The sequence below is a fragment of the Bombus pascuorum genome, unplaced genomic scaffold, assembly GCF_905332965.1.
Source record: "Bombus pascuorum unplaced genomic scaffold, iyBomPasc1.1, whole genome shotgun sequence".
NCBI lineage: Eukaryota > Metazoa > Arthropoda > Insecta > Hymenoptera > Apidae > Bombus > Bombus pascuorum.
In genome coordinates this window covers 255,269-327,357 of record NW_026869733.1, presented here as the reverse complement: position 1 = coordinate 327,357, position 72,089 = coordinate 255,269, and the positions used below count along the sequence as shown (strand labels likewise).

General features: G+C 36.8%; 3 protein-coding genes and 1 long non-coding RNA gene across 4 annotated transcripts; all 4 read right to left on the bottom strand.

The window, feature by feature from the left end:
- Positions 1-13,806: 13,806 nt before the first annotated feature.
- On the bottom strand, positions 13,807-31,299 carry LOC132915684 (L-selectin-like). The gene is made up of 7 exons (XM_060975513.1): positions 31,005-31,299; positions 20,565-20,797; positions 19,752-19,963; positions 18,801-19,015; positions 17,236-17,439; positions 17,028-17,144; positions 13,807-16,121 (listed from the first exon to the last, which is right to left on the bottom strand). The coding sequence occupies exons 1-7, from the start codon at positions 31,297-31,299 to the stop codon at positions 15,829-15,831; spliced, it is 1,569 nt and encodes a 522-aa protein (XP_060831496.1). The 3' UTR covers positions 13,807-15,828.
- An 8,374-nt stretch (positions 31,300-39,673) lies between these two features.
- LOC132915691 (uncharacterized) lies at positions 39,674-40,818 on the bottom strand. Its single transcript, XR_009659938.1, has 4 exons — positions 40,756-40,818; positions 40,501-40,675; positions 40,202-40,420; positions 39,674-39,922 (listed from the first exon to the last, which is right to left on the bottom strand). It is a non-coding gene; the product is annotated as an uncharacterized LOC132915691 (long non-coding RNA).
- An 8,020-nt stretch (positions 40,819-48,838) lies between these two features.
- Positions 48,839-49,699, bottom strand: LOC132915683 (uncharacterized). The gene has a single exon (XM_060975512.1). It carries the CDS (start codon positions 49,697-49,699, stop codon positions 48,839-48,841), a length of 861 nt encoding a protein of 286 aa, XP_060831495.1.
- Positions 49,700-54,790: 5,091 nt separating this feature from the next.
- LOC132915682 (uncharacterized) lies at positions 54,791-55,651 on the bottom strand. Its single transcript, XM_060975510.1, has one exon. It carries the CDS (start codon positions 55,649-55,651, stop codon positions 54,791-54,793), a length of 861 nt encoding a protein of 286 aa, XP_060831493.1.
- Between the last annotated feature and the right edge of the window lie 16,438 nt (positions 55,652-72,089).

The following is a 72,089-nucleotide window of genomic DNA, read 5'->3' as shown; positions in this document are numbered from 1 at the left end:
TTTTTCTTAAAGAATCAGATCAATATATAAAATTCACATACTACTGTATTGAAGAAATAAAAAAGAGATGTTCTTATATATAAAAATACACATACACAAGAAGTATTTCACTTATGTAAACAAATTTGTCTGTACAAATATTTTTAAATCCAAATATTACCAAATAAACATTCAATTAATTATATCTTTCACATTCAACAAATAATCAAAAATACATTTGCTGAAATTAAAACTCTATATTGAAAGAAATTTACCTTACATTTTGTACGTATTTCCTAACATAAAGTCACCATCTTCCAGTGCGTCACCATTTATAAAATATGCATACAGCATAAAAAATACAACTTGCTCGTGATCTAATCGCGACTCGTCACAATAATCGATTCACCGAAAATCTCAAAAAAATAAGCGGTTCTAGGTAACCGATTTTATGTTTAGTATCTGTGATGAGACTGAGACTGCCTCCACTCGGGCGTAGAGTTACCGTGGTGATGATGATGATGATGATGATGGCGTTTCTTGTCAGAAATGCTGGCGTGCTTGTTAGACGGGTACGTGGCTACATCGCTCACAACTAATTCTGAACCATCTCTCTCGGTGTTGTTGCCACGGTAATTTTCTCGGTATCCTGATTCATCCAGGGTCTCCTTGCGACGAAGAGGAGGATGATTGGTCTTATGACCGGCCGTCTCATGCAGATTTTCCCAAGCTTGACGGTAATATCGATTCAGTCCTCCTCGACTCTCAGAGGAACTGCTTCCAAAGCTGGCCACGGTATTGCAATCTGGAGATGCACGGTGTCGGTAATGCTTGCTGCTTCTACCGCGATTTCTGTGTGAATAGTTTAACAAATATTTATTATTATTTCAACTTCGAGACCTTTATGCATAATGATTTACTGGTAATATCTGTAGGTTGACAAAATGATAAGTTGTACAATTTTTCTATTTTATATAGAACATTAGTCGAATAAGACTATTGAATGGTAATTTGTTAAATTGATGTACAGAAGTAGTTTTCTAGAAAACTAATGTATAGAAGGTAACTTATAATTTGTAATATGTAAAATTTCACTAATAACATTAGTTGTATTGTGCAAGAGGGGCCAAGTAATATTTTATATTACTGTTTTATTTTTCTAACTTGAAAACAATACAATATTATTGTTGTGTTTAATTTATACACCTTGGATCTAAATTTATAGCATAAATGAAGTCAGGAGAGATTCTCTAGTTCAAAATAACACGAAAATAAAAAGATAAAATTGCGTCGAAGATTTCATTTTATAGAAAATCGTGTTTGGAAACTTATCACATAGGTATTCATGTATTTGATTGATTTTCGACTGGGTAGGAGTAAGGAATTGACAGGATGTTATTCTACATACGAAAATAAATTAAATTTTTTCGACCCGAAAATATAGAATAAGATTTATTCGCTTAGAGTTTAATTTTCAAGAAAATAAAATTTGAAAGTTTGTTGAATATGCGATTTCTTGACCGAATAGGATCAAACTTTATTTTCTTCAAAAGGAAGCTTCAAACGAAAAATTTCTATTTTACATTTTTATAGGTAAAATAGTCTCTTGTCGATTATTTATTCCTGTATAGCTGGGAATGAAGCAAATATATATGTACTTGAAAAGTAACACATATACATTTTTTCGAAAATAAATGCTTCGATGTAATTTTGTTATTTGTTACGGCGGGCTAGACGGTCAGTGCGACGTACCTTTCGGTCTGACCGCCGACGCCTATCTCTCGTCAAACTGACCTGCAGTAACCTAAGGAACCACCATAAACCGAATCTTTTCAACTTAATTTCGATTCATACAAATATTATTCGGTTTATGGATGGTCATTTGAACAGTCATTAGGTTTATTGCACTCTCTTGCTAATTACGGGGAAAGCAGATGTGTCCCGCTAAATGGCGGGTTTTTCCCAAGACCAAGGCCACCCATGAGCCAAATATGCAGGAGACTTTCTCCTCGCATTATGTTTATTAACTTCGGCTATAACCAATGGGCATCGCGGATCGTGTGAACAACGAATCCGGGTCCTTGGTTCGGTAAGGGCACACCCAAACCGATCTTTCCCCCTAAATGGCATGAGATGAGTCAGTCAAGTACAATTCTAGCCACCGAGGCAGTAACTTCAATTCACGCCAACGAGACAGTCGATTCTTGGCGTCAACATACTTCGGACGGTTCTTGCACTCATTCGGCAAGCTAGTCTAATAGTTTCACACGATATCGGGATTCATCGCGTTAACCGGTATCAATTTCAACATATTTCTATATACGTTCCAAGTGTTGTGAAAAGTGCGAAATAAATAAAAATATATAACTGGAGACTACAGTTATTTCAATATAACCACCCCTATTATCGTAACTGAAATCAGGGGATTGCCCTGCTCGCGGTGTCGATTCGTAGATCGTAACGGGAATTTACGACTCCCGTTGACGCGCCTAACGGAGACGCGTCTCCCCGCGAAAGGACGAATTAACATTATTTTTATTTTGAATTTAGAATCTCGCTGATTTCATTCGTTTTAGACCCATAGTGTATTTCTAATTAATAATTTATGATCTTCCTTCTTTCTTCTTAGGAACATATATATACAGTAAGCAAGATATATATGCGGTTTGTTGTATTATCGATTTGGCTTTCAGATATTTAGATTGTTCCTTATAGAAAATTCTTATTCAAATATTTCTGGTTTTTATTATAACACTTAAGTTGAGAAACTGAAGCCAAATCGATTGTTTCATTTTGTATTACGTATGTTTGTTTGGGAAACATAATTTAGCGAAGTGTAATTGAAGCAATTTGTAGTGAAATCATTAGCAATACCATCACCAATTTGAAGATGGAAGGAGCACCAAATAGTTAGATATAGATATATTAGGAGTTTATTATAATTTAAATCTCTTGTGATTTTTATTAAAATTATTTTACTATATATAGTGAGCCATTTTCTAGTAATCATCGCATTTTTCCTTCAGCATAGCTTATTGTACAACCAGAAACTTTATGAAACATTATCAAACTATGCTATTAAATAAATTTTAATATTCACAGATATAATTGTGAATACAGAGATAGTAAATTTTAATTTGTTGAGATTATACAAATATGTTTAGTTGTCAATTTAAAGTTCTATATTTACAGTAACTTCCAAAATTGTTGTAACACTCTTTAAAACTGAATAACTGCTTAAAAATAGGACCGCACGGTTTGAATATTTTTGATAAGTTAGGAGGATTGGTTTACTAGATGACGTATAAAAAAAGTTCTAAAAAAATTGCAATTGGTTGGAATCGTCAAGAAAAAAAGTAAGGATCGCATTTCCCAAAATTTTTTCTTGGAATTGTAATGAAACTTTAAACAACATTTCGAACATTTCTATCAGTTATACATGTACATATATGCCGAAAATTTTATTAAAATTGGTTGACGCGAAAACAAGCGACAGGCACCGAAAGACGTAAATTTCAGGCCATTTTTCACCATCTTTAAACGTTTGCAGCTCATAGCAACGTTAACCGATTTCGATGAAATTTTCAGCATGTATGTAACTGATATAAATGTCTAAAATGTATCGTTTCAATTTTCATTACAAGCTCAGACAAAGAAGTTGCGGAAAATATAATGTTTACTTTCTTTCTTGGCGATTCCGACCAGTTGTAGTTTTTTCAAAAAATTTTTTTATACTTGATCTAGTAAAATAATCTTCCTAATTTCTAAAAAAAATCCAAATCATTTGGTCCAATTTTAAAAAGGTTATTCAGTCTCAATGGGTATGGTAATTTTGAATGTCGCTGGAATTTTATACATTCAGTTTTATCGTATTCAGTCATAATTATATCATGCTATTATTTCTTATTATTTAAGCCTATAAATATCAGTTAATTAAAGTTATCTGACAATTTAATGATGCTCCACGTTTTTAACCCGAAGTAATAGAAGAGTTATAACAAATATAACAACAGGAAGTATTTTTACGACCAATGAAATATCGAAATACAAATAATTAAATGAAAGTTCGAAAACAGTTGAATATGTGCATTAGTACTAAATTGTTGAAACAATTCACATGTATTGAACAGAGGGAACATAGTGGGAAATAAAATATGGAATTACAGCGACATTTCAAGTTGAAAAGTTAAAACCTTAGAATTAGGTATTAATACACTAACAAAATATATAATCTAACTTAAATGTAACGACAAATTCTATTTAAAATTAAATTAAAAACAAAAAAGGAAACAAAAGATATATATTTCCATATTGCATAAATTGACATATAGTGGAAATATCTAGTTTGTGCAAACCTATAACATAAACCAGCAAGCAAGTAGAAACATCCAGTTTGCTCAAGTCCGTATAATTGACGAATGGAGTCAATAGGTTGATCACGTGCCGGTTTATTTGATTTAAACATTGATATTATCGAATCGAAACTATCTCTTGAATGCCCTTGTTCAAAAGTGTTAGGACATCTCGTATTTTTAATAAAATGTTGGTATTTGTTATAGATCATGAATTTTCAATTACAAGCCTGTTTTAATAAAATCATTATGTATATTAGTAGTGTATAATTTCTTCACTGTACAAATACTATTTCTTGATGTCTTTATTATATATTTAATTTTTTCCAATTTTGAGCTAATATAATAACTGTTTTATGACTTTTGAGCGATGGTGTATAACGTCCCTCGACAACAAGATTTGAACGTTAAAGAGTTAATAAAAAATCAGTGCGAATATCAGTTTAGAACAACTTTTCATGCGAATTGAGTTATGTTTAACAGTCAACAAAATATTATTATATTTCTTCCGCTAATTACTCGTTTATTTGCGATTACTTCGTCTTATTAAGCTATCTAGCAATTACTTTTCCTTTATTTATTTAAATCACGAACCATTATTAATCGATGGGCAAGTTATCTTAATTCAGAGACAAATAATTTTCAGAAACTGAGCAAATTTTTTCATAGAACACTTCATCCCATCAAACTCTAAACTTCTCACTATACGTATATTCTTCCCTTAAATCGAATCTCTTCCATTAAGGATAGTGCCCAATCCTATTTAAACGATGTGCTAAGAGAACAGTACACATAGATGAAGCTACTTGGGGGGAAGAAAGTGCGTGAACGCTGCATTGACCTGTGTGCGTCCGGAAGAAGAGGAGAAGCTTTAAAAATACGTGGTAATCGTGGTGAGCGGTGGTGAACGAGCTATCGCTATATATGGGTGCTCATTATAAACGTTGCTCGTTTACCTTGACTAGTAATCACTCGCGAGGGTGGCGCATGGCGGTTGTAGTGGTACGTGGTGATGGTTGATGTAGTGGTGGGCGGTGGTTGCGTGGAGGGTGAAGGCGATAATGGTGGACTATATATGTATATATATAGACTATATAGGAAGTAATTGTTTGATAATCTTAAAGGACAGGGTTGGAAAGGTATCCAGCGCGATGGGCCGCCGAGAGGCCGAAGGAATAAGGATGATCGGTGCCGCGGCGAGCCGTCAAGTCGCGGTGCCCCAGGTGCTGGTCGGGGAAGGGCAGCGCCAGTAGCGTATACCAACGCGAGGGCATCCCGGTGTCACCCCTTCCAAGGCCACCACTACCGCCACCCCTCAACGCACCAATCCCGCCAAGCCCCCTGCGACGCCTTCCTCTGACGCTGCCACTGCCGCTAGCCACCGCAACGCAAATGGGCTCAGTGTTAATTGTTATTTCTTGATCGTTACCTAGTTTCCTCCGATCAATCTTTTCCTTTTTTTCTTTTTTTTTTCTTTTATTTTTTCCACTTTTTAAAATTATTTCTTTTTTTGCGGACGTTACTATTTCTTTTTTAACCCTTTGCGATCTTATTCAGCCGAGATATGGGCACCGTGCTAGTTGGAATTAATTTTCATTGAACAGATACTGGTAATTAAATTGCAAATTCGAGGGCGTAAAAATTTATAGAATGTGCGAAATAATGTGCGAAAATATATAAAAAATAATCCAAATACTGTGCTCATTATAACACTTAATAGATGAAACAAATATCTGTCTTGATTTTATTTCTTTTTAATTATATTGATATATGTAAAAAATATATGCAAAATATGCATTTGCATAAAAATTCGCAGTTTACTGTATGTATATATATATATATATGTCGGAGATGAAAGGACACCGGGCCCCCCCGTTGGAATTATTTGGAAAAGCCCGAATACTGTAGCATTTACGAAATAACCCAGACACAGTCATTCGAAACTTGAGACAATGAGTTTAGGCTCGAGGCGACAACCGGTCGCCGAGCGTAACCACGGTCACGGGATAAACATTCCACCTAACAGAGATATAAAGTAACATAGCTTTCCTTTAAAGAATTGGCAGTACAGACACTTGACAATAAGACATTCCAACATCCCCGCAGCTCGCCACACACAGACCCCATTCTTTGGGCCAGATGATCGCCAGATGCCGATGCATCGTTTACAGTTTATGTTCAGATAACCTGAGGAACCGTTACAAATCTTAGGACTTAGTTAACTAAAGTCCTTCAGATTGACAAACAGTCTTTATTCTATCAGCCTGTAAATCTGTCACCTATTGCGGGAAGTTATGGGAAAGCCTGATTTGGTCACGTACGACGTTGCCTGCTAGGAACTCTCTCTCTAGGGCGGCTAGCATCCTTTTCTAACCGCCAACATAGAAATTGACCAATTAACAGCAGCGCCTATTTCCCTCACCCTCCGAGTGGAGGCTTTCTTTGACGAATCCGATGATCTCGTGCCCTTAGGCACACCCCATCATAGTTTTCCTCTGCAGCGTCGTCGCGACGGAAAGTCATTCTTTTCTGGCAATCCGATTAGCTAAGAGTCAATCAAGCGTTCCTAGTATCACGAGTCCGACTTAGACTTTGAAGCAAAGTATATTCTTTATCCCGTTGACCGTGGATTCGCTATATCGAACCTAGGGCCATTGTCATTAGCGTCCAGCTACCGCGTCCGATTGTCAATCTTGTATCAGCCATACTTGTGTAATAAATATCTGTGCGACAACCATGAACAACACTGGTGAAGATTCATTATACGCCCCTACCGTCAACCCGACATCAGAAGTGGGATCACCACCGTCTACAATTACTGAGCAGCTTCTGGCCATCGTGAGTCAATTGAAAGGGCAAGAGGCGGGTGCGGAACCTAAAGAAGTATCACCACCGTTCTTCATCACCTGAGTCTGCGCGACGAACGTATCGAGAAATTAGCGCTTACAAGCGACATCAAGACTCTGGACCAATTTTTGACGGAAATGAATGCTTTCCACTATGCGAAGAAGAGGCTGGCGCCTTCGTCAGGAAATCCATCAACGGGCCCCGAAGTTAAACGGCAGAAGCTACCTGACCCCCGGATCAAGTGTCGTCACTGTGGTATTCCCGGGCATAAGATAGCGGAGTGTCGTACGAGAATGAGAACCGAGAGACAGGAGAAAAGCCGACCGGCTGGATCGTCCAAGGTGTCATGCTTCAAGTGTCGCGGAGAGGGCCACATCGCACCCAACTGCCCGCTGCTGCAGAAAACAAACCGCAACCCCGATAACGAACGTCGAGTCAACTCCTGCGTGGTGGAGTCTTCAACTGGTAAATTAAGCCATCTGGGTGAGTCGTTCCCGTTTTATTTCGATTCTGGAGCCGAATGTTCGCTAATCAAAGAGTCCATAGCCTCGAAGTTTTCCGGCAAAAGAACGACCGACGTAGTAGTAATGCGAGGGATAGGAAATCACCGTATTAATTGCACGTCTCAAATTGCATCCATAGTACGTATTAATGGTTTTGCGTTGGAGATAATTTTTCACATCCTTGCCGACGGCTATCTAAATTACGACATCATGATAGGCCGCGAAATTTTGAGCCAAGGTTTTAACGTAAATATTACCCAAAATAGTCTCAGTATTTGCAAGGCAAAAGCTGCCAATGTTTACAATATAACCGCCGAAAGTAAAATCGATATTAATGGAGTCGACACCGAGGTGCTCGGTAAAGATAAAGACCGATTGATCTCCATCCTCGAAGAATTTAAGAGTTCGTTTATTACGGGTTTCCCGCGTACACGTGTAAATACGGGACAGTTAGAGATACGTTTGATTGATCTTAATATCACCGTACAAAGAAACCCCTACAGGCTTAGCGAGGCAGAGCGAAGCATAGTACGCGAACGAATAAGCGAATTAATTAAGGCAGAAATCATAAGGCCTAGTAACTCACCGTTCGCGAGCCCTATGTTACTCGTAAAGAAGAAGGACGGCTCGGATAGGTTGTGCGTAGATTTTCGAGAGCTAAACAAAAATACGGTCGCGGACCGATATCCTCTACCTCTTATCGCGGATCAAATCGCGAGATTGCAAAGGGCAAAGTACTTCATTAGCCTCGACATGGCCAGCGGGTTCCATCAAATCCCCATTCATCCCAATTCGACAGAATATATAGCGTTTTTCACCCCCGACGGGCAATACGAGTATACGACGATGCCGTTTGGATTGAAAAACGCACCGTCCGTTTTCCAGAGGGCTATTCTCAATGCCTTGGGCGGCCTCGCCCACTCGTACGTCGTTGTCTACCTGGATGACGTCCTAATTATCGCTGAATCGGTAGACCAGGCTCTAGAAAGATTACGCATCGTACTAGGTACCCTCGTAAACGCCGGGTTCTCCTTCAATTTTTCGAAGTGTTCCTTTCTCAAGACGTCTGTACTTTATCTCGGGTACGTAGTTCATAACGGAGAAGTTCGCCCAAATCCGGGTAAAATACAAGCCTTGAGTTCTCTACCGGCACCAACGACCGTCGCTCAACTTAGGCAGTTCATAGGTTTAGCCTCCTATTTCCGAAAATTCGTCCCTAAATTTTCACAGGTAATGAAACCATTGTACGCACTTACCTCCGGTATTAAAAACCTAACTTGGACAGATAGACACGAAACCATAAGGCAAAAAATAATTTCCATCCTGACCAACGAGCCGGTGTTGATGATATTTGACCCGAATTACCCGATAGAATTACATACTGACGCTAGTTCGGACGGATACGGCGCTATTTTAATGCACAAAATCGACGGCAGAAACCGAGTAATAGAATATTACAGTAAGAGAACGAGCCCCGCGGAATCCAGATATCATTCATATGAACTAGAGACCCTGGCAGTTGTAAACGCCGTTAAACAGTTTCGCCACTATTTACACGGACGGGAATTTCTCGTTGTCACTGATTGTAACTCGTTAAAAGCAGCTCGTAATAAAGTAAGTCTAAGTGACAGGGTTCATAGGTGGTGGGCTTACTTGCAAACTTTCACTTTCGACATTATGTACCGAGAAGGCAAACGAATGGCCCACGTAGATTTCTTCTCGCGTAATCCTGTAGACACCGACCGCGCCCCCACCAACAAGATCGAAGAAAAGAAAATTAATCTGGCCGAAATCTCGGAAGATTGGCTACTAGCGGAACAACGTCGCGACCCTCAAATTTCTGAAATCGTCAACAAACTGCGAAACGACGAGCTCGCGGAAGACATTGCGAGTACGTATGAGTTACGATCCGGTACCCTTTACCGTAAAATACAAAGGAGAGGCAAGACCCTCTGCCTGCCCATCGTACCAAGAGGGTTTAGGTGGTCCGTCATTAACCACATACACCAGTCAATTATGCACTTAGGTTGGGATAAAACGCTCGAGAAACTGTACGAGTATTACTGGTTCGAAGGGATGGCGAAATATGTTCGCAAATTCGTAGAGAACTGTCATGCTTGTCAGATTTCTATGGCGAATTCAGGCAAAGTGCAAGTTGAATTACATCCCATACCTAAGACCAGCATACCTTGGCATACCATTCACGTAGACATAACGGGAAAGCTGAGCGGCAAGAACGACTCGAAAGAATACGTCATTGTCCTGATCGATGCCTTTACCAAATTTGTATACTTACACCACACTCGTAAAATAGACTCACTTAGCACCGTTAAGGCACTTAAGTCCGCCATATTTCTATTCGGCAGTCCCTCTCGGATAATAGCAGATCAAGGGCGATGTTTTACCGGCAAAGAATTTCAAGATTTTTGTAAGGATAGACAAATTAAACTCCACCTAATAGCAACCGGTGCTAGTAGAGCGAGTGGACAAGTAGAGCGTACTATGGGTACATTAAAGAATATGTTTACAACAGTAGAAACGACCGGGCGATCATGGCAAGACGCGATCGGCGAAATACAGTTAGCTTTAAATTGCACCACTCATCGTGTGACTAAATCGAGTCCGCTAGAATTATTAATTGGTAAAACAGCGAGACCCTACGGGTTACTACTATCTGAAAATACCGAAGAAAAGGAAATAGATATCTGCAACGTAAGACAACAGGCCATACGAAATATGGAAGATAGCGCTAAGTATGATAAGGAAAGATTCGATAAAACGAAAGCCAAAGTAGTTAAATTCAATCTCGGTGACTTTGTATTAAAGAAAAACGAGGAAAGGAACCAAACGAAACTAGATCCGAAATTTAGCGGTCCATTTGTGATAGCGGAAATTTTGGAAGGAGATAGGTACATTTTAAAAACACTAGACGGCAAACGGTCATATAAATACAGCCATGATAGGTTAAAGAAAATGCCAGATAGTCGCGTTCCTATTGAGTTGGACGTCTGCGGTGATGACGAGAACAGTGACCATGACGATGCGAGTACCTCGGTCCCAGAGGATCATGCTGACCACAGCACTTAGCAGAAAGAGTTTGCATATGCCAGTGTGGCGATATGGCAAAGGACAATGTCTTCATACATGTCCAGTGCGGTAATCAGGTGTCGGATCGAACATAGTGGCTCACATACGCTTACGGGGGGCATACGGCCCAAACAAAGTAAGTGCGGGATCAACACACCGTTACCGAATTCGATTCAAGTATCATGGAAATAACATCTAACGTAGTGTTCTAACAAACGCCCAGTGTGGCGATATGGCAAAGGACAATGTCTTCATACATGTCCAGTGCGGTAATCAGGTGTCGGATCGAACATAGTGGCTCACATACGCTTACGGGGGGCATACGGCCCAAACAAAGTAAGTGTGGGATCAACACACCGTTACCGAATTCAATTCAAGTATCGTTAACACTACGGAGATAACATCTAACATAGTGTTTGAACAAAAGCTCAGTGTGGTATCATGATCCAGGGAACTGAGGGCCGTCTAGGTGCGAGATCGAGAATGGTCCATCATGTCATTACGCCCAGACTGATGATTCACAAAATGCGACTAGCACTTCGAATATCAATCGTAACGTTACGGGTTTCCACTCTCTTTTAACTCTTTCGTTATCAAACGTCCGACCAGAATTTTTGCTGTCAAACTGGACCCTTGACCTATTTTGACACTTAACTAAATTGTAAATAACGACAGTTATATCGAGTCTAACATTGGGAAAATCCAATATTCTAGATACACCCGAGGACGTGTGATAGTCAGGATGGCCGTGTCGGAGATGAAAGGACACCGGGCCCCCCCGTTGGAATTATTTGGAAAAGCCCGAATACTGTAGCATTTACGAAATAACCCAGACACAGTCATTCGAAACTTGAGACAATGAGTTTAGGCTCGAGGCGACAACCGGTCGCCGAGCGTAACCACGGTCACGGGATAAACATTCCACCTAACAGAGATATAAAGTAACATAGCTTTCCTTTAAAGAATTGGCAGTACAGACACTTGACAATAAGACATTCCAACAGCCCCGCAGCTCGCCACACACAGACCCCATTCTTTGGGCCAGATGATCGCCAGATGCCGATGCATCGTTTACAGTTTATGTTCAGATAACCTGAGGAACCGTTACAAATCTTAGGACTTAGTTAACTAAAGTCCTTCAGATTGACAAACAGTCTTTATTCTATCAGCCTGTAAATCTGTCACCTATTGCGGGAAGTTATGGGAAAGCCTGATTTGGTCACGTACGACGTTGCCTGCTAGGAACTCTCTCTCTAGGGCGGCTAGCATCCTTTTCTAACCGCCAACATAGAAATTGACCAATTAACAGCAGCGCCTATTTCCCTCACCCTCCGAGTGGAGGCTTTCTTTGACGAATCCGATGATCTCGTGCCCTTAGGCACACCCCATCATAGTTTTCCTCTGCAGCGTCGTCGCGACGGAAAGTCATTCTTTTCTGGCAATCCGATTAGCTAAGAGTCAATCAAGCGTTCCTAGTATCACGAGTCCGACTTAGACTTTGAAGCAAAGTATATTCTTTATCCCGTTGACCGTGGATTCGCTATATCGAACCTAGGGCCATTGTCATTAGCGTCCAGCTACCGCGTCCGATTGTCAATCTTGTATCAGCCATACTTGTGTAATAAATATCTGTGCGACAACCATGAACAACACTGGTGAAGATTCATTATACGCCCCTACCGTCAACCCGACATATATATGTATTATATCATTCAGTTTTCTTTTTGCATTTGGAGCATTTTGGAGCATCCTTTGTCAAATAATTCAAGATAAGAAAATACATATTTAATTGTATTAATTTGCAGAATCCTATTAGGGTGTATCTTCGAAATGAAATATGTTGTCAATATGAAAAGTTAATATTATTATACAATTAGAACGGTTCTTTTTCTTTTTGGTAGCTGAGAATAAACATACGACCACAAAGGGTTAATGCTGATATTTTTTCTCTTCCCTTGAATGATTGTTTTATTATGATTGTTTGGATTAACCCTTTCGTTGCTGAGATAATTTTTAAATGTAAATCTTCATCTGTTAATGTATGTAATAATTGAATCTTCATGGCAAATATATTGTTAAAGAAAAGTGAGTATTTTAGACACTATATACACTGCGTCCCATAACTATAAAACCATTCTAAACTCTTCAATTCTTATACAAATAAATTAGAATTATATTCGAAAGTTCAAAATCGAACAATTAAGCTTATTGAAATATGACATTATAACGAAATATAAAAATTATAATATGACACATAAAAATTGAAAGTTTTTGGATGGTTTTATAATTATGAAACGCAATGTATAAATGGATTTGTTAACTTTTTAAATTATACAATGTAAATATTGAGGTAAATGTTATATTATACTTTAAAATTTGTAATTTTCGATGTTATAGTTAATTATAATTTTTTTATATGTATATCGTGTAGGTAAATAGGTAATTAACAGCAATGAAAGGATTAGTTTGAATGTCCCATGTAGACAAGTTTGTCTAATTTTAAATTTCTAACCCTTTCGTCACGGAAAATAATCTACAATAATTTGTTCTCTTGAGAAAAAAAGAATATCGTACGCAATCTCATTAATAAATTATCTTCGACGTAATGAAAGATGCAGAGAACTTTTTAAATTATTATGCTTTTTGAAAAGAATAGATCATGTTAGTAATATCAATTTTAAAGAATTGTAATGAATATAATTAGGAACATGTATGGTTTGATTAACAAACATGGACTTTCAATTTAGAAAGTGTTAATCACCTTCGAAAGGGTCGATCATTTTGCCGTTTCTTATAATTGTATTCTCTTATAACAAAAATTTACAAAAATCTTGTTCTACATTTTCTAACGCAAAAATCATATGTACGTCTTATGTCAATTTTTTAATCAAACAAAATAATTCATGTTTTGATAAAAGATGCAATAGAACCTCTCATTTGAATTTCTGTTAAGAATTCGTGTTAAATCATTCTATAAGGTACGTAATTTTTTTATAACGCATTTTTTGCTCTTTTTCTTTCCTTTTTTTTTTTCAAAACCAGATTACTTTACACGAATTCAATGGTAATATAATGTTCTATATTATAATGTTATGCAGATTCGAAATTTCAATGATTTCAATGTCTATAAAAACTAACGTTTGGATTAAAACTGCATTCAAAAAGAAATTGCGATTCCTATGTTTCTAAAATGTATGAAACTAAGAGAACAAATATATTGCGTTTCCATGAATTCAAAAATTTCCAATCTTTCGAATAACAAAGATTCTACAATATTTCTTTTATCAACCAAAACCTGGAGCGTAGTTCGTTGTAAACTTTTAATCTGCATCCAAAATAATTCACAATGCACATCGTAAAAGCGTATTTTAGATATAGATGGAAATTTTCCAGAAGATATCTTGGTCTAGTAACGTTGTATTTTTTCACTTAAAATGTAATGTTTTACAGCATGCTGCATAGAAACAACATTTATAATATTACCAGTCGACAATATTAAAAACAAAAATATAATCGAAATTAAGAGGGCTCGGAGGTTATTGATTCTTACACGTTTTCTTCTGCAAAGACTGTTTACGTAACAACTCTTTGTTACACTAATTACAACACCCGGAATGAATTACAAATTACAATATTTCGAGGGAGCTACGAAACGCGAGTTTAGATAAGAAGAAAATAGGCAAGAAGACAGATGAAAGAATAAAGAAAGTTTAAACAAATGTAGAGTAAGCGATACAATATATACACGTAGGGTCAAAGAGCGAATGTATTGTATGTATATAGAAGCTACAGTTATGCATAGTCTGTCCAAGAAATAATGCCTGTTAGAGAAGTCGAAGGCAATACAATTTTTAAATTGCAGATAACAAGAGAATCAGATGATTACCAATATAACATGTTTCATGACACAAGAATCTAAAAGTCAAAATGGGAACAATGTAACATGCATCTACGCTACGTATATTTGAATATTTACGGTAATTGATAGTCAGTCAATGGTAAGGACGAGAAAACCAGTCTTTTAAATAAGTAGGTTGCCATCGAAGACACAGTCACGGTGGTACGTGGTTCTTTTGTAATAAAGGAATTTTGGAGACGTTGATTCTCTTGTAATTCTAATCATTCACATAGGTTCTGTTAAAGAAAATTTAATGATTATTATTATTATGTATTCACATAATCCCTTAGGAATATATAAATTCCCAGTTTCCAATCATATGTAAAATTTCTTTTATCCCAAGTTATCTTAGACCTCCTGTATTGGTTTAAGTGAAAAGAGCCTTTTTGTAATTCTAATTATGATATATTAGCGTATTAATATAGTTTTAAATTGATAACGAAAAAATTGAGTACATTTTTGATTGAATTTTGTAGAGTAAGAGGTCAAGAGTCCTTAAGAGGTCAATACGACAAAAGATTATTGTTTGCGATTTCAACAAAAAATTAAATGTAAATGATAATCTACATATATCGTTATTGAAATTACTGAAATTAATTATTGCAATTATTGCAACTACAGTTATTGCAGATATATTATAATACAGATTTCATACGTATTATATGTGATTTAGTTTAAAATAATATTTTAATATATAAGCATTTATATTATATTAATAGTATATGTATTATACTATTTTTATACACACACACGCACGGACACACACATATAACAGTCAGGTACAGAAGGTACACAATAGTTAAGTAGAATTTGGTTGAAAACAATACTGTTGTAAATCAGAATTCATTTTGAAATTTATATATGTATATATTAAAACAATTATGAATTACTTATTAATTCTTTGAGTTGCTACGCGCATAACAGTTATATGCATAAATGAATTTAAGTTCCAAGTATAAAATAAATATCTCATGAATTGGATTGAAAAACAACCTTTGAATATTCTCATATTATATCATTTACATTAATAAAGATTCAATAATTAATTATGAAATTAAATTATCCTCGTATTTGAAGATTGCAAACACTATCACGAAAAATGACTTGCTTCTCTTTCTAAAGAAATAATTAAATTTGTATTTATTCCATAAAAATAATTAAATCACATACCCGTACAAGTGGGTGCGACATGATCATATAAGCCAGTAGGCAAGCATAATATTTGTCGGAAGCCAGAAAGTCTATAACCCTTCTCGCAAGTGTATGTAACGATACTGCCTACGAGAAGACTTCGACTGAAGTTCGTTTTCGATGGTACTGTCTCGGTCTCGTTGACTTCATCGATTTGAATATAACTATGTGGAACAGGAGCAGGAGGATCGCACAGAATTGGCTCGCAACGTGGTGGCGGTCCGTTCCAGCGCTCATCGATATCGCATGTCAGTCTTGCACGACCTGTAATCGGAACAAATTGTTTCTTCTGCAAATTACTAATCCATTATAATTTATTAATAAGCTGTAAACAATGTCTATGTAGCGTTAAACTAAAAATGAAAAGTCTATTTATATAAGTTATACATATCCTTCTATATTATTTTTTATAAAACCGTTTTATAAAATTGTTTTATACAACATTTTGGCTTTATTACTACTATATCGGTGTTTCATTAATAAATATTGTAGCATTTAATGTCTCATAAAAATCGAAAATATTTTGTTTTAATCTCAAATTAGAAATCTTAGAGAGAAAGTATAAAAATCTGATCATAATATATTATTATAATGTATCGATGAGTATCTTGGAAAATGTACATGCGTACATATTTATATTTATATCTGCTTAAACTGAATGTACTCCATGATTTTCTTTTTACTTTTATCGCTTACGGTCGCATGAAACGCTTGTGTAGATGATTCGCAACATGGGGAGAAAAAAAGGAAAAGATTCATTGCATTACGTTATTACACTATTTATTCATTTTCATGAATAAACACTACACAGTGCAACTGACACAGGAATTTGTCAGTTGTGCAACATAAAAATTCTCATATTAAAATCATGCACGCATTCAAAGCTTATCTTCAATCAGATTAATTTCAATCTCTACCATAAATCTCTAAAAATGATAAACCAATTTAAACGATTCTAGAATCAGGAACAAAATCAAGCCGCAACGAGAGGATCAATAAACAATCAGAAAGATGATGTCATCAGGATCCAACACCAACTAATATTCTTACCAATTTCCTTCAAAATGCTCGTTGGCGAAGCGTTTCAACACAGGTATCAAACGATATTACCCACAAACGATAGCCATTTATCAATGAGAAATAATGGCTAACGCCACGATAAATTCTTACCAGTCATCTCGTATCCTTCATCGCAGGAATAAAGCACCTGACTGAGATAACTAACGGTATTGTTGATAAGTGTGTAACCTCCGTGTTTTATGTTCGCTGGATAACCGCACTCGATGCCTGAAACGAGCAGAATGTTGAATTTAACATCGATAGGACGATCGTGTATGGTTCACCGAGTGGCCTCTGTGTCTAATTCTTGCTCTCTTACTTTTGCACACCGGTGGAAACTCGTTGTAGAAGCCAGTATCGAGGCATGTACGAGTCGACGGTCCTATAAGAAGGCTGCCGGCGTTACAAGTGTAATACACCGTCGCGCCAACTTCATATGCACTTCCGGAATTCCGATCTGTTGTTGTGGTCACCGTCATCGTGGAATTCGGAGGCTGTTCTGGTCGACCACACGCTCGTGGTTCTAAGAGCAAACAAAGAATTCCTTGGTTTTACTTGTTGTCTCACATTGTTTGACCAAGTATGGAATAGTATCTATCTAATATAGAATAGAGACATTTGTAAAAATCCGATAAATAAATTGTACGAATCGAATCTGACAGGTGACTTATCTGTGAAACGTCATGAGGCTCTCTCACTGCCTCACTTGGCACCGTTTATTTTTCCAATAACTTCTCTCGCGATACTCTGACGGAGAAAAATAGCGCGGACATTGTGCACATGACGAACGTATTGGTCGAGAGTTTGATACTTGGGTATGTAATTTTTTAAAAATTTTATAAGCAAAGTAGCTTCTTAATTAATAAGGAGAATAATTAATAAAAAGAATACTCTTTGTTTGTTTTCCATGAAAATATTGTACCTGATGTTAAGCTTCCAGTAGTTGAGTACCTGTTTCTTATTAGATATAATTTATGCGTTTTTAAATGTTAGTTCAATACTGAAGATTGCTCGTAACGTTAGGAATATGGGACTGCTCTTAAATTGAGTGTAAATGTATGATTGAATACCTACAAAAATCTTGTATTTTATGTGACTGATTTTATATGAGTAACGTTTAAAAAACAAGATGATATTCCATACATTTGCTTACTTTTCTCTATCTTTTTCTATCTATCTTTTTCAGAAGAGAGAGATAAGAACTTCATTTTTTATACATAAGCTTTTCAGCAACCATATTGATCAATTCCATAAATTCTAAAATACAACAAGTTGATGATGATATAAACATTATTTTTTAAATCTACTATCACAGAATTTACTATCATTAGTGTCATCATTTTGCGATAAATGAACTGATGGAAGGAAATCATTCGTGTCTTGAGAGTTGAACGTTAATCGTGTACTTGTGTAATGAAATTACGAAATGAACAATAAGCCAAGTTGTTCAGTTTAGCTTTTGAGAGGCTCGCATAATATTTTTCACCCTTTATTTAATATCTTTCTATTCTTTACGCGTTGCTAAAAAAAAGTAAACGGATTGACTATATTATCGCACCAATCAAGTAAATAAAAGCGGAGAAGTTCTATAAACCTAATATATCAACATGCTATTCGTACGATATCATGATGTATTCTAAAAATTGATCTTGAATGGTAATTAAAAAACAATGTACAAACACAAGAAGCGAATATAAAAGACAAAGTGATATGAGAAAAGGTCCTCTAATTGTTTTGTGCAATGTGTCATCATGTACGTATTAAGATATCTATGAAGAATTAAGTATATATATATATATATATTTCTATAGTAATGAAGATGACATTTATATAGATGACATTCGATAGTAATTCGATAGTAATGAGAAAATACTTGTTACTCACGGTGTTGACAGATGAAATTTAATCGAGCTGTGCAAGGAGTATCAGACCAAAGCCATCCTCTACTACCATCATATCGGGCGCAGTCTTCTTCGCTGCCTTGAGGTAGACTCCAGAAAGAAACAGAAACTTCGTCGCCGCTTCCTGTCCACCTCCAAACCGTACGATCCTTTTGATCTCTTACTGCACCCATCCAATATTGACTCGAAGTATCACTCCTTAATAAAGATAAGGTATATCTTTTTAGAAATGCTTGTTGAAAACACACTTATTACACAATGAACTTGAACATTTTTTCGTTTATGATAATAACTCTCTTTATGGTAATTTACCTTTCGCTTAAACTATTTCTATAATAATTTATTAAATTATCTATGTATCAGAATCTAAGATTCTAATCTAATTATTTGTATTTGTTATTGCTCGTATTTAACTGCTACATATTGATTAAAATTTATTTAATATTTTACAAGAGATGTATTTTTGAATTCTATATAAAAGAAGAAGAATAGAAACGAAAGTTTTCACTCTAATATTATTTGTATTTATGAGTACAAGTTATCCTATTTTTATACTCGCCACTGTAAACAATTTACGTCAGAAGGTAGGTTTAGTTTATTTCATGGTAGTAATAGAAGTAATTTCAAATTACAAGGTACAAATGGTACAATAGGAAAATTGACTTGTTTTGAAGCTAAAGTGTTTATTTTAAAATTTTATTACTACCGTATAGAATAATATCTGTACCTTTCCTGTAGCATTTTTATTAACTATTAAATATGAAAATAACAGTTTGATGAAAGTTGCTATTAGTATTAGATATAATAAATTGTCTATTGTAACGAACTAGATAGATCAGTCTGATTTTGATTAAATTGAACTAGTTATATGTTACAGAAAAGAGTTGAAAGTAGATAGCGAAGCGTAGAGGTGGACAATTAATGAATTCGGTACCTGTGCCTCCTCCATAGTTCCCACGAAATAAACCCTTGTAACGCAGGATTACTTTCATCCACTAAAGTACCACCTTGTGCACGACAGAATGCCAATGCTTCTCGGAATATCATCGGTTGGCGATTGTAGAATATGTAACATTTTCCATTGTAGGTTGCTGTCGAACCTGGTGGCTGATCTCTAAATTGTGGACACCTCTCGATGGGAAGAGCCTATATAAAAAAGTAATCACGTTTCTTTAAATTATAAAAAGGAAAAACCTTACATAAAGAAGAATATACACATAAGAAAAGAATAATCGGTGTAAAAGTCAGTATAAAAACCCTAAAACTCAAGTTTTTCTAATAACCCTGGTACATTTTAATTAGTAGAAAGTGTTAAAATACTGATTATATCTACAAAATGAATTACATTATCAAAATATATATAAGAAATGATAAATAAGGTATATATAAAGAGTCTTTTGAAATGTGATATTTTTTAAAACTTGATTATCCATTTTTAACAATTGAAATTCACATTAATTAGTCCCTTCTGTAGTAAACATAATTCACATTCATGGATTCAAAATTTATGAAGGTAACTAAGGGGAAGTTTCGTGAAAGTTTATATTTTTATAAACACAATTTAAAAAATTGAACTTACGTGGAGATTTGTTGCACCTGCTAAATATTATAACAAGCATTATACGTAGTTTTTGTATATCTTTTGCATATTGTATATATTGTATAGATTATATAACTTACAACAAAGCTATTTATGATACTTGGATAATTTTATTTGTTTGAAACAGGTAGAGCAAATTGATCGTACCTGATCAGTGTACACGAAGGACTCGCACAATGAAAGTTGCACTGGAACTAGTGCCGGTGTATTTGCTTCCAAGTGTACGGAAACGAAAGTTCCAGGCATAGGCGGATTACAGGGTAAAAAAAGAGGTTGCCCTTCTTCGAGGGGATCGGTGAAACGATTGCAAATTGGATTCGTTCCCAAGTCCGGCCGATTGTTTCCCACACGAACAACAATTGTTCCGGGTATACCATCACCTGCAATCAGAGAACGTGTGAAAAATTTGAACTTGATATCTTTCGAGTGATAGAAAGTGATTCAGAAATTGTATTTCTCGACAATTTAAAAGCACCGTTATTTGTGTATAATAATATCTTCAGTGAGTTATTGATATTTGATTTAATGCATACATACGTGTATAAAATCAAGTATATATATGTCGGAGATGAAAGGACACCGGGCCCCCCCGTTGGAATTATTTGGAAAAAGCCTCAATACTGTAGCATTTACGAAATAACCCAGACACAGTCATTCGAAACTTGAGACAATGAGTTTAGGCTCGAGGCGACAACCGGTCGCCGAGCGTAGCCACGGTCACGGGATGAACGTTTCACCTAACAGAGATATAAAGTAACATAGCTTTCCTTTAAAGAATTGGCAGTACAGACACTTGACAATAAGACATTCCAACAGCCCCGCAGCTCGCCACACACAGACCCCATTCTTTGGGCCAGATGATCGCCAGATGCCGATGCATCGTTTACAGTTTATGTTCAGATAACCTGAGGAACCGTTACAAATCTTAGGACTTAGTTAACTAAAGTCCTTCAGATTGACAAACAGTCTTTGTTCCATCAGCCTGTAAATCTGTCACCTATTGCGGGAAGTTACGGGAAAGCCTGATTTGGTCACGTACGACGTTGCCTGCTAGGAACTCTCTCTCTAGGGCGGCTAGCATCCTTTTCTAACCGCCAACATAGAAATTGACCAATTAACAGCAGCGCCTATTTCCCTCACCCTCCGAGTGGAGGCTTTCTTTGACGAATCCGATGATCTCGTGCCCTTAGGCACACCCCATCATAGTTTTCCTCTGCAGCGTCGTCGCGACGGAAAGTCATTCTTTTCTGGCAATCTGATTAGCTAAGAGTCAACCAAGCGTTCCTAGTATCGCGAGTAGTAAGTTGAGTCCGACTTAGACTTTGAAGCAAAGTATATTCGTTATCCCGTTGACCGTGGATTCGCTATATCGAACCTAGGGCCATTGTCATTAGCGTCCAGTTACCGCGTCCGCTCGTCAATCTTGTATCAGCCATACTTGTGTAATAAATATCTGTGCGACAACCATGAACAACCCTGGTGAAGATTCATTATACGCCCCTACCTACAACCCGACATATATAAAAGATCAAGTTTTTCATTGAAATATCAGCTTTTTCGAAAATGTAGATTAGCGGAACTTTTTTATTAATGCACTTTGCATACTTTTAGACTTATTTTATGTATTACTTTTATTGTTATTTAAGTAATTTTTTTAACATTGTTATAGAAATTGATGTATTTTTTCAGTCACTTGGGTAATAATGTTAAATTATTAATTTATTTGTATGCTCGATTATTGCTAATTAAAAGTACCTAAATTTAATATCTGTGAGTGTGGTAATCGTAATTAAATACGAATATTGTAATTACTAACGAAAGAGAAAGTGATTTGAGAAGCAAAAAATATGACGATAGCTATATATTAATATATTAGTATCCTATCAGTATTTTAATTCAATTTAAATAAAACGCCCGATTTCCTTTTCTTGTAAATATTAGTATTCCTATATTAGTATTCCATTAAAACACAGTTTTTTATTACAGTGATTTAAAATCATAAATTGGCAAAATCGTTAGATAGAGTCTAATGCCCTCAAATTGAAACTTCCATAATACGAAGAACAATTATTTCCACCGACGAGACAAATTTGCCTTTATCTAAATGTGGAAGAAAATGATCTCATGAAATTTCAAGTTTTGAAACAACTACATTGTAGTAATGCACGATACAACAAATAAAAGACTAGAATCGACAAGAACGAATATACAGAAAATAACCCTCTTTATTTCTATCGATAAACTCGATTCTACTCACAAGCTTCCATCGATCAAAGACGGAAGAAGAATACCCTGATATTAAGATAATAAAATGTGTTATATTACATTACTGAAGAGGATACTTCAGAAACAATCTAGTAGAATGCAGTTCGCATCGATCTAGGCTTTCACTGGCGTCTCAAATTGCTATCCTGTCGCGGCAATTGCATTTGAACGGATAAAATCATCTGCAATAATCCGCTGCTAGGTAAGGACTACATCTTCCGACCTGGAAAACATTTCAGGTGTGACCAGATGGTCAAGTCGTCGCCGAGTTCATAGCCACCACCAACTCCAATTACATGCTTTCCACGCTTTGTCCCTTGTAATCGTCTTCGAAATGGCGACAATTTCTCGTTTACATAAAAAAGTATCCAGCCGGAGAAATTTCTCGAGTCATTCTGCGATATTAGAAATCGCGTTTCTAACGATGCATCGTTGCAGCGATAGTTTAGTTTCCGCTTCTTTGAATTTGTTTAATATATATTTATTTACATGTTTATGTGCTCATTTATTTATGTGTTAGTATAATTGGGTATTTATGAAATAATATAATTATTTTTATTTATTTATAATTATATACAATATTCTTAATATTAATAATCATTTGAATTAATTTGTATAGTATATTAAATAGCGTTGAAATTAGGGTCCTTACACACGTATGTCACTTATTTTTGAAGACGATTGCTGAATTTAGTGTGAATCAGATAAAATGTAATGTAATAAAAATAAGAAAATTTGTTCTGAAATCTTTCTCGAACTTTATGAATATAAATTTATATTTATATTATCTGCTAAATATTTTACTTGTATTTTTATTTTGTTCCTGATTTATTTGTATACAGGTTGCGACTAAAGTATTTTACAGGTGAGCAGTATCTATCTACAGCAGTAAAAATCTACAATATGGCACATTCGAAAAATACACGTCCACATACAAAAATTTACGCGAAAGTGGATTAACATTTAGAAAAATTATCTGAATAATTCATATTACATATATAATTACATATATAAATGATTGCTTGGAGAATTTTGTTTTTAAAATTTTTGGATCCTTATTCGACAATATGAGATTTAAAGGAAATTTATTCTTGTATCTTCTGGTTTTTAAGATGTTTTGCATGTTATTAATAAAAAAAATATGTATCAAACATTTTTTCGCGGACGATCTCTCATACTTTTATTAAAATAAACGGGTGCGTTAAGGTGCTGAATCCGTAAAACTGATAAAATTGTATGATAAACAGATAATTAGAAATTAATAGATAAAATAAAATATCGTTAATAAAATTTCCTATTACGTTTTCCAGAGCTAATAACTTATAGAATTTCTATAAGCATTATATACGCAGATAATAAGTTTTGGATAAGCAAAACTATAACTTAAAACTTTAATTTTAGCCTTTTAATTTATTTTCCTAACTTTCGGTTCTAAACAGTCTGTAGCAGATGTAACAAGAAGTGATTTCTAATGCAAAAGTGTAACTTTTTTTTCCAGGAAATCAAATAAATTGAACAATCAAACAAAACAGGAAATTAAAAAAATTAGATTGTTATCAAAGTGCTTTATATATATTAGAAAAAATGTTGGAACAAACGCAAAAAATTAAATAATTAAAAAGAAGACATAACGTTATAAAAACGCGGAATAAGCAGGTTTTATAATTAGAAAATTATTATTAGTATGGAGGTATCGTAAGTGAATTGATTAGTGAGTTGTGATACATAGATTAGTAGGTGATTGATACTTATACGTGATAATATTAAATTGCATACAAATCTGAATCTGCTTAAAAAATGAAAAAAGGGAAAGTCGGTGAAAAGATAATACCTGTATACCTAGAAGATCTTTCTCTCAGATCTTTCAATTAATGTTACTCAATATTTCCTTGTTTCTACGAGAAAGTGTTCTTACGTTCTCCGGTATCGTAACAAAAAATAAATTTAAATCTAATCCAAATAAGTTTCAGTCAAAACTCTTAAAAATATTTACCGCGCATGATCTATACAAGTCAAACGGTGTTACATGTATGCGTTACATGTATAAAGCGATCTCTATTTAAAATATATCTCTTTTTTAGAACAGCGAAGGAGAACACAGCATTCCATGCACGTTGCATGTGTCACACACTCAAGGAAACCATTCGCTCAGTAACCAAATAGACCGAACACCCTGCATGCCACGTCTGTTGAAACAATAACTAAAAAGGCCCTTCCAAAGGGACTAGACCCTCGGTAGAAGTACCTTCCTAACCAGCGCTAAAACAGTCCGTTGTAGCATCTCGAGTCAGTCTTTTTTCTTTTTTTTTTTTTTATTTTATTTTGGTTATTTTACAATTTGTCCTTGCGGACATTTGGTAAAGTGTTATATCTTGTTGGTGAAGAAAAAAAAAATATATAAATAAAAAATAATATAGCATGTGGGCGGCTACCCCCAGCGGGGTGCCAGCTTCGTTTTTTTTAAGTTATATCTTTTATGAGGTCTATTGGGTGTTTCCTTTTTAGTCTTCTTGCGATGTTTGTTGTGTTGCACGTTTCAGCTGCCAGCTGGTTCGGGTGTGTTTCTATTCTTGTTCTGTATCTTGTTGCGAATCTGGTAATCTCCTCCTTGACCGTTGATATTCCGAGGTCTTTCCTTATGTCCTCGTTTCTAACGTACCACGGGGCGTTTACCATTGTTCTAAGGATTTTGGCTTGGATTGTTTCTATTTTGTTTATGTGGCTCATTGCTGCTGTTCCCCATAGTGGAATTCCGTATATCCAGATTGGCTTTATGATTATTTTGTATATTTTCAGTTTGTTTTCTGTGCTTAGTTTGGATTTTCGGCTTGTTAGCCAGTGCATTTGTCTCCTTGCTATCTGTATTTTGTCTATTATTGATTTGATGTGCTGTTTCCATGTGAAGTGTGTATCCATGTGAAATCCAAGGTATTTGACTTGCCTTGTTTGTGTTATTTGCGTGCCGTTCAGGAAGATGTTTGGTGTTACCTGTTTTCTCAATGTGAATGTAATGTGGTTGCATTTGTTAGGGTTAGCTTTGATTTGTTTGTCCTGTAGCCACTTTTCTATTTTTGTGATGTGCTCTTGTAGTATTGTGGCTGCTGTTACAGGGTTAGTGTGCCTGACTAGCACGGCTGTGTCGTCCGCGAATGTCAGTATTTTGCTATTGGTAGTTGTTGGAATGTTGGCCGTGTATAGTGTGTATAGTATGGGTCCTAGGACGCTTCCTTGTGGAACACCTGCTTTGATGTCTTTTGCTTCGGAGTGTGCGTCCTTGATTTTTACTGTGAAGGTTCTGTTGCTTATGTATGATTTTATTATTTGGTATATTTTTTCCGGGAATTGTTTCTTGATTGTTTGTATTAGGCTTTCGTGGATTATTTTGTCGAAAGCTTTCTCTATGTCCATGAATAGGGCTGTACAATATTGTTTGTTTTCTATTGTGTGTATTATTTCGTTGACAAGCCTGTGCATTTGTTCTATGGTGGAGTGTTTATTTCTGAATCCAAATTGATGGTCTGGTATTAGTTTTTCCTTCTCTATTATTGGTTTTAGTCGGGCGTATATTACTTTTTCTAGTATTTTGGAGAGCACGGGGAGTAGTGATATTGGTCTGTAGGATGTTGCTTCATGTGGGTCTTTGCCTGATTTGGGTAACATTATGATTTGTGCCTGTTTCCATAATGTGGGATAATATTGTATTCTTAGTATTGCATTGAATATTATTGTAATTAGCCGTATCGCTTTTGGAGGGAGGTTTTTCAATATTTTGCCATTGATTAGATCGATTCCTGGTGCTTTGTTGTTTTTTGTTTTTTCTATTATGTTTCTTATTTCTTGTGCTGTTGTTTTGGGTATGGTGTATTGCTTGTCGATTGCAGTGCTAGTGGCTATCACGTCGTCGTCCGTATGGCTATTGTGGTTGCTGTTATTGATGTTGTGTGGTGTAAATGTGTTGCATAGGTGGATGGAAAATTCTTCGGCTTGCTCTTCGTTGCTTCTTGCCCATGTGTTGTCTGCTTTTCTGATTGCTGGGACTGGTTTTATCGCTTTCTTTATTTTTTTTTGTGGCTTTCCATAGTGAGTAGTTGTAGTTCTCGTGTGCAAATAGTGACTCTATGAACTTTGTGAATTCGTTGTTGTTGTGCTCTTTTATTTCATTTTTTATTTCCTTTGCGAGTTTGTTTAGGTGTTTTTTGTTTTCTTTTGTTCTATGTTTTTGCCATTTTGCTTTCGCTTTTCTTTTATCTCTAATTTTTTCGAGGATGTCTGATGGGATTTGTTTTGTTTGTCTAGTGGTAGTTGCTGGTTTTGTGGTTGCCCGTGCTGCCTCTTGTATAGTTTTTGTAAGTGTTGTTACAGCTTGTTCGATGTGTTGGGGCGTTTTCAGTGGGATGTTGCAGTTGATTTTGCTTTCAATTATTTCTTTGAAGGTTTGCCAATTAGTGGATTTGTTGCATAGCGTCTCTGAGTTGTTGTAGAGTATTGGCTTGTTTCTGTATGTTATTATTATGGGTGTATGGTCGGAGCTAAGCTCGAGGCTGGATGCTATATTTATTTTATTTCCGTTTAATCCCTTTGTGACTGCAAAGTCGAGTAGGTCAGGGATTTTGCTCAGATCTGTCGGCCAGTATGTCGGTCTTCCTGTGGATAATATATTGAGATTGTTTTTCCTGATGTGTTTTTCCAGGGTTCTGCCTCGAGGTGTAGTGATTCTTGATCCCCATGTTGTGTGCTTTGAGTTGTAGTCTCCTGCTGCGATAAACTTGTCGCCTAGTTGTTGGAAGTATTCTTCCCACATTTGTGCTGTAATTTTGTGTCGCGGTGGTGCATATACTGCTGACAGCTGTAGACGGTTGCTGCTAGTTTGTACGGTAACGGTAGTTGCTTGTATGTGTTCTTTACTAACTTGGCTGTGTAGGTGGTGTTTAATGTCGTTTCTTATTATCACTGCGGTTCCTCCGTGTGCTTTTCCTGAGGGGTGTTTGGTATCGTATATGGTATAGTGCGGTATTTTTGTGTAGCTTTTTGTTGTGAAATGCGTCTGTGATACGAGTAGTATGTCTATGTTGTTGTGGTATAGGAATGCTTTGGTTTCAATGGCCCTTTGTTGTAGGCCGTTAGAGTTCCAGGCAGCTATTTTTAGTATGTCCGTTTTTACTTTTTGCTTAGCATGGTTGTTATCAGTTGTATCATAGCTGTGATTTGTAATGATTGCTGTTTGAATGCTTCGTTTAGTTCGCTTATCGTTCTTGTTAACATGTCGGTGCTTTTGATGGATTGTTTTAATAGTTCTTTTATTTCTGTAGCGTCGTTGGTGTTGTTGTTGTGGTTTTGGTTGGCTACGGGTGTTACTTCCTTGGTTGCTTGCGCGTAGCTTCGACTGCCAGTGGTGTTGATATTGTTGTGGTTGTTGTTCATTACGTACTGTACTTTAATTGGTGTCTCAGCTTCTGCCCTGTCTTGTTGTGTGTGGTGGTAGTTATATGTCCTGCTTCTAAACGGCGGAAACAATTTACGTTGGAGTATTTTTCTGGCTGGGCAGCCTTTGTAGCTGGCTGGGTGGTTTCCGTTGCAGTTGTAGCACTTTACCTCGTTTATTTTTCCCGTATATGGGCAGTAAGTTGTCAGGTGCTTTTCTGCGCATTTGACGCACACCGGGTTTCTGTTGCAGTAATTTTTTGTGTGCCCATATTGTTGGCACCGCATGCATTGAGGTATGTCTTTTTTTTGTCTGGGTGGTTCAACTGTGATTATTGTGTTTAAGATTTGTTTAATGTCATAGATTTCCTTGTTGTTTTTGTTCGGTTCTAGTTCTATTAGGAACAGCGGTAGTGGTTGTTTGGTACCAAATCTCGTTATGTTGTTTATTGCCCTTACCTGGTGTCCGATTTTGGCTAGTTCGTCGCATATGTTGCTTGTGTTTGTTCTTGGGTGTAATCCTCTGATTACTACCTTGTAGCTTTTATCCGATTTCAATTGGTAGGTGTGGTACCCGGCGTTTTTTTCTTTTAGCACTTTTACCACTTTTCTGTAGGTTTCTGGGGCGTTGATTAGCACTTTTACCTGGTCCAGTTTTAATTGTTTTATTGAGTAGTTTTCTTTGCCTGCCGTATTGTTTAGCAGTTCGAGGAGGGGGTCTGTTACTTGCCCATCGATGTATATTGGTGGTGGTTTGGCGTTGTGTTTTGGTTTTTCCGTTGTTTCTGGTTCCTTCTCTTGTGGTAGTATGCTGAAGGGGTTTTGTAGTGAGATTTCTTGGAGCCACTGCTTACTTTCTGTTTCTGCAGCCCTCCTAGTATTTGCGTTTGTTGTAATTTTTCTTCTTTTGCTGGGTTAGATCGGGTAAGATGTAAAAATAATTTCTGTAAGTCTCACGTGTTGTTAATGGTGATAAATAAATATATACTAGATAACTGTAGACTACAGTTATTCCAACACAATCACCCCTATTATCGTAACTGAAATCAGGGGATCGCCCTGCTCGCGGTGTCGATTCGTACATCGTAACGGGAATTTACGACTCCCGTTGACGCGTCTCAAAGCGAACGCGTCTCCCCGCGACTGGACGAAAATACAATTTCCTTAAGTTAACTTATGCTGTTTATGATATTGCAAAGAAATAAATCATAATATATTCATTAATTAAACAAAGAAATGCTATTACTTGTAAGAACCTATAGTGACTGGCGAGAAATATCACAATTATAGTTTATATTTGGAATTTATTTCACAACAAATACACAGAGCTACATGATAAACAACAGAAAAAATATATAAATTTACTAACTTTTAAATCTTACTTATTAAATATAATCATATCTATACATCGAGTAACACGACATGTATCTATATATCTATTCTATGTATCTATGTGTAACAACAACAATTGTCTAACAAATTTTCAAAGCGTTGATAATTGAAATGATAAAAACTTTCTACTTTTAATACTAGATCAACCAAATTTAGATACGTTAATGAAAGAAGAATTTTGAAAATCAATTAAGGGATATGATACATAACAATAGATACAAGAATAGAGAACAATTGCAACACGATAGAAATTGATACAGTGTTTAACAATGTTTTAAATACATTTCATTATCGGACATTAATTGTCCCACTGTCGACCTGGTGTGATCAGTATTAACACTAAGTCTTCTGCCTCTGTGCCGTCGATACCATTATACAAGTGCATATGGTGCTCCTCTTCTTCGCCGATAGTAGGCATTCTCACTATCGGCCGTCTGGTATGTTGTTGAAATCTCTGTTTGGGTCGAATGTAAAATTAAATACCATTATTCGTTATTCCTTTAACTATCGTTAAAGAATATAAATGATAATATATGAAATGATATTCTATCTAAATTAATTTTCTTTTAAAGAAATTTTTTCTGTAAATATATGTGTATAATAAGTATATTTCCAAAACTTATATTCATTCCACATATATTTTTGTTTTTATATTTAATTATTTAAAAGATCAAAAAATACTAAATAGTTAACTGATTAACTGAATTGATTTGTAAATGACAATTCTATGTGCCTATTCTTATTCCTTGCAGTAATGAAAATACAACAATTTTGTATGTTATTTTCATTGGTCTGTTTTTAAGAAATAATAAATATAATGGTAGTATGGTAGGATAGGAGAGTTTGTGCCATTACATTATTGGTTTTGAATTTCTTCCGAAGATATAAAGCTTTAAATTGAAAAAATAATAGTAAATTATGCAGAATAAAATTTGATGAAAATTTGATGTATAGTTCTAGAAATTTCGCGATAGCTGGATCAGAGAGCATTGTAGTTTCGAAGAAGATACAAGAAAAATTTTGAAGTGACATATCTCTTAAATGAATTTCACCTCTATTAAATCTGATGGTTTAATTATATGACAATTATTTTCTCAATGAATTCAAATAAATACAATGGCCATGACAAGTATTGACACATACTCTCATTTTTAAATGAAACGTTTAAATGACATACGAGTCGTATGAAATAGCCACAGTAAGTAGGGGATTAACCATTTTCCATGGAATTTCAACAATCTTAAGAACACTTACGTATCAAATCAAGTACAAAAGGAATCTTAAGAAATAGAATTCGCTACGTTTCGCTTTCACAAATATTGAAATCTGCCAAAAAAGATTTCGAAAGAGCAATTAGGAGCGACAAGAACGGTTCAAGAATTTTTTCCGTGGTTACGCATATAAGTATATATGGAAAGGGAAACGGCAGAAATCGATGTCAAAGATACTGATGGCTATTTTTACACGGCGATACTTATCTTCTAGCGTGAAGGATGACGAATGAAATACCTACTTCGTGCAATGGATGAGGGTATTGCCAGCTTCGTGATATAATAGCGGAAGTTCTACGAGATGGTCGAGCCATGGGCATCGGTTCATCGCTGGACGTCAGTTCATCGCTGGGCGTCAGATCATCGCTGGGCGTCGGTTCAGCGATGAGCGTCGATTTAAGTAAGGTCGAGCCGTAAGTAGCCGAGAAGGGTCGTGGGAGAGGATTCGGCCTCACCTGCATAAGCGGCTGCACCAAGCAAGGCGGTTGAATACCCGGCTCCTCACTGAGTTGGGCGACCCACTGCTGGACCATGTTATGCATCTGCATTTCATTATTGTTTCGTATATCGTCGATTGTGTCTATTTGGAAACAATTGTATACCCTCGGATACAAGACGGAATAAAAGTGGCAGCTAAGTAGCACCAGGATGAAGTCGGCCAATACCTCAACGATGTTTAGCAATAACATGATCCAGTTATAGTTTATAGAGGTTACTATACCGTCTGTATTCTGTAAAAAGACAATGGTTCGTAGTCATTTATCAATTTATCATTTATCAATTTGTCATTTATCAATTTTGATAAATAACAAGAGATGTAAAAGACATGTAAACTGCGTAAAATTCTCGGAAGAATTAGAAAGAAGATATTAGTGTTAGAGAACAAAGATATATCACGATTATTCTTAAATAGATTGAAAAAGGAGAAAAAGGAGAAAAAGAAGATTCACTGGACAATCATAAACAAAAAAAAATTATAACATACTAGAAGTATATTATAAATGATGGTCTTTGCAATTTGTAATGGCATACGGTACTTTCATTTTATTAATGATTGATGTTACTTTAATTACGAGGTCATTAGCGACAATTACATTTGATTATTTACATTAATCTGGGTTATTAATCACCTTAGACTTTCTATAAATTTTGGCATTTTATGAACCTTTTTCGACTTTAAATATGGTAATTATCTTCAACAAGGAATTTTAGTGCATATTATATTGTAAAATATATATTTACGATTTATAGATATATAATCTTTATTATCACTAGAATATAAAATATGGAATAATTTATTGTAATAATTAATATAGAATAATTTTTATTATATGGTATAATAAAATTATATATTTATTACTCAATATGTTTACGTTTATTATATATTTTTCAACAGATAAATAATAAATAGTTTTATTACACGTACGATTACATTTGTTTATGGAATATGTAATTTAACTAATGTATTAGTATTTAAAAACACATTAGTATAAATGTCTATCTTCATAAAAGATATAACTTGGAAAACACGAGGCTGGCACCCCGCTGGGGGTGGCCACCCACATGCTATATCTATTTTATTTTATTGTGCTATCGTCTATGGAGATGACATATTAAAATTTATAGATTTATTTTATATAGATTATTAAATAATGAAGAATTTAACTGAAGGAAAAGAAAACAAAAGTAACGTAGAAAAATAGTAATTAACATTTGAGTAGTGCAACATAGTGTTCAGCAGAGAAAAAGAAATAGGAAAGGACAGTACCGGTGAAAGTACAGACAATACGTACGTTTGTGTAAATGTGAACGACGATCACAAATAAAGATGTTAGCGAAAGGGCAAAGCTAACGAGGTCGAATACCAGGAAAGCAATGGTAAATCCGGAAAATTTGTTGCGCGGCGTCCACAACGCATCAAAAATACCAGCAAGTCCTGTGAAACTGGCAACTACGCCTACGCACATCTGCAAACCTTGGCCGAGAGACTTGAAGGGCGACAGTAGAACGACGAATACCAAGGTAATCAAACCTGAGAAACATTAAAATCGATTTATATTATAATGTGTTTTAGCATGATAACAATTAAAATATGATTCAATTAAGTTTTAATATATAAAAGTAAATCGTATATAGGGTTATATAAGTATAATAATAATATATTGGAATGTATATTTCATCGTGGAAAATTTATCTATTTGTTAAGATAACAATAATACTAAGATACATGTTTTATCATGCAACATTTGCTTACTTCTTAAAACATTAAAATCGGAAATACAAAAGTTGTCGAATAAAGAATTTGTCTTTTCCCTTTGAATTAATACAAAAAATATTCTAACGCTTGCAAACTTTTAATCAAACGTAATTGCTGAAATTTTTACAACGGATCAATCTTTCCCAAAAATGATAAAACTCTATGATCTCAACTAAGTGGCTAATAAGTTGTTATAGTGCTAGATGCGACTGTAAAGAATCAATGAAAAAAGTTACAATTTAAAGTTACTTAATTTAAGAAAAACAATAAAATGACGTAACGATTTTGAAATTTTGAAATTTTGAAATTTTGAAATTTAATGCAAAAATACTAATCAGCGTTATGAAATAATTTATATCAATCTAATGTTATACTAAAAAAAAAAAAAAAAAAAAAAAAAAAAAAAAACTGCCACACATATATTATATATAATCCCAATCCTTTGTGCAGAAAGCATTCGAAACTTGTGTACACCTGTTGTGAACATAATAGTTCGATGGAACAACAACAACCAAGATCCCAGTGGTGGTCTGCTAATAGGCGCTACCTCCTTCATTGAATTTCATTTATTTCATTCTTATTTCTCTATTTTCTTCCTTTTTGCTCTATATTAATATTTTTAGCTTATCTATCTTTTCAAGGAGGTTTTGCATACAATAACTTTAAAATATGCCGCCTTTACCATGTAAATGTATTAAGTTTCCTGACCTTCTCATTACATTGTCTGCAAAATACACATCTATAAAGTATTGAGTCCAATAATAGTGTGCTTTCGTTTCACCATTATTCCTGTTATCTTAATCTCCAGCACTAGAAATATTGTAGTCGCAGAATTTGTTAGTTTCGAATCATGCTTGATCCTCTGGCAGTATATTGTTATACACTGCTAGAATGTTATACCACTATACTTGGTTAATAGCTTAAAAGTATCTCTTCTTCTGTAGAACTGTATTCAAGAGTTGCAAGATTATCCTCTTCGTATTTTCCATTAAAGATTTAAGTATTCGTTGAGTAAAACTATAATTCGAGCTTAACAGTGTTAAAAGCCATTTTGAAAAGTCCACATATTAAAAAGAACCAGAAACAGAAAGGGGTTATATTCGTACTATTTATACTTAACGACGAATATAACACAATAGCGATATTGGTTTCGTTACTACAGGATATCCTACGTAAAATCGGTTATTGAAACTTTGCTCACTTAAGGAATGTTTTAGATTCTACTTCCGTATTATACAGATTTACACTTGGTAGCGTGCAGTGCAATATCGCTTTCAGATCATCGCCTTCTTGCAAACATTTTTTATGTTTTTTGGTAGTACTCGATGGATAAAAACGAAATATAACGATTTTATGTTTAGGAATCCATTGGTTCAAAAGCATGCATTGGTTGTGTATTTTTGAAGTCTGACATAACTTGCATAAAGTTTAGTTACTAGTTAGTAGTTACTAAAGTTTAGTTTAACGTGAGAAAGATTTAGGCGGTACACTGTTTTGTTTATTTAATTACATACAGTGTTTAACGTATCGTAATATTGCTTTAAGACGGTTATATTAGTAACGTTTATATTGGCAAAGTTCAATGTACACTATCGAAAGTATTTTTAATAATATCTCGGAAACTACCTTCAAAGATTTCCACTTTACTGATTTCGATGATTTCTGAATATGTTATAGAAATTAACTTTTTGTATAACTTTTGTCTATATATATAATTGCCGTTTGGCCATAGTTTCTCCAATATGCGCAAAAAGTTGTCGAGACCGCTTCAGTGAATTCTGCCTATAATTGTGCGTCTGTGACAACGTACGCGTCTGAATTAGTTGCCGGCAGCCTTATAGCGACAGGTACAATGATTCAAATGAAATCTAACTCTTATCTTTTGTTTATAGTATATTTCTACACACACAATTACACGCGCGCGCGCGCACACACACACACACACACACACACACACACACAAAAGTAACTTATACATATCAATCGTTTAAGAGAAATAATTAAAAATAAAGAATATCTAACGAAATACTAAAGAATTATACCGGAGGCATAACTTTTACTTTGTAACAAAGTAATAAAATGCCTCAAATTTTTGTGATATAAAATTTTGCATTTTTCTGATGTTTCTTGAAACATATGTAATAAATCAGTCGTTTTGGTATTCATAGATTTTCTATATTATACTCTAACATACTTCAATACATTTTTCTATATAATTGCACACTTACTCAAAATATAGAGCTTAAAAGACAAAATTATGCTGGTGACCCAACATCTTTGTAGTCGACTTTATATATGTCATCGTCACATAAAATTAAGAGGAAAGGGAGACATTCAATGGATACTTCAGTTCATACAGAAACAATTAGATGAAAAATCCCGCATTTATGCCCCTGACATGAACGGGACGATATTTTTTTCTCACTTTTTAATTATATTATCAGTTAATTTGATTTTTGTCAATGAACACTTACGCATCCTTTCGCATGCAAATCTTCCCTTATTTCTGTTTCTTTTAATATTAGTTTTCTTCAAGCTCTTACTTCGACAGTTACTTCATTCTTCTAATTGACTATAATATTTTAGGAAATTATTTGAAGAGTCTACTGATTGAAATTGATTTCTGAGCAAGTCAAGACTTTATAAATTCTTCGCCATGCTGCCACGGTAAGTCCGTTTCTTTTATCCACTCTTAATTGTAGAATGCGCTATTCCATTTAAAAAAGGTGATGAATTCCATTTATTCATTACCTTTCCTAATTATTATTTACAAATTTCAAATGCAAAAGACAAATTTCATGCTTGTTTAATTTTATATATAAATACTTCAGTATTTATATTAATTAACTAGATTCTATTGTGTTCAGTATTGTGCATGATGTTAATACTATACCAAGTGTTATAAGAACAAAATTATCTAAAATCTCAATTTTTTTATATTGCTATATATTTCTATATATCAATGTGATATGGAGCAAGGTATACCATGTTTGAAGTCATATTAACAGTTTAACCTTTTCAAAAGGAATAGATGATATTCATTATTGAAAAGGAAAGCAGTAGAAAACCATTACAATGGTATTTGATGCCGAACAGCTTGCATAATTCGTCGAATAGTTTTGATTCACATTGACGTCCTTGATCGGTTCTTATTTTCGAGGGTACGCCAAAACGTGGTATTGCATCACGATAATGTCTCTGTGTATATTGTTGATTGGTTAATATGTTTTTTGAATGTTACAACGGGCGTGGATATGTGCCTGGTGACCTTACATCGCTGGCAGGGGATACATTGCCGTGCCCTGTTTCGACAATGCTTGTTTATCGACGGCCAAACGAAACGCGTCGTCACCAAATTTTGCGTGGTGCGTATCCCTGGATGGGAAAGCCCGTGTAACGAATCAAATACATTGTATCGCAGAGATTTCGGAACATACGGTCACACAGTTTCACAAGCTATATCACAGTATATTTGTACGGCTTGGTCGGTAAATTGTAAAAATTCAGTTGAAACTCATAATTCTTTATTTCAATGATACATACAAAAGATTAAGTTTTGCATGGGAACCAATAAAAGAGTCGACAGAAGAAGAAGTAGATACAATTCTATGTGAAAACCATAACGAAACTATAGGACACCTGGGAGTACAAAAAACTTATCAAAGAATTGAAGAAAAATAGAAAATATCAGGATTAATGGAAAGGGTAGAGACTTGTATCAAAAATTGCGATGCATGTCAGAAGGAAAAGCTAACGCGAATTGGACTCAAGGAAATGCCAGTCATTTCAGATACACCTTTGCAAACAAACGATAAAATAGCAACGTTTAATATTTGTGTAAACAGTGCATTTCTCATATCTCATTCCGATTTGCCCCAATTTGCTACATTTTACGCAGAGATGCTTTGAGAGGACCGAACCTTTATTTGCTATAATAGTCTTTTCTGATTTATTTTACATTTGCGTCTTAACGTGCTGTGTAATCTGTAATTTGCAATACAAATATATACCGGGATATTTGACCATTTTCTTATGCGGAACGGATAGGGGCTATTGCCGGTGATAAGAAATCAGCGAGAATGTACGGAACTTTCAGTTACCACAGCAAACCATAATTCGATCGAAAATTTCCTGTAGCTTGGAATTAATTTTGGATGAATACATTCCCGTCGCGTAAATGAGGAGGCCATTGGCAAATGCTAACGCGCATAGGTTAAAGTCGCTATTCAGATGGAAGAGGCTCGAAGCACGACTAAAATACAAATTGAACAGGATGGAGGTGTTGAACGTTCCCTGTTGCAGACCGTTATTCACTCCGAAGACGATATTCGAGCTTGACATCCAATGAGACACATTTCGAAGATTGTGGACCAAATCACCTGAACTGCATGTTTAAAGAAACCGTATCGTATCAGCTTTTATAGCAAACCGCTCGATCGAAACATCTCAAAATCCCTTTCCAGGACTATGAGTAGAGTTTTGCTACCAGCAGACGCCTGTCACGAATTTTATTATGGCGTGGACCTTACTGTATTTGACCCGGAAGCCAAATTGCTGATCGGGAGGAATGGCAGCCTCTTTACAATGAAACGGTATGAGTCTCTGTATCACACTCTACACGCAGGGAGGGCGTGAGCCTATGGGGACTGGCAAACCCACGTTCCCGCAGCCAGGGGGACCGTCGGAACAAGCGTTCCGCTTACGTGAGTCCCTATGTACTCCACAAGGATGATCGCCGGGAGTATGCGTGCGCTTAAGTGCGGCCATGCTCTCTCTACGCGGTCATGGGTAGTAGCGCACCCACGATCCTGACGCGAATGAGGGGACCGCCGGGATAAATCCCTGGGCACAAAAGTGTCGCAGGTCCCCGCTTGCGAGCGTCCCTTCTTGGTCTGTTGAGAGCCCTGTTAGCAGGTCGCAGGTGCCAGCAGTGACGTGGTCGTACATCCACACGGTGGTCCCACCAGTGACATAAACTGGTACCACGGGCAGGATGAGTATTAGCCCGGAGGGAGTAGCGACCCCTCTGCTCGTCCGAAACTGGGTATGGACTCGTGGTGGCGTGGTTCATAGCCGAATGCTGGTTAGGCGGCCGGTCCCCCGGGTGCGAGCCTCCCCACTCGTACTCCGGAAACGGTTACGCCGGCGGGTGAGCAGCGTACCAACTGCTTCGGAACCGTCCCGGGAGACGGTAGGGCCTAAGGGAAGGTGGCCCCGTTTTACCTTAGACGAGCGAAAGCCCCTGCCAGGCCTAGCTAATAAAGGAAGCAAGTGCACTGGGTGCCTTGTGCGTCGGTCGGGCGTGATCCCGACCCCGATTGGTCCTGTCCGGGGACCCGGGCCCTGTATGAGTTTCTAATCGAGGTAAGGGTACCCGTTAAAGATACAAGGAGACTACCTGTATCACACTCTCAAAGACCTTACTAATGGATACTCTGCAAACAGCTAACTCGTTGATCTGTACCTGGCTGGATTTGGTTTGTTGGTTTGTTCTTATCCTTCCCCAGCAAGGAAACTACTTTCCCCATCTTCCATATCTTAGAAAAGTATGCTGGTCCAAGAGATCATTGAGCATCAAGGAGAAGAAGAATGTGCATCTTTGCGGGAGCTATAGCTATATCGGTACTGCGTTGAAGATATCGAAGCCTGATAACCTATCCCATTCAGCAACTTAAATTGAATCGTTAACGAATCTACCGATGTGAAATAATTCTCTGAGACATCGGAGCCGGAGCGGTTACTAGCCCTGTTTCCTCAGGTGAAGGTACAGACCCTGTTCCAGCGGCTCAACGAAAATCTGCATTTTCAAGATTATGAAATTTGGGAATCTGAGAAGATCATCATACACATTTCGGCGCACACTTCCAAAATTTGTCCCCAGTAGTCTTGTGGGATTCACGAAACTTTTCGCGCGGTAGAAAGGAGAACGGATAAAGAATGCTTCGCTACATACAAATAACAAATGCTGTTGGAACGAGTGATAAAAGTTTAACAAGTTTGAAGTGATGAAATAGCACGCAAGCACAATACTAATTAAAGACCTGTACAAAGAACAGTTTATAACTTGAAAGGAAGAAACGACACAAGATCGTGAATAACAGAAGCACGTGTTGCGTAGACGTTTATTCTTATTCTTGGCATGTCATCGCGTTACTAGTAAGTTCTGGGAAGCCGGCGGTACCGGAGACGTCACGAGGTGGACTTATTTGTCGACTTGGTACCAGTAACGATGTATCTTCTGTTCTGTCATACGAGGAGGTTATTCAACTATGGAAGACGGTGAGAATCGTCCGAAGAAAATTTGAGGGCGCCGATCAAGAGGTATAGCATTCGTCTTACTTGCGGAAACGTGGTTTTGGAATCTTTAATTCTCTGAGTGCAGAGAACTCGGGATCTATCAGAGGCCTTACTGATAAGCATTTTTATGGCTCTATATCCCTTGCCGTGTTCGATGACCGATGGGATAGAGTAACATAGAGTGCCGAAGCGCTTCTTCAGCCGATTTAAGGTGCGAAAGATTCGGTGTTTGTCTTGTAGCAATTTTAAAGATTATTATTATTTATGGTCTGGAGAACGATCTCTATGTTGTTACTGTTGTCTCAGTGGTCTTATCCCCGTGGGCAAAGATATCAAATTCTGACAGTTCGATGCATTGGCATTTTATTTTCAATATTTACAACATTTTTTAATACTCGAATAACATTCTTCCTCGTTTCATAAACATATTGTATCGGTTCTTTTGAACACTCACTTCGATCGTTTTCACTTTTCGGTTCTGGAAGTTGAGGCGATGATGTAAATTTCATGTGCGGTATAGGTACTGAAATTTGTGGATTTTGCAGGGATAAATTGTAAAATGGTTTGTGTTTAAATCTTTTTCCATCCCTTTCATATAGTGCCTGCATAAACTGTGTGCATCTCAGTTATAATATATTCATGTGATAAATTCAGTTTTTTTTTTTTTTATATATATGGTTTATTTTGGTTTTTACAATTTGTCATGAAGGACATTTGGTAAAGTGTTATATCTCATTGGTAATAAAAAAAATAAAATAAAAATAAATATAGCATGTGGGTGGCTACCCTCAGCAGGGTGCCAACTTCGTGTTTTCTAAGTTATATCTTTTATGATAAATTCAGTTTGTTAAAAATAATGTGTTTGTCAAAATTTGACATACCTGACCACAGCGATAATACATGCTACCACTGCCACGGCAAAATGATGTTTTGAATACTTCTTCTTCGTAGATAGGTACATGAACATATAAATAAGGAAACAACTGTGCCCAAAATAGATCTTCTACTTCTTGGAATGTCTTAGATCCGAAAAATTCGTGAGTCCAACCTGGACCAAAAAGTGCAACAGAAAGTCCTTCGTGTCGTATTTTTTGTAAAGCCTGTAGATTATAATGGTTTAATGAAATATTAAACGATATTATATTATATGCTACAATAAAATAAGTAATATTGTAATTACATATGATGAATTAAATCCACCACCGCCAGGACAACCTCTACCTCAAACATCAACTCCTACATATATATCATGAATATCTCGACTGTGAGTTTTTGCTAGTGCCAAACTGTTTTTCAATTTTGATTTCGTCCAGTTATAATTCAAGTAAATGGCATCGCAGTTTAAAAAGAAATCTCTGAAATATTGTACTTAGAACATTCAATAAAATTTACAAACAGAAACAATTGTAAAAGTATAAGAGTGTAATAAGCTTACATGTTTTTACTGTTAAGCTCATTTTGCCAATTTAATTTTCCTTCATTGGTTACGCTATCGTACCACATAATTTCAGAATTTCTAATTGCTTCATGAATATTTTCTGTTAGATATTTTACAAAATAAATTAAATTATTAACTTGCTCACTTTTAATGGTATTTTCAATATTTAATAACCAGCCATCAAACTTATAAAATTTTGCAACAAGTATTAGTGCATCTGCAAATCTTCTTACTTCTTCATGAGATTCAAGTATAACATCCCAGATACCTTCTCTTTCCGTAATTACAGTACCAAGAACTTTTACACCATGATTATGTGCTGCATTAATCCATCCAAAAGGGGGCACAGTTATGAAATGATGACTAAAATACACAAAAGTGTCAATAACACTCCAGTGATAAAATAGGTAAGAACCATAAGATTCTGATCCATATATAAATCTGAAAAATCACGGGTATATTATGTATAATATATGAATTAATAAATATAGTGATTTCTATTACCTGTCTTCTAGGTAGCCACCTTTCATATCATGACAGAGCAACGTTTTCGGATGTACTTCTCTATCCAATTTTTCTAACCGCGTTCTTCCTGCGCTTATTTCTAAACCACTGTACACATAATCAGTTGAATCTCGTAGTTCTCCAATTTCTGGCCATGGTTTCAAGTTACCCACGTTATCGAATAATTCTTTTAAGTTTTTGAAAGGTTGTGACTCTGTAACTTCCGTCCTCATCTCTCTGAATTATACTGTTCCACAGATCACTTTCAAATAGTTTTTAATTCATTAACTCAAACAAAGGTTTCTCTTCTTATTTTGGTTCACCGGAAACTTGTATATACATGCGAAGCAGATAGTGTTCCCATCTAACAGAACTGGCATATCAAATTACGTCTCATGATATAATACCATTATCTACCAACTGCTAATGGGCAAAAAGATGTTCATTTCTCTATCAAACAAAGTATACAAAATAAAATTATGAATTTATAATGCTCCTACATCAATGTTTATATGATTCTTTCGACTTTGAAAGTAATATTCTTATTTACGCAAGTATATATTCTTTAATATTTTGCAAAAATTATACCGAAACAAACAATTTGGAATAAACATAACTAAGTAAATACTTTAACTTTTTTTTATATTTAATTAAATATTTTATTTGATTTGAGTAGAATTTAACACCTAACCTTTACGTTTAAAATATTACTCTTTCTCATTCTCTCTTTCAATGTTATTTCTTCTGCTTCCGTTTTATGATATTTATGACATTTCTTAGTTCAGATATAAGTAACTTTTTCGTAATTTATAAAAAATGACACTCTTTTTAATTATCCTACACTATTAATCCATTACATGTCTTGTTGTAATTTAACTTTTAGCAACTTAAGATATGTGCATGTACAGAGTAATTTTCTTCCTAAGAATAATCATTTAATATTACGATGGCGCCCGTCAGATCGCTGATTCGGTGCGGAGAACTTCGGAGAAGTTGGTGGGCCCATATCTGTCAAGACCACTCACCTCACCTTCACGTGGAGCTCCCCGTCGTCCTGCATCGTTTCCGACCGGGGTAGGGTGCGAAAGAGTGAATGGCAAAGGAAACGAGGGCATGGCTCGTTAACCATACACACGAAGAATGATGATGATGGAGCAGAATAAAGATATTATTTACGGTGCAGGAGAGGGATACCGCAGTACCGGCGCAGTTGTGGGTGGTGAAGTGGGCCCCGGTGCGTCGTTAGCTAACGACCACGGCCGTTTGGGGGTGGACTGCCAGGCCCCCTTACGTGTTAATGCTACTGGTTCGGAAGATATAGAGATGGAGATGGATATAGAGCTAGAGATGGAGGTGGCTTCGGCAGAAGAGACCCCTCCGGGAGAAGAGAAAATGGCAGAGGCCAACAGCGAACGAAAAAAGGAAAAGAGGGTAGAGACGGAGAGGACTGTGGACAGAAGCGGAAGCAGCAGCCGAGGGGGAAAAGCACCATCGTCCCCGCCTGCGTCCAAGGCACCGGGAGTCTCTTCCTCCTCCTCCTCTCCGCCCCCAATTGACGATAGCGAGATCTTCCGAATCCCTAGGAAGGTAGGGGAAAAAGGGAAGTCTAGAGAGGGAGCACGATCTGGGGACAACTCTAGAGAGCAATCTAGATCGAGAAGAGGGTCGATGTCAGGTGCTCGGTCGGAGGACGATGAGTCGTGTGGATCAAGATCCACGATGGCCTCAGTCACATCCCGAGGAAAGAAGCGTAAGATAGTGATGGAGATAGACAGATGGTCAGACCAGCCAGGCGCAGGGCAAAGAAGACATGAGGTCGCGGATGGAGGCGCTTGAGAGGCAGGTCAGCGGCCTCGGCCCCTCTATTCTGGGAACCTTAAGGGGAGAAGTAAGGGCAATACTCGGGGAGTTAACGCAATCGAAACAAGCGGAGGGAATGGCCGGGAAAGCAGGCCAACTACAACAGATCCGCCAGGCGACCTACCCCCGACCTCCGCCCCCCCCCCCAACCTCAACCTCAGGGAATCGGGGGGACAGAGGAAACCGAATAGCAGACGGTGGTGTCCAGAAGGGCCAGAAGGAGGGCGAGAGAACCCGCACGGCTAGGAATGGGTTACAGAGCGCCTATCCCTATCACACCATCGGCGGCAGGAGCAGGAAGAACAGTAGTCCCAGCGGTGCTAACACCTCCTCTTCTCTCTGGTCGAAGGAGGAGGAGAAGAAGGAATAGAGGGAAAGGCATAAGCTACGCGCAAGTGGGGAATCGGTTGAAGTACTTGGGCCTAACCATTGATGACCAATGGTCCTTCCAGCCCCACTTTGAGAACCTCGCCCCGAAGGTGACAGCTGTGGCCAACGCCCTCTGCGGTATCACTGCGGTGGCACTCAGCGTTCCCACGACACGTCCAGTGTGGCGATACGACGAAGTTCAATGCTTTCACATATGTCTAACGTGGTAATCAGGTGTAGGATCGAGCATAATGGTTCACATACGCTTACGGGTGGTCATGTGGTCCAAAGAAATTAAATGCGAGATCATCACAAAGTTACCGAATTCAATCCAGGTATCGTTAGCACTATAGTCATAACATCTAACATAGTGTTATATATAAACAACATCAGTTATATCGAGTCCAACATTGGGAAAACCCAATATTCTAAATACACCCGAGGACGTGTGACAGTCGGGATGGCCGTGTCGAAGATGAAAAGACAACGGGGCCCTCCATTGGAATTACTTGGAAAACCTCAATACTGTAGCATTTACGAAATAATCCAGACACAGTCATTCGAAACTTGAGACAATGAGCTTAGGCTCGAGGCGACAACCGTTCGCCGAGCGTAGCCACGGTCACGGGATGAACGTTCCACCTAACAGAGAAGTGCCAGTATTATGAGACACACGTTGTGTTGACAATCAAACCTCGAGCAGGAGCAATGTCGCAGCTACGCGGGTCAGTTTAGCAACGGCAGCTGCAGTTTTGTTGGTATCCCCGGCCAATATTCAACAAAACGAACGCGATCGTAAGGAGAGAAAAGTTTTCATCAGTCTTTTATTTTTGCGATCTCCTTGGAGAATTACACATCGTCTTTACGTGCAGTATATACCGAGCGTCACAGCGAACGTTACTTTGTGCTTCAAAATATATTCTCAGTTTAACAAAGAGTTAGCTCGTGGACCGTGGATTCGTCATATCGAACCTAAGGTCATTGTCATTAGCGTCTAGTTACCGCAGCCACTTGTCAATCTTGTACTATCTATGTCTGTGATAATAAACGCTATCTCGATTGTACAACAATGATGAACAACCCAGGCGAAGATTCGTTACACGACCCTAACGCTAATCATAATAAGAACCCGACATATATATAATAATATTTGATAGAAAATAAGAAATAAATGGAAAATACGAAATAAAAAGTATAAGGAACAGATATTTTTCTTTCTAGCTATACTTCCAACATTAAAATATATATAGGGTGTTTGATTTCAAGAAATATATGCAAATTACTGAAACACTACCCACTGTATGAAAAAATGTTTAAGGCAAGAAATGAATAGTTTCAAAGGAAACATAATCTGGTATAATAATTTTCTCTGTATATGGCCATGTGCAAATCATATGATGACAAAATACGTTTTTTTTATTGAATCATATAGATTTAAATAAAGTAATTGATTCGTACCAACGTCCCCTACAAAAAGATACTAACCTATTTATGTCAAAAAGTAATTAGTTGAAGATACTTTAACTATAACAATTACGCGAAAGACACGAAAAGGTACTTTTGTTTTTACAATATCTTTGTTTTCCACATATTATATTTGACAAAAGGAACTTTGCTACTATGTCCTATACAACGATAGGTTTCTCACGCTCAAAATTGCATCCCATATGACCTGCTTCATATAAATCTATGGATGATATTCATAGCCCAGTCTTATACTTGAGATCGTCTCAAGAACAGTCTTCAGATGTCTTTTGATTTCATAACTGCGACTGAAGATTAATCTTAAGGTCGTGTCTTAAGGATTTGCTTAGTAAAGATCTTGTGAAATAAGAAAATCTCATATAACGTCAAAAGGCGCAAATAAGACCACCTTCATCCAAGTTCCCTTGATCGGGGACTTGAGGAAATCTTACTTTAAAATCGCCAATAACCGTAACCATCTTGACAAATCCAATGTTGTTAATTACACTGACTGCTGAGGAAATAGAAGCGAAAACGAATCAATGCGACGTATAGCCGGGAGCTACAGGAAAGACCAAGGCGCGTGAACAAATTGACGCGCGCTTATGGCTAACGAACAGAAAGCAGGGAATATTAGTAGCAAACTGATAACGTTCAAGTAATCGGTATATCTCGAGTGGCAAAGGTATATCATTGTGGGTGTGAGATCGCTGAGTTGGATATTAAGATTGAACAAAATGTTATATAGTAAATGACAACGTACATATTTTATAAACAGGGACGTACAATTGTTTAATGTAATGGTCGGGGGGTATCTATGTGTACTCTCTAAGTCACAAGTTAAGTAATTTCAAAGGAATATTAAACTGAGTTATTTAAGTTTCAATTCCAACGAAGCAAGAGTCTAATCCTTTTCCTTCATGCAAGCGAGAAAACGGGAATCCAAAACTAATGTAAAATAATGCCTAACATAATGCTAATGTCATGTACTATATCGTTACTGAAACTTTTATGCTTCCTGTATAGATAATTGTTTTATTACAAATATTAATAATAACTATTAATTAAATAGATATATATGTAGCAATGAGTACTATAGGTTTTATATATGAAGTATTAGATCGAACGAAATATGAAACATACACGGCATAGTACTCATTATAACATTTATAGCAAAACAATCGTCTACTCAGATTTCATTTTTTCAATTTATAAAAATATGAATTTATACAAACATCTGCACTCTACTTATCATTACTTCCACAACAACGTTCTCGCTCTAAAGTTCAGATTTTTGTATGAAACTGCGGTTAAACGTGACACCCACAATTTTCTTGCATTCTACTAAAATAGCACTTACTATAGTCTAGCTGGTAAACAAACGTGACAAAAGTGTAATCGACAAAGAATCATTTACAAGGTCGTTTCTCTATTTACCCTTTTACTACGTGCATTGTTTACGACATGAAAACGCGGCACACTTACAATTACACACCAGGACTATTATTATTCTGACTGCCAGTCATTTGGCTGATTCGTTTCCCATTCTTATCCACCATTCTCCGCTCGCCTTACACTCTCCCTCGTAAGTACTTTCTACCTGCATCGATCGTGAGTGAACCGCGCATTCATACACTAATTTCCTTCTTTCTTCCTGTCAGACTGTGTGAGAAACGAGAATGCACGTGTTTCAAATATTCATGTCTCGATGAAAAATATCCATGAGACTTGACATTAATTCAGATCTATTTTCAAAAATAATATTATAATTAGTTCTTTATTGATTATTCGACAAATTACCACGATTCTGCTTACCGTCCTCTTGTTCTAACGCAATCTAATAGGATAATAGTAAACTAATAGTAAAAGGGTAAACATAGTAACACGTTATGTACATAATAATAATATAAAACAATGATACGAATTCCTTAAAAGACATATCGGTCAATTCCATACATGGAAAAGTGCGAAATAGTAACGATCTTACAAATACTACTTTCTAAATTTAATCTGAAATTTACTATTATTTGTGTCGTATTGTTGTGTCTATTTTTATGGGTGCAATACATTTAATCAAAACGCACTAGAAACTAATACCGGTGTATTGTGTAAAGTTTGTTTCAATCAATGGTAATCGTGTTCTCCCCTTTTTTATCAGGAGGGAGGCGTCCATATTTGTGTTGGTCCGCTAGGAGGGGACCACATCCCTTCTGTTCCGTTTTCCTAGTCTTGTCGCTCGAGCTGGGGCGGCGGCGGTGCCACCCCCCCTGTTGCGCCTGGGTATCCTTTGTCGCTCCACTCTTGCTGGGTCGCGTTTCCTTTTCCTTTCTCTCTCCGCCCGCTCTTTTGCTAGCATCACTTGCTCACAGAAGGAGCGGACGGCGGTGTATTCCTGGTGCCCTCTCAACATGGCCTTCACGATCGCTTCTCGGGCTACGCTCTCGCCGATGTCGAGTTGCAAGACGCGGCGCTGGTCTGCCCATGCCGGGCATCGCTCCCACGTGTGTTGTACCGTATCCTCCTCTTCCTCGCATTGGTGACATATGGAGGTCACCTCCCGCCGGATCCGTAGTAGGTACTCACCGAACACTCCGTGACCTGTGAGCATCTGTGTCATACGGAATGTCAGCGGTACCCCGCCTTGTTCTCTCCATGTTTCCCAGTTGGGGAGCACGGCGCGAACAGCCCGGTGTTGCCGTGTAGTGTCTTCCTCGACCAGTTGAGAGCGCCATCGCTCCCATGTCTCCCGTTTGGCTTCTTCCCGTGCACTCGACGGTGGTCTGTTGTCGGGTGGTGGCGTCGTTGCGCGCCCGTCCAGGCGTGAGATCTTCCTTTTGTCGTATACCCTTCGAAGTGCGAGGGCTTGCAGCTCGAAGGGGGGGACGCGGCCAGCACGGTCGCCGTCGCGTATGACACCGTCCTGTAGCTTCTTGCTGTGCGGATGGCGGTCGTCCTTTGTAGCCTCCTTAGTAGTAGCCGGCTGCGCCGGCTCTCCATCATGTCTTCGGCCCACACTGGGGCTCCGTAGAGTACTCGGGATTTTACGACTCCCTCGTACAGTCGGCGAACGCCCACTCCCGCTCCACCCACGTTCGGCAGTAGGCCGCATAGGGCGTTGGCCGCGGCAGTCACCCTTGGGACCAGTTGTTCAATGTGCGGCTCGAAGGTCCACTGGCTGTCGATGATGAGACCCAGGTACCTCATCTGGTGTCCCACCGGCACTTCCTCTCCGTTGATATTGATGGACAGTCCGGTTGGTGGTGGTTCTCTTCGTCGCCGGTCGAAGAACCCCAGGGCTTCCGATTTGGTTGGTGACACGCTCAGTCCGAGTCTCCTGATAGCGTTCACGGTTTAAGTACACGGTCGTAAGCGGTGTTCCAGAGGATTGGGCCTAGTACTGACCCCTGCGGTACACCGCACTCGACCGGTTTCCTCGTTTCCCCATCCTTGGTGTTGTATATGATCCACCTGTCGCAGAGGTATGCCCTAATAACCCTTACGAGGTACTCCGGTATCTCGTAGTAGTTCAGGGCTTCTAAGATTCTTGCCCATGGGATGGAGTTGAAGGCGTTAGTTATGTCTAGTGAGACCGCTATCGCCACTCCTTCCTGGGAGACCATATCCTCCACCTTAGAGCATACCCGTCTCACCGCGTCCACTGTCGAGCGTCCTCGGCGGAACCCGTACTGGCTGTCGTGCCACCCAGGCTCTCGTCGCTCCATATGAGCCTCTAGACGCGCTGCAATTATCCTTTCCAGGAGCTTGCCCACCTCGTCCAGCAGGCTTATCGGCCTGTATGCGGACGGCGAATCTAGCGGACGACTCTCCTTTCGTAGCAGGACCAGTCTCGCTGTTCGCCATGCCCGTGGGTACATGCCGTCCTTCAGGCATCTATCAAATAGTGTCGCAGGCGGGGAGCCATTATATTTATCGTCTCTGCCCATACTCGGCCTGGGATTCCGTCCGGGCCTGGTGCCACGTCGCGGGCTGCTGTCCTCTTCGTCGCTTCTAATAGCTCTTCCTCGGTGACATGCAGCTCCTCACTCCACTCCGTTGTCGTCGTTGCCACTTCGTCGTTATCGTTGGGTGTGGTGGAGGGGTGGGACGTTTCTGGCTGCCCTGCACTGTCGTCCTGTCTGGGGAACAAGGTCCCAACGACCTTGTCCAGTAGCATCGGATCCATGTTTGTTGTTATCGGGGGAGCCGAGGTACGCAGTTTGTGCGTCACTACTTTATACGGCCGCCCCCATGGGTCAGACTCGACCGCGTCCACGAGTTCCGTCCAGGACCGCGCTTTGGCCATCTTAATCTCCCGTTGGAAGGTACGTCTTGCCTCCCTGTATTTCTCGTATGTGTGGGAGATCTCTTCCTCGTCGCGAGTTTGTCTGCGACGCTGTGCCTGTGCGAATCTTCTGCGGGCTCTGTTGCAGCTCTCTCGCAACTCCGCGATCTCTGGTGTCCACCAGTAGACTCCTTTGTTCAAATGTCCACTGCTCGGGTTGGAGCGCGGCATCGAGGCATTGCACGCCGCGTTCATGTATTTACGGAGGTCTTTCGCTTCCTCGTCGATACTACTGGTTGCGCTCGTGCATTGGGCGTCCCAGCTCCAGGCCGAGACGATGGCTGCCGCCTGTAGCATCTGTTTGTTCCTCTCCTTCAGGCGCCATCTGGGTGGCGTTGGGCCGGGGTGGTTCGTTCCTCTTCGAGGGCTGTTGGTGTCCCCCCTGTCGATGGCCAGTTCCATCCTTATGTAGAGGGGATTGTTGGATTCTGACTCTGGAGTAAGAAAATTTTCTACCGCATGGAGTTTCCATGGACTTGGTTTGGCTTTTTAATTATTTCTTGGAATAACAGAGCTTCAAATTAATGATGTATCTTCTCTTGATTCATCGGTGAGTAGCGGTACTGCCTAGTATATGTTACAATTTCGTTTGTTATATAAATCGAATGGTACATTCTTCATTCGTTATACCTTACAACTTCCGCAAGTAATAATTTCCTTCATTATTCGGAATTACAATGATGTTCCAAGAGGACAACTTTGGTAGGACAAGTATCTGTAGATACAGTAATATAATCTCAATTTGACCCACCAAAATTGTATCTGTAGATACAGTAATATAACATCTGCCATAATACATTGCCGAATATTAATTGTCATTTACTATATGCATATTATTGGGCTTTTATTAAAACGTTTCGTCAGTGGCTTGCCTGGACAAACATTGAATCTTTGAAAAGTAACTAAGCAGGAACGTTTAAATCTTTCTGATTGAAACGTTATATTTATGTAAAGATAAATTCCCTCTACGATCGATAAATAGCAAATAAAAGTAATAAACAAAAAATAAAATTGTATTTGTAAATAACAATTAATCTCGTTACATTAATACACGTTGTCTTTCGACTTGTTCAAACAACAAATAATTCGTTTCCGCTTCTTATTTAAACTGTCCGAAAATTTATTCAATAATATCCAACATTACTCTCAACCAAACAAATCCTGTTTGAAATATTCTTGAATCAATAAATAATTCGAGAATATAATTGGCTTTATAGATTAAAATGAACTATTCTCTATATACAAGAATAGTATCTCGCACATCATCATGATCCAATATACTTTTCTTCCTTAGTTTCTCTTTAGTTATTGTTGTTGGAAATACTCGCAGGACATATGGAAGCAATTATCACTTGTAGTTTATGATTCGCACGGTCAATTTCTATGAAATCCATTAGGCGAATAGAGGGTGATTAAAAACTGGAAACGATAGAAGATTTCAGATATTGTAGACATTTCCCATCATCGTCTCCGCTTATTATAAGTATTTTCGATAGGATAATTGAATTTAGCTGTGAAGCTCCTGTACTGCAATACCCGGATTTTGAAAAAACATTCACATTAATAACAGACGCAAGTAACGAAGGATTAGGAGCAATACTCTCCCAAGACGGACATCCATGCTATTACATATCCCGAACCTTGAACCCTCCTGAGAAAAACTATTCCACAACCGAAAAAGAGTTATTGGCGTTAGTATGGTCGATCAAAAGACTGAGACAATATTTACTTGGTAGAAAATTTAAGATTCAAAGTGATCGTCAAGCTTTGAAATGGCTAAAAAATGTTAAGGATCCCTCATCGAGACTCATGCGATGGCGTTTGAGACTCGAGGAGTATGATTATGAAATAGAATACAAAAAGGGAAGGGAAAACACAGCTGCAGATGCTCTGTCCCGACTGTATCTTATCACCAATGACAAAGTTCAATCCGATTTAGAAAACCCGAACTATTACGACGAATGTGTCGACTGGAAAACAAACATCACCCCAGCTCCAATAACTCAAAAGACTAACAGACCACACTTTAAACAAATTACAAAGACCGAATTAGGAGACTTCAACCAACAGCACTGGTTGCATCAATTAACTAAACACTTTATTAACCAGACTGGACACTTGCATATAGGGATAAATGACAATAGCTTTAGCACACTAGAAAAAATGAACATTCAACTCATGTTAAGGTTTCTAACGACTAGATTCCCTCAAATTAAATTGGTATTTGGACAAGATCCGCCGGTAGACTACGATAACGAACAAAAACAAACTATCATAATTTTACTATCAGTATTTTTTTATTTTTATATCTTTATATCTTTTATATTTCTGTATTTATGTATTCTTAAACGTTTTCTATAATTCTATATTCAAATAAAGTATTCAAGTATAAAAAGAAGGATACGAATAGGAATGGCAACGCATGCAACAGTACGTGAATGTTACGCGTGCGCCAGATAACCAGGGGAGATTGTATAGGAATCGGGAGTTCGTTGGACAAAGAGAACGTTTTTTAGAACTACGTTATTTTTATGTAAACTATATACCAAAGAATTCCAAAAAAGAAATAAATAAAATCGGGTAACTGATTAGTTACCCGAAGAAAAATAGAAAAACATCTGCTAAAGGAAATGGCGCAATCAACCTGCGAACCCAAGGTTGCGACGATTGGCGTTAATAGTTGGGCGTTAACAGATTGGCGCTAACAGCATGACATAAACAATTTCAAATTGGAGTTCAACCGCTAACCGCGACGAGTCCACGGTGATTTTTACTCCTTTCTATACGCAGGCGGCACGTTATAAATAGAGATCTCACTCCGCTGGTCTGATGTTTTTAATTATATTTTTAATACAGCGCTTATCGCATTGAGAGCAGCATCATGGCCATTTGTAAGCATTCGTTGGTAAAGGCATGCAGTACATCATTTAAATCCGTCATAATAAAAAGGAGAACGCATGATTACATACATTTCGTAATAAAGATAATAAAAAGAGACTCACCATACCAACATAAGAGAAGATTTATAATGATTTACCTTACAGGAGAATAGGTTTATTTGAATAACACGAAATCCATGCACAAGGTTTTGGAGATCCAGAGACTTTGAAGACCCTAAAAAATTAAAGCAAGTTAGATGAATGCAAAAATTAAAATTTAAACGTGATCATGTTATAAGAGTATCGTATTGAATTATATATTTAATGTAAACAATTAAGTTAAAATGTTACAATATTTTGTCATTATTTGTTTGAATTTCATCAAATGCTTTTAAATAAGAAAATTTTGATAAAAACAAGTAACTTACAGAGTTAAAATAAAAAATTGTATTATCTTTATAGCGTAATTTATTGATAGGTTATAAATGAATTTATAGCCATAATATTCAGAATTTTGCAAAATATTCTCAAGATATATCTTCTTTCACTTGCTAAAACTTTCTAATGGATTGTTATCTAACATACATGATTAAAGCACACTCTTCTGTTAATCATTGATCGATCAAATTGATCCAGTTCTTAAAATCTTAACGAATTCCATAATCAATGTTTCACAATATATAGAAAAAAATAATTTTGAAGCGATCTGATCTATATAAAAAAAGAACATTCTCGAGTTTAACATTGCAATGTTGTAATATTTTTACATTTATAAAAGAAACGTTGACATATTTAAACAAAATAAACCATCAGCGCTTCATATATTTTGGATTATTAAAATATAATTTTGTTTGATACAATTCTTGGAGGGTCAAAAGTTTTTAAAATGAATGAAAGTGATGTGTATTATTGTACATTTAATAATAACAATAAGTATATATATAATCACTGGTTGACATCGTTATTCGATTCGCTCGGTTTATTTCCTGTTTTTTTTTACATTCGATTTTAGCACCAGCTTTTTTAAAACTCTGGCAATTAGTTAACAGAATGTGATTTAATCATGGAATAGGTCCATTTATTTTGCTTGTAATCCGAATAATTTCAATCGTTCGAGTAATTTTGTGTTTTTCAAGTATCTCCAAAGCAGTTCAAGTACTTTTCAATTATTCAAGTTCGTCCCCTCCCCCCGTTTTTCAAGTATGTATTCATTTTCCAGAAACATTGATTCAATAATACTTGCCGCTACTGCGTTTTGATTTTTAATTGTGAATTTTTGGAGTTACCGGCACTCGATTAGTTTTTCAAGTTAAAACGTCTCTTATATTATCATCACTTTTTACACGTTATTTGCTATTAGAGTTATTTGCTATGACGTTGAGATTAAAGTGGACTTACTTTGTAAATTCTTTTGATATTAATATAACGTTTCGTTTCAATATTAAATTGTTGCAATCTATTTTGATAAATTTTACCGTCACAAGCTAACGACACAGCGGGTCCCGCTTGTCCACCCACGTCTGCGCCGGTACTGGGGTATCCCTCCCCTGCACCGTAAACTTCATTATTTATATTTTCCGACATATCATAATTATCTTCATCGTCAAGGGTTTGTTTGACCAGCACGGTCGCCGTCGCGTATGACACCGTCCTGTAGCTTCTTGCTGTGCGGATGGCGGTCGTCCTTTGTAGCCTCCTTAGTAGTAGCCGGCTGCGCCGGCTCTCCATCATGTCTTCGGCCCACACTGGGGCTCCGTAGAGTACTCGGGATTTTACGACTCCCTCGTACAGTCGGCGAACGCCCACTCCCGCTCCACCCACGTTCGGCAGTAGGCCGCATAGGGCGTTGGCCGCGGCAGTCACCCTTGGGACCAGTTGTTCAATGTGCGGCTCGAAGGTCCACTGGCTGTCGATGATGAGACCCAGGTACCTCATCTGGTGTCCCACCGGCACTTCCTCTCCGTTGATATTGATGGACAGTCCGGTTGGTGGTGGTTCTCTTCGTCGCCGGTCGAAGAACCCCAGGGCTTCCGATTTGGTTGGTGACACGCTCAGTCCGAGTCTCCTGATAGCGTTCACGGTTTAAGTACACGGTCGTAAGCGGTGTTCCAGAGGATTGGGCCTAGTACTGACCCCTGCGGTACACCGCACTCGACCGGTTTCCTCGTTTCCCCATCCTTGGTGTTGTATATGATCCACCTGTCGCAGAGGTATGCCCTAATAACCCTTACGAGGTACTCCGGTATCTCGTAGTAGTTCAGGGCTTCTAAGATTCTTGCCCATGGGATGGAGTTGAAGGCGTTAGTTATGTCTAGTGAGACCGCTATCGCCACTCCTTCCTGGGAGACCATATCCTCCACCTTAGAGCATACCCGTCTCACCGCGTCCACTGTCGAGCGTCCTCGGCGGAACCCGTACTGGCTGTCGTGCCACCCAGGCTCTCGTCGCTCCATATGAGCCTCTAGACGCGCTGCAATTATCCTTTCCAGGAGCTTGCCCACCTCGTCCAGCAGGCTTATCGGCCTGTATGCGGACGGCGAATCTAGCGGACGACTCTCCTTTCGTAGCAGGACCAGTCTCGCTGTTCGCCATGCCCGTGGGTACATGCCGTCCTTCAGGCATCTATCAAATAGTGTCGCAGGCGGGGAGCCATTATATTTATCGTCTCTGCCCATACTCGGCCTGGGATTCCGTCCGGGCCTGGTGCCACGTCGCGGGCTGCTGTCCTCTTCGTCGCTTCTAATAGCTCTTCCTCGGTGACATGCAGCTCCTCACTCCACTCCGTTGTCGTCGTTGCCACTTCGTCGTTATCGTTGGGTGTGGTGGAGGGGAGGGACGTTTCTGGCTGCCCTGCACTGTCGTCCTGTCTGGGGAACAAGGTCCCAACGACCTTGTCCAGTAGCATCGGATCCATGTTTGTTGTTATCGGGGGAGCCGAGGTACGCAGTTTGTGCGTCACTACTTTATACGGCCGCCCCCATGGGTCAGACTCGACCGCGTCCACGAGTTCCGTCCAGGACCGCGCTTTGGCCATCTTAATCTCCCGTTGGAGGGTACGTCTTGCCTCCCTGTATTTCTCGTATGTGTGGGAGATCTCTTCCTCGTCGCGAGTTTGTCTGCGACGCTGTGCCTGTGCGAATCTTCTGCGGGCTCTGTTGCAGCTCTCTCGCAACTCCGCGATCTCTGGTGTCCACCAGTAGACTCCTTTGTTCAAATGTCCACTGCTCGGGTTGGAGCGCGGCATCGAGGCATTGCACGCCGCGTTCATGTATTTACGGAGGTCTTTCGCTTCCTCGTCGATACTACTGGTTGCGCTCGTGCATTGGGCGTCCCAGCTCCAGGCCGAGACGATGGCTGCCGCCTGTAGCATCTGTTTGTTCCTCTCCTTCAGGCGCCATCTGGGTGGCGTTGGGCCGGGGTGGTTCGTTCCTCTTCGAGGGCTGTTGGTGTCCCCCCTGTCGATGGCCAGTTCCATCCTTATGTAGAGGGGATTGTTGGATTCTGACTCTGGAGTAAGAAAATTTTCTACCGCATGGAGTTTCCATGGACTTGGTTTGGCTTTTTAATTATTTCTTGGAATAACAGAGCTTCAAATTAATGATGTATCTTCTCTTGATTCATCGGTGAGTAGCGGTACTGCCTAGTATATGTTACAATTTCGTTTGTTATATAAATCGAATGGTACATTCTTCATTCGTTATACCTTACAACTTCCGCAAGTAATAATTTCCTTCATTATTCGGAATTACAATGATGTTCCAAGAGGACAACTTTGGTAGGACAAGTATCTGTAGATACAGTAATATAATCTCAATTTGACCCACCAAAATTGTATCTGTAGATACAGTAATATAACATCTGCCATAATACATTGCCGAATATTAATTGTCATTTACTATATGCATATTATTGGGCTTTTATTAAAACGTTTCGTCAGTGGCTTGCCTGGACAAACATTGAATCTTTGAAAAGTAACTAAGCAGGAACGTTTAAATCTTTCTGATTGAAACGTTATATTTATGTAAAGATAAATTCCCTCTACGATCGATAAATAGCAAATAAAAGTAATAAACAAAAAATAAAATTGTATTTGTAAATAACAATTAATCTCGTTACATTAATACACGTTGTCTTTCGACTTGTTCAAACAACAAATAATTCGTTTCCGCTTCTTATTTAAACTGTCCGAAAATTTATTCAATAATATCCAACATTACTCTCAACCAAACAAATCCTGTTTGAAATATTCTTGAATCAATAAATAATTCGAGAATATAATTGGCTTTATAGATTAAAATGAACTATTCTCTATATACAAGAATAGTATCTCGCACATCATCATGATCCAATATACTTTTCTTCCTTAGTTTCTCTTTAGTTATTGTTGTTGGAAATACTCGCAGGACATATGGAAGCAATTATCACTTGTAGTTTATGATTCGCACGGTCAATTTCTATGAAATCCATTAGGCGAATAGAGGGTGATTAAAAACTGGAAACGATAGAAGATTTCAGATATTGTAGACATTTCCCATCATCGTCTCCGCTTATTATAAGTATTTTCGATAGGATAATTGAATTTAGCTGTGAAGCTCCTGTACTGCAATACCCGGATTTTGAAAAAACATTCACATTAATAACAGACGCAAGTAACGAAGGATTAGGAGCAATACTCTCCCAAGACGGACATCCATGCTATTACATATCCCGAACCTTGAACCCTCCTGAGAAAAACTATTCCACAACCGAAAAAGAGTTATTGGCGTTAGTATGGTCGATCAAAAGACTGAGACAATATTTACTTGGTAGAAAATTTAAGATTCAAAGTGATCGTCAAGCTTTGAAATGGCTAAAAAATGTTAAGGATCCCTCATCGAGACTCATGCGATGGCGTTTGAGACTCGAGGAGTATGATTATGAAATAGAATACAAAAAGGGAAGGGAAAACACAGCTGCAGATGCTCTGTCCCGACTGTATCTTATCACCAATGACAAAGTTCAATCCGATTTAGAAAACCCGAACTATTACGACGAATGTGTCGACTGGAAAACAAACATCACCCCAGCTCCAATAACTCAAAAGACTAACAGACCACACTTTAAACAAATTACAAAGACCGAATTAGGAGACTTCAACCAACAGCACTGGTTGCATCAATTAACTAAACACTTTATTAACCAGACTGGACACTTGCATATAGGGATAAATGACAATAGCTTTAGCACACTAGAAAAAATGAACATTCAACTCATGTTAAGGTTTCTAACGACTAGATTCCCTCAAATTAAATTGGTATTTGGACAAGATCCGCCGGTAGACTACGATAACGAACAAAAACAAACTATCATAATTTTACTATCAGTATTTTTTTATTTTTATATCTTTATATCTTTTATATTTCTGTATTTATGTATTCTTAAACGTTTTCTATAATTCTATATTCAAATAAAGTATTCAAGTATAAAAAGAAGGATACGAATAGGAATGGCAACGCATGCAACAGTACGTGAATGTTACGCGTGCGCCAGATAACCAGGGGAGATTGTATAGGAATCGGGAGTTCGTTGGACAAAGAGAACGTTTTTTAGAACTACGTTATTTTTATGTAAACTATATACCAAAGAATTCCAAAAAAGAAATAAATAAAATCGGGTAACTGATTAGTTACCCGAAGAAAAATAGGAAAACATCTGCTAAAGGAAATGGCGCAATCAACCTGCGAACCCAAGGTTGCGACGATTGGCGTTAATAGTTGGGCGTTAACAGATTGGCGCTAACAGCATGACATAAACAATTTCAAATTGGAGTTCAACCGCTAACCGCGACGAGTCCACGGTGATTTTTACTCCTTTCTATACGCAGGCGGCACGTTATAAATAGAGATCTCACTCCGCTGGTCTGATGTTTTTAATTATATTTTTAATACAGCGCTTATCGCATTGAGAGCAGCATCATGGCCATTTGTAAGCATTCGTTGGTAAAGGCATGCAGTACATCATTTAAATCCGTCATAATAAAAAGGAGAACGCATGATTACATACATTTCGTAATAAAGATAATAAAAAGAGACTCACCATACCAACATAAGAGAAGATTTATAATGATTTACCTTACAGGAGAATAGGTTTATTTGAATAACACGAAATCCATGCACAAGGTTTTGGAGATCCAGAGACTTTGAAGACCCTAAAAAATTAAAGCAAGTTAGATGAATGCAAAAATTAAAATTTAAACGTGATCATGTTATAAGAGTATCGTATTGAATTATATATTTAATGTAAACAATTAAGTTAAAATGTTACAATATTTTGTCATTATTTGTTTGAATTTCATCAAATGCTTTTAAATAAGAAAATTTTGATAAAAACAAGTAACTTACAGAGTTAAAATAAAAAATTGTATTATCTTTATAGCGTAATTTATTGATAGGTTATAAATGAATTTATAGCCATAATATTCAGAATTTTGCAAAATATTCTCAAGATATATCTTCTTTCACTTGCTAAAACTTTCTAATGGATTGTTATCTAACATACATGATTAAAGCACACTCTTCTGTTAATCATTGATCGATCAAATTGATCCAGTTCTTAAAATCTTAACGAATTCCATAATCAATGTTTCACAATATATAGAAAAAAATAATTTTGAAGCGATCTGATCTATATAAAAAAAGAACATTCTCGAGTTTAACATTGCAATGTTGTAATATTTTTACATTTATAAAAGAAACGTTGACATATTTAAACAAAATAAACCATCAGCGCTTCATATATTTTGGATTATTAAAATATAATTTTGTTTGATACAATTCTTGGAGGGTCAAAAGTTTTTAAAATTAATGAAAGTGATGTGTATTATTGTACATTTAATAATAACAATAAGTATATATATAATCACTGGTTGACATCGTTATTCGATTCGCTCGGTTTATTTCCTGTTTTTTTTTACATTCGATTTTAGCACCAGCTTTTTTAAAACTCTGGCAATTAGTTAACAGAATGTGATTTAATCATGGAATAGGTCCATTTATTTTGCTTGTAATCCGAATAATTTCAATCGTTCGAGTAATTTTGTGTTTTTCAAGTATCTCCAAAGCAGTTCAAGTACTTTTCAATTATTCAAGTTCGTCCCCTCCCCCCGTTTTTCAAGTATGTATTCATTTTCCAGAAACATTGATTCAATAATACTTGCCGCTACTGCGTTTTGATTTTTAATTGTGAATTTTTGGAGTTACCGGCACTCGATTAGTTTTTCAAGTTAAAACGTCTCTTATATTATCATCACTTTTTACACGTTATTTGCTATTAGAGTTATTTGCTATGACGTTGAGATTAAAGTGGACTTACTTTGTAAATTCTTTTGATATTAATATAACGTTTCGTTTCAATATTAAATTGTTGCAATCTATTTTGATAAATTTTACCGTCACAAGCTAACGACACAGCGGGTCCCGCTTGTCCACCCACGTCTGCGCCGGTACTGGGGTATCCCTCCCCTGCACCGTAAACTTCATTATTTATATTTTCCGACATATCATAATTATCTTCATCGTCAAGGGTTTGTTTTATCGTGTGTTGGTGCCTTCTCGTCTTGGTGCCACTCACTCTTTCGCACCCTACCCCGGTCGGGACCGATGCAGGGTGACGGGAAGCCCCACGTGAAGGTGAGGTGAGTGGTCTTGACAGATATGGGCCCACCAACTTCTCCGAAGTTCTCCGCACCGGATCAGCGATCTGACGGGCGCCACAGCGCCGACCAGCCGCCACCCGACTATAGGTGAACATCAGATACATCGGGGTTTCTCAGGGCATGATGCTACGCACTGAGAACCCATACCCGCCTCGTGCTCCCCATGTGAAGTGTGTATCTATGTGAAGTCCAAGGTGTTTGACTTGCCTTGTTTGTGTTATTTGCGTGCCGTTCAGGAAGATGTTTGGTGTTATCTGTTTTCTCAATGTGAATGTGATGTGGTTGCATTTGTTAGGGTTAGCTTTGACAATAGTTGACATGTACAGTGATTCACGAACATGAGTTTGGATCTTATTAAATTTACTTTATAATATAACAGTATTTGAATTTATATTTATTTTTTTAAACTCTTTTTAAACAGTTTCTAGAGGTTCAATTTCGAAAAACGCCCAAACACGTGTTCGTTTCGTGTGTGTGTGTACACATACATATACATATATATATGTCGGAGATGAAAGGACACCGCCCCCCCCTCCCCGTTGGAATTATTTGGAAAAGCCTCAATACTGTAGCATCTACGAAATAACCCAGACACAGTCATTCGAAACTTGAGACAATGAGTTTAGGCTCGAGGCGACAACCGGTCGCCGAGCGTAGCCACGGTCACGGGATGAACATTCCACCTAACAGAGATATAAAGTAACATAGCTTTCCTTTAAAGAATTGGCAGTACAGACACTTGACAATAAGACATTCCAACAGCCCCGCAGCTCGCCACACACAGACCCCATTCTTTGGGCCAGATGATCGCCAGATGCCGATGCATCGTTTACAGTTTATGTTCAGATAACCTGAGGAACCGTTACAAATCTTAGGACTTAGTTAACTAAAGTCCTTCAGATTGACAAACAGTCTTTATTCTATCAGCCTGTAAATCTGTCGCCTATTGCGGGAAGTTATGGGAAAGCCTGATTTGGTCACGTACGACGTTGCCTGCTAGGAACTCTCTCTCTAGGGCGGCTAGCATCCTTTTCTAACCGCCAACATAGAAATTGACCAATTAACAGCAGCGTCTATTTCCCTCACCCTCCGAGTGGAGGCTTTCTTTGACGAATCCGATGATCTCGTGCCCTTAGGCACAACCCATCATAGTTTTCCTCTGCAGCGTCATCGCGACGGAAAGTCATTCTTTTCTGGTAACCTGATTAGCTAAGAGTCAATCAAGCGTTCCTAGTATCACGAGTAGTAAGTTGAGTCCGACTTAGACTTTGAAGCAAAGTATATTCGTTATCCCGTTGACCGTGGATTCGCTATATCGAACCTAGGGCCATTGTCATTAGCGTCCAGCTACCGCGTCCGATTGTCAATCTTGTATCAGCCATACTTGTGTAATAAATATCTGTGCGACAACCATGAACCACACTGGTGAAGATTCATTATACGCCCCTACCGTCAACCCGAGATATACATATAACTAGTTTCGTTATTCCAGATTTATGAGAATTAACAAATTCTTCGAATGAAATTATTTTAGCTGTTTAATAAATTGTGCATCAAAAAATTGCTTGTATAAATTAAAGAACGTTTCTAGCAGCAGTATTTATTTAGTATATATATGTATATATATATATATATATACTACATATATACTATATACTATATACTATATATATATACATAATTAAATGATAATATGTAAAATACCGATAATATTATTAGCAATAGATTAGGCTGTCGCAAAAGTTTCTTTCGTTTCATTCAAAATTCAGTAAAATAATATAAAACAGAAAATGTTGTGCATCAATTATTTCCTTATAAAACGAAAGAAACTTTTCGGACAACCTAATATTATATACGTTATACGTAACATTTTCAAATTCCATTGCTACTATCATAAGATATGACTATCATGACTTATCGATAAACAGTATTTCAAATAATGCGATGACCTGATAAGAGTTACCGTATTCCTATTTTTGAAAGCACTTTTACAGCGGTATAGAAAGAAATTTACAAAATTGTATTGTAGTATATTAGAGGTTCGCGATACCAACTATGTTAATGATTGTGTTTTACAAATGATTAACATTATTATGATTAATATATGATTTCCTTTTTAGGAACCTGTTTCAATCCAGTCCGAAGGATTTAATTTTAATCCCAATACTAGACCATCGTTCCGTTTTAGTGTTTATGAATTTAAGTATCTACAAAATATAAAATTATTTTACACATTAATAGCAGGATCTTTTTTCCATAAAAAAATGTGTTGCCATGTGTTGTTTTAGTGCACCTACTCAAGTACAACGAGATACTGCGTCTACTCGAGTGCAACGAAATACTGCGTCTACTCTAGTACAACAAAATACTGCCACCATCAATTACCGCCCAATGATCAGTCCCACTCGATTACTCAATCCACGAAAGATCAGGAAAGCTTTTAGAAGATTAAAATAGGAGTCAAGTAACGGCATTCTTTTTATACAGTTGCTCATGAAGGTATTCATATTCTTGCAGAAGACACCTTTTATGAATATACTATATGTCTTGAAAGAAACATTTTGAAATGTCATTAGTATTGTAACAAAATCCGATTGTCATAGCTATATTGGTAAAGTTTTTAGCAAATCTGAAAATATACATAGATATTACAAAACACCTAACACAAGTATGCAGATATTTTGTAGAAATCAATAAAGTATTTAAACAGTCATTTAACATTTCATCAAACATTTTCCATATGTATGAAATAAATATCTACTGGAACCACTTTTGAGATTTTTTCTAGGCATACCAAGGAGGCTATTAATGCTGTGTGCTAATCTTTATTAAATATATGTTTGTAAATAACTTTTATGTATATTTTCAGATTGGTTTTTGGCTTTTCTATCATAAAAATAGTAGTTGCAAAATACTTTTATGAGCCATTGTATCTATTTCATACAATCGTGAGAAAACAAGTCGAAGACGCTTCGTTTTCGAAGAAAAAAGAAAAAAGAAAAAAGAAACGATTTTGAACATTTTCTCGATGCTGCTATACGCACATACTCTTTATGATATATCAATTCTTGGATCAATAACGAACTTTCATTATTGATGAGCTGCTGCTAGTGAATGAGGAAACTTAATAAAATATCGAATGTCTGCAATTTATTGAGAATAACGAGTTTATGTGGGTAACAGATATATCCTTTCATTAAGCATAGGTCTTATATAACTCGTTTATAGTTGAGAAGAAAAATACTAATCAGTACTAATTAAATTCATGAATTAATAACTTTTTTTTTGTAACGAAAGAAATGTTGCGATGCATAATGTACAATGTATTGAATTTGCTTCATACATTTAATTGATTCTGAACAATTATCTTTGCTTCATTATTTTTGAATAAATTCAGTATTTACAACTTAATAATTGTAATAAAATTATATCATTCAGATAATAAGAAAACGCGTAATAATAATTATTACGATGCAAAAAAAAAAATAATAATAAGTATATCTATAATGAGAGAAGATATTAACAACAATTAATATACAAATAATAAGTTTGGGTTTGAAAGTAACTTATTGGCAAATTGATAATGTATCTTTCAACGTAGAAATCTTGCAAGTTGTAAAACGTTGAAGGACGAGTTAAGTGTTCTGAGACCTTATTAAATCTGTTGCAACTGTGCATAGCTATTTGCAAATCAAGATGTGTAGATGTTCGAGATGCCGAAGCACTGTTCGTTATGAATAACACGCAGCGTAGTTGCACCTGTTACATCTCTGTCGAGCACAATTATATTAGTTCCTTTCGTAATCTACCTGAATATACTACCTCCCTTCTCGCTAATAATACGGAAATTGCAGAGAATGTGATAACGCAATACATTGTGTTTTTTAACTAAAGATGAAACAAGCATAATTGTGGATTATGACATTTTGCTCGATTTTCTGATTTTAATGTCACTTGATGATAAAAGTAGGTGTGACATTTTAATATAGATATACATATATGTCGGAGATGAAAGGACATTGGAGTTTTTCTTTTGAAATGTTTGGAAAGGTCCCCGATACTTTAGTCCAGTTTTTTTTTTTATTATTATTATAGCTGTATTTAAATAATAAAGCTGAGAAATAATTATTTATGATTTAATCCGAATATGGGTGCCCTAGATTTATGGGTGCCCTAGATTTATGGATGCCCTAGATTAATGGGACGCGGTCACGGTCAGGGCAAGGGCGTGTACTTAATAGAGGTATGAAGTAAATGAATAGCTCTCTTTAAAAACAAAGATTGATCCGAGGGGTACAGAGAGGTACGGAGAGGAGTATATAAGTTTTACATTACACGATATATGATGTGTGTGTGTGTGTGTGCGCGCGCGCACATATATATCGTGTAATGTAATGGGGGAGAGTATAGTGCTAGTAGGTTTTAATATCGTTCACGTCAACACAAAATCAAGTATGATGTACGGCCAATCTATATACACGTAGTCACCATTTGTCATTCGCTACTCTCGTTACAACGGTTCCAACGCTCTTTTTCACGCTGACCACACTCCTTGGCAACCTGACAATACTCGCTTCTCAATTAATTAACGGCCTCCCCTTATAGCATGACTCCGGTATGCCCGGCACGCACAAGTTTCAGAGACGTGAACAATCCATGGTCAAGTAGATCTCAATTTCTTAGGGTTTTCCCTCGATACTGCAAATATATATAACATTTATCGATATTGGGTGGTATTAAAATCAGAGAACTCCACAATATGTTTATATGTTTATACTCCACTTATATATTTCCAGAATATGAGCAACAAACAAATAGAATTTAGTTTTATATATTTTGTATTATTTTATGTACGTATATAACAAAATTACTAACTTAACTTATCCTAAGATAAACTTGTATTCAAATTTAATGTTACAGTATATAAAGATGTAATAGCTTCTTCAAATAAAACTCTTATAAAATGAAATAATATTTGGTCATTTTTGGATTCTATTCTTTTTCTGATACACTTCTTAGGATCTTTCAGATTTGCTATTTACATATTACATAAACTTAAAAAGCTTCTATCTATCCCTATTTTTATTTTACAGTATGTTTACAGCATTTATTATCTAAAACGATCAATGGTATATATGTACTTACATACATATAAACATAGATGTACATGTAAACTATAAAATTGTATTTTTACATATTATTAAACTGTTTCAACAAGCTGAAATAGTCATATATTTTGATTTCCTATTCTTTGAACACTATGGTTATATTATCATACTTACAGAATCAAGATTCGATATTGTGATATAGAAATTAGATTTGAGTTATTTCTATGAACTATTCGTATGAGATTTTATCAGACACGTGATAAATTATAAAAAGGAGAAAGAAGCAAAACTATGTCTGCCTCCATCATACGCAATATATACAGGAGTTACGAGATTGTTTTATAAAGATATTTAAATTATATATTACGTGATACATTGGGTTGTTGGGAAATTTCGTGCCGATGTTCAGTAGGTGGCATTAAAACAGGTCTGAATATATTAGAATGATTGAAAACAAATGAATTGTGTACATATCGTAAAAGGTGATATTTGATGCATCTTTAGAAAAAGTCTTGCTTAGAATACATTAATTTTTGTTAGTTTCAAATCTAAATATGGAAGGAAACAAAGTGCATTATAGGCATTTGATGCTTTTCTTTTACCGAAAAGGCAAAAATGCTACACAAGTAGGAAACAATATATCCGCTGTTTATGACGACAAACGACCAGACGATAAATTCGGAAGGATATTGCTCGCAATGAGACGAATTAGAGACAGCAATTGAACAAAAACGTCCAGAAGTTTCAGTTTCGTCAGAACAATGCGTGGCTTTGCGCGTCTTTGATTACTCGACAAAAGATGTTGAAGCACGCCCACCGTGTTCAACAGACGTTGGACCCTCAAATTTTCCCCTATTCAGGTTATTACAAAATTCCCTTAATGATAAAGACTGTAACTCTTTTGTCGACACAAGAAATTATACAATAAAGTTTTTCGCCGAAAAACCTGAAAAGTTCTGGGATAATTGAGATAGGAGAAGAGAACTTTTGACGTAAAGAGAAAATTAAAAATATGAAATAAATAAAATATAAATACTTATTGGTACACGATATTTATAAATACTTAAATACTTATTGGTATATCGACTAATTACTCTCTGCAATATTTATTTAAACATTTATTTACCATGAAATTATACGTAATTGTGTATATCTGCATTTCACGAAAGAAACAAGCATACTTTTTCCTTATATATAGTTACGTATAAATCGATAGTATCGATAGTTACGTCTAAATACGTGTCCTTTTGTTCTCGAATATATGAAAATAATTTCAATTCATGGATACGAATCCATGGAACTTGATTGTAAATGCATGTATACATACATATTCATTTAAACAGAATTTTTCGATTTGTAGGTATTTGTGTTTATTCAACGATACGATTCTTACATTAAATTGGTATGAAAGAAGGATTATTACGTTCAGCCATTTTATCCTTTCATCCTAAAAACAAAATGCAAGGAAATAAGTGGAATTTCTCTATCTGCATGTACAAGTTGCTTGTGTATACTAATTTATAGGTGAAATTTGCAAACGAAAATTCATTTCTTAGACTTTTGAAACGTACAGTGGTTTCTGTACAAGGTATTCATAATAATTACGTAAAGGTAATTACGTTTAATTCAAATCGATAAGATAAACAAGGACAAAACAAATTCATCAGACTTTATACCTCCAAGTAAACAGTCTCTGTTATTCTGTTCGTCGTTTCAATATTCCATTTGTTATGTTTATGCTTTTAATCCTCTCGTATTTGAGAAGGAAATATTTTACAACGCAATGTCGTTTCGTATAACGCTTTATACGAAATACCTCACGGTATATTATTCATGCGATGCTTTGAACAAAATATCTCAGGTTCAAATGTTGTTAATCGCTTTGGAACACGAAAGAGACACATATGTCGACGCAATATCGTTGACTAATAAACGAATACGCGGGATATTTCCTTCGCTTCGTTCGAGAAATACGGTTTCTCCAGGGTTCCTTATAATATTACCGTTACTGATATGTATTCCGCCATCCCTATTATTATTTACACGTGTATAGTCCATTTACCTACGATCTCTATGTATTGGAATACCGATCCCATGTACAGCTTTCAATTTATAAGAAACGTTATGTCACGAGACAAATTCTTGCGAATCCTGCGATTCTTAAATTTTAACGACGAGAATAATGAGAAAAATAAATGGAAAAGACATCGATGTAACGTACAAAGTACAACCTGTTATCGACAGATTACCGTTACGCTTTCAAAGCGCGTATCGGCCAGAAAGAAATATCGTCGTTAATGAAAGCGTGATGCTATGGGAAGATAGACTGCCATATAACCAGTATATTCCTAACAAACGAGCAACTTTTGGACTAAAAACCTTTGTTTTGGCTGAATGTGAAACTGGCTATGTATACAATTCGAAGTGGACAATTGCTACGTGACTTGAATTCCAAACCACTTGATGCCTACGGTTCAATTGTATTACATTTAACGAAACATTTGCTTCAACAAGGAAGAACTCTGTTCCTCAATAATTACCATTCGTCTCCTGCCTTGTACGAAATATTACATAAAAATGGAACTAACGTTTGCGGTATTGTACGTCTAAAACGAAAGGAAATGCCACGTTACGGGACGATTGCAAGAGATATAAAAAAATTGAAAAAAGGACAAATGCTAGTCAGATATAGCGAAACGGTGGCTTTTTGTGCGTGGGAAGACAAGAAGCTAGTATCAACCCTTGCTACTGTACATTCTCCTCGCTTGGTGATGTCAACTAATATCGATCACGGTACGGGACAATACCGGCAGAAACTAAATGTCGTTCTAGATTATAACACATACATGAGTGGAGCAAATGAAATTCATCAAATTTTACGGGAGAATCTGACCATAAGTAAATTTATGAAATGGCACGAGAAGTATTTTCTACATTTGCTTAACATAACGATATTTAATTGTCTTGTAATATTCTCTTGTCACGAAGATGGAAAAACTTTTCGCGAGATAAAAGAAGACATTATTTCTGGATCATTAAAGAAGTATTTTACACCAGTTGAAAATTTTTATCGCAAAACAAAAAGACCTCAGAAAAAGTTCCTCTTTTGCATTAAATCTCGATGTTTCCCTAAGAAAATAGCTCCTACGATAAAGAAATGCCATCCTACAAAATACTGCGTACGTTGTGAGGAGAATGAGTTACGTAGAAAAAACGGGGTACTTTTGTAACGATTGTAACGTACCATTATGCATAATACCGTGCTTTGAATTATTTCATACGACAAAGGAATAGGATTACTTGTTCGTGGAAACCGATGCTCTTTTATATTCATAAATACGCAGTATTTTACAAATTAATTTTTCTGCGAATCATTCTGCGAGATTCGTTCCTCGAATTTGCGAGATCTTTCTTTCTAGTGAAAAACGTGTAACATACATATCACGTTCAAAGCGCCACATGAGCGATATTTCTCTGCGAGCTATCTCGTACAAAGCGTCATGTAAACGATATTGCGTTGCAAAATATCTCGTCCAAATTGTATTACAAACAACTGTGTGGAAAAATGTTTTCTTCTCCTACGCGTAGTTTTTAACTAACGCAAAATATGTTTCACGATAGTAGAAGCGTATGTGTGTGTGTATATGGATGAACGTATGTGTGTAGTAATCTGCTAGGTGATCCATCCGAGTAAGTCTACTAAAGTATCTCTTTCAACTGTGACAACGTGAAAAGTATTTTACATGAAATTCGGCCAGTATTGAGAAAGGTTTTTTCATTTTTCCAAGGCTTTTTCTTTTTCTTTTTTTCTTTTAGAATTTACAAGGCCATTTTAGCACACGAACAACTACATACATTTCTGCTTTCTATCGCCTCGAATAATTAATGATAAAATAGGATTATGTATATAACGTAAGAAGATCCTGAAGTGGAATTTAGTTACGAAAATTAAACCTGAAATCTGAAACGACACGCGAGAGGATCCGAAGACGTAATCGCTTTCAATTTGTCAGCGAGTCGAGTACCGTTCGTAATGAATTAGCGGAAGCAAGTGAAAGACGATAATCTAAGAGAAAGTAAGGGATAAATGATATTACTGCAATAGAAGATATTTCCTTATATTCTTTGGTTTCAACGTCCACGTTTGCTAAAACCTGCGATCTCGATAGGCATAAACTTCACGAGATGAAGGTCGCTTAGAGATTATGTTACTATACATATCTATGTTACTCTGTCTCTCTCTCTCTCTCTATATATATGTATATACATATATATATATTTGTTTCGGACGAAACAAATATCTGTCGGGGTTTTAATCCTTTAGTCGTGTTCAGAATACATGATGTTGGATAAAATCCACAGTGTAACGGTAATTTTCATATTTAACAATTCTGAAATTTATTTACTCGCTTCCTACATTTGCTCGTTTTGCGGATGCACGTATCTCTTTATACCATCGTCAACATGAAAAGTTTCATCGTTATCAGTAGTTCAAAATAAAACACAGGTTTAATTACATCGCCAGACTTATGTTTATTTAGACGATCGTTGTTCAACGGTAAAGTTTTATTGTAAACTCCATTGAGAACATAGTAGATTTTATAATATTTAGTAGATGCAACATTTTTTAAATTTCATTCTGTAAGTTACAAAAATTTAATATTGAAATTTACAAAAATTTGCATAAATATCTATGATTTAGTTTTAACCGACGTAGACGACTATTACGGTCATCGGTAAAGTTTGCAATCAATCTAATAATGTATATAGAATTTACAAATATTTAATACAAGTACATATAAACATATATATTTTTTTTATAATATATTTAGCACAAAAATATTTAAATAGTTATTGACCGATATTATGATCTCGCTATGTCGTTTCAACCACCTTACATACATTTACATTTTTATATTGTTTTATATAAAAGTAGCGAAACTGCTGAAAACAGAAATTACAATATATTTAATGTATACATATATCTTGTGAATATTTATTATACGACATGATTTGAATAAATCCCATCTTACGCATATAATTAATGCTAAATGTAGTTCTATTGAAATTGAGTTTGCTGGGGACCAGAAGAGTGCTGTGCTCGACAATTTCATTGAAACGCTTAAGAGATGTTCCCGAAGGAATTATGACGGGCTTTCGAGGGAACGGTGGAACTTTGTCAGGAAAAATCTGTAATCCGTTTAGAAGTCGCAATTTGAATATTATTGAATGCCTTATATTATAATATGTTTAAGCATAATAATAAATCTTAATTCTTCCCCTTTTGTTAGAATTAAATTTACATTCTGTCCGTTGGTATTAGATGCCTTAAACATTCGCCAATCGATCTTGAGAAAGGGGCGCCAAATACAACGCGATAATTAAACGAATTCACTTAAGTGAAGTTCGATTATAGTTGCCTGTAGTTTCTCGCTTCCCAATTAACTAATTAAGTTCAAATAATAACGGCAATATTCTAAACTAATACCATGGCAGAGCGCAATTTGAGATTTCCAATTTGCTTTGAACATGTTGGCAACTCTGTTAAGGAAGGATACTGGCAATTGATTCCTCGGAAAAGGTGCTACATACAATTGTAATTGAACTTGGCTTGTGTAAATTCATTTAATAATTTAACTTTACTGTGCGCCCGCATATGAAATGTGTGTGTCATGCGGTACTACGCAAAACAAATAATTTGTGCGGTGAATGAATGATCCACCATAGTGTGAATAAGCTTTTATGGTAATTGCTATTACAAACTATATTGAATCCATTAATTCATATGTTCGGCAGCTGAAGGTAAGGCGTAAATACAGAACTGCTGCTCTCGGCTATTCATTATCGATTCGGTAATAATATTATAATATAACGGTTATAACGTTTCTCGTTATTAAATCGATTATTGCACGTTGCTTGAGTCTCGTTGACATCGTGTCAATATTCAACTTCCCCATAAACGGTATCTGTAATTGCGTCATGTACAGTTATTGATTTTTGGTATGGTATAGGGGAGGAATGAAGCTACAAGCTCCCGGCTTACCGGTACCATTGCATCTATTTTTGTCCTCGAGCTACGTGACGCGTGAGCGTTATTTATCAATCCATTTTCGCATACATTCTGTATCCTATATAAAACACTGAAATGTCATTAATACACCAATGAGACGCAATTATCGTGATTATATTGATCGAGACGAATGTGAAAATGTACACAGAGATTGCCAAATGTTTACACCAAATATGTAGCGTCTGTACAAATATCTGCAATTGGAAATAACTGCCAAACGATAGATGATACGGAGAAATGTAATAAGTGGAAAAAAAAATATTAAAAATAAAATTAAATAAAATAAAATAGTAATAAGAAGTGTAAAAATGTAAAATGTTAAAGTTAAAAATTTTCAAAGCCAGTCGAAGGTCGTTTTGCATCTTTTAGATGGGATATCACATTTTAATTCGCATGTCATAACAGAGTAAAAAAAAAAGAAAAATTCAAAACGCTACTGACAAATAATTTTGAATTGATGCAACGTCGCTATAGAAAAAGTATCGTTGAAACGGACAAATTTTTCAACCATTTGTTCTACTACACTTGCATGTGTATCAGTAATTCGATTCTTCCTATTTTCAAGAGCTGTTGGTCCTGTTTCGTAGACAATGCTTTTCGCGTATGGTGTCACACGCGTAGGTGTATCGAAACAAATGGTTGTTCTCCATTTTCAAACAGAGTGCTGCAGCGTTTTAACCGATATGCGAATTTCGAACGTGCAATGTAAAGTGAAAAAATAGAGAAACAAAAAACTCAGCCCTTGTGTGTTTCGACATTTCCTCTGTTGCGACGTTGCGTTAATTCAAGACCACTTGAAAACAGGGCATCGAATTCGTCCTCGGACCTTTCATCGTACGAGAACAAAAATACGATGTTCCATTTAAAAAACGCGACCTGAAAATTTTTAACTGGAATTTTTATATTTATTATAATCCACGTAAAAAAAAGCTTAAAAAACACCTCTTCGTGTTATTTACTCTCGCGTTTGGTAGTTATTTCAAATGACAGAAATTTCTGGACACTCTGTATATTTAAAAAATAATTAATATACAGCATGAAT

Coding starts and splice junctions, on each gene's coding strand:
- LOC132915684 (XM_060975513.1), bottom strand. CDS start 31,299: ATGGTCCAGCAGTGGGTCGCCCAACTCAGTGAGGAGCCGGGTATTCAA. Junction 17,440..18,800: donor AAATTTCATCTGTCAACACC/GTGAGTAACAAG, acceptor GTTTGCTCTTAG/AACCACGAGCGTGTGGTCGA. Junction 16,122..17,027: donor TGAAGGATACGAGATGACTG/GTAAGAATTTAT, acceptor TTCCGATTACAG/GTCGTGCAAGACTGACATGC.
- LOC132915683 (XM_060975512.1), bottom strand. CDS start 49,699: ATGGAACTGGCCATCGACAGGGGGGACACCAACAGCCCTCGAAGAGGA.
- LOC132915682 (XM_060975510.1), bottom strand. CDS start 55,651: ATGGAACTGGCCATCGACAGGGGGGACACCAACAGCCCTCGAAGAGGA.